The sequence below is a fragment of the Eucyclogobius newberryi genome, unplaced genomic scaffold, assembly GCF_026437365.1.
Source record: "Eucyclogobius newberryi isolate DKJ021-1_F unplaced genomic scaffold, fEucNew1.0.hap1 SCAF_4, whole genome shotgun sequence".
In the NCBI taxonomy this organism is placed as follows: Eukaryota; Metazoa; Chordata; class Actinopteri; order Gobiiformes; family Gobiidae; genus Eucyclogobius; species Eucyclogobius newberryi.
This window is the reverse complement of record NW_027316056.1, coordinates 30,220,083-30,281,839: the sequence shown is the minus strand read 5'-3', so window position 1 is coordinate 30,281,839 and position 61,757 is coordinate 30,220,083. Positions and strand designations below refer to the sequence as shown.

The 61,757-nt window shown below is 44.0% G+C and overlaps 1 protein-coding gene across 1 annotated transcript; it reads right to left on the bottom strand.

The window, feature by feature from the left end:
* Positions 1 to 18,856: 18,856 nt before the first annotated feature.
* Positions 18,857 to 39,789, bottom strand: hhip (hedgehog interacting protein). The gene is made up of 13 exons (XM_072462526.1): positions 39,505 to 39,789; positions 37,090 to 37,282; positions 34,696 to 34,837; positions 34,244 to 34,445; positions 29,741 to 29,892; positions 28,711 to 28,884; positions 28,491 to 28,634; positions 28,149 to 28,267; positions 27,938 to 28,061; positions 27,069 to 27,205; positions 26,263 to 26,344; positions 21,111 to 21,259; positions 18,857 to 20,709 (listed from the first exon to the last, which is right to left on the bottom strand). The coding sequence occupies exons 1-13, from the start codon at positions 39,775 to 39,777 to the stop codon at positions 20,513 to 20,515; spliced, it is 2,088 nt and encodes a 695-aa protein (XP_072318627.1). The 5' UTR covers positions 39,778 to 39,789; the 3' UTR covers positions 18,857 to 20,512.
* Positions 39,790 to 61,757: the final 21,968 nt, after the last annotated feature.

Here is a 61,757-nt window from a genome sequence, read left to right as displayed (position 1 = left end):
TTCTTCTTCTTCTTTTTCCTTCCTATTTTATTTTTTTTATTGAACATTGAACATGAAATACGCAAATAGAAAGTAAAAAACAAAACAAAAAAACAAAAATCAAGACAAATTAATGCAGATTTTGTCTTGTGTATTATTCGATCAATGAAAAGGTAAATTTTTGTTTTTTCTTTAAATTGAACAGAACACGGCCTGAGAGAGGAACACATTTTAAAAAGTCCTCCAATTAAGGCACATATTGGTCCAAAGTCAATGTCAGTTATATTCCAAAGGTATCCATTTATTGTGTGCTTGGCAGGACACACATAGTTCTGAAGTCCAGTGGGATGCCAATGCTTAAATTCTTAATCTGCAGCACTTTATTAATCTCAGTCCAATTTTTCTTAACGGTCACACACGTGTTGATGGGCACTGACAGCCACAGTTTCGGCGAACTGTCACTTCTCATTTCAATCTTCTCTCAGATGTTAATGCTTTAAAATGTGTAAACTGAATCACGATTTTAAAACACAAACGGCAAAAACCGATCACTTTGCCACACGAAAAAGTACATCTCCACCACATAACCTCCTCTTCCCAGCTACAACGTGCCACCTTAAGCCGGTCCTTGTGCAGATGTTCTTGCCGTTGCCCTTCGTCCAAGGCTAAGGCTAAAGTAAAGGAGCACGGAGCGAACAGTAGGCAACGCGACCATTCGACACAGAGCTTCTGGAGAGATTAGAACGCACACGACGCCACGGGCAGCGCTGCACAAAACCGAGGATCAGGGCTGAGCGTTACCACAGCATCGCCGGCAAAAATCACGCAGCGTACGCCTTTCACGGAGGATAAATGGGCGATATTTAGTAATCAAGCTGGCAGCTTGTTCATTTCGCAATCCATTTCTCAAATACCACTTGGCAAGAAGTATTTATGACTCATTTAGCGGAGTGCATTCTGAGGCAGAGTGTGCAGCAGTTTTGACACATCACTGAGATGCTGTTCTCATAATGAATGATATTGTGACACAGTCTTCTTAAACCTGCGTCCTTCGTCTTTCAGTACGATGGTTAAAAGTGCACAGCTCGTGGATCTGTTTAGGTCGATGTAACCTAAGTGCAGGTGAGCGCTAATACGAGGGTTTTTTAGCTATGGGGGGAGGTTGGATCGGTCTTGGTTCTGTCCTATTATATATATATATATATATATATATATATATATATATATATATATATATATATATATATATATATATATATATATATATAAATATATACACACTTATATGATATGTTTTAGTGCTGGTTTAGACCTGGCAAAGTCGTGGACCTGGTGTTGCTTGGACTCATGTTTTCCACTGGGACCTTTACTGTGAAAATTCTGGGACTAAAGAAACAAAAGCATGTTTTTTTTTGGTGTTTTTTGTGTGTGTTTTTCATGCACAGAAAAACATGCATCCTTACTGTGAGCCGGCTTGCATTACCACAAACCTAACGGGAGGTTACCTGCTTGTCTCCATGGAAACTTTGTTCCTTTGGCCATAATATTCCATAATAATTCCATAATATTGCATAAAACGTATCTATCTGTATGGAGAATGTTCAAAAGTATGGTATTATATCCATGGAATCATGCAGGTGACAGCAAAAAAAGAAATGCACTTCACGTTTAGCTACAAAACTATGAAATGTGCACCTATTGAATATATAGTTTGTTCCCACAGCCTCATAACTGCGTCAGCTCCCCATCATGAAGAAAGAAAATGCAGTCAAGTTCCCAATAACTCAAACCACCTTAACCACATAACTGTTCTCAGAGTTTCCCATGAACTCAGGTCTGCTGTGGTCAAGTCTGCCTGACCCTATAAAACCTGTGGACTGTGGCTGAGCAAATACGTCAACAACAGTAAAGGCTGAGCTGGTGTCGCACACTGACAGTGGGAAAGAAACGCTGAATTGTAATGTTTTAACTGGACGACCATTGTTTTGTGAGAAAATGGCAGGATGCTATTAGGCTAAACCAGTGGTTCTCAACCTGGGGGTCGAGACTCCCATGAGGGTCTCATGATGATTTCAGGCGGTCCCCAAATGTGGTGGAGAATATTGAAAATGCATGCAACAGTCTTAAAGAATCCAAGCTTCAAATGCGGTGGTAAATGTAGATTCCTGTTTGCTGACCGGACAAATTCATTTATTTCAGCCTATGGCCTGAAAATAAAATCATTCAATGGAATTAAGTCTACATTATCTTTTTTAACATACAACTTATAGTTATAATGGTCCAGTTGATAACATCTGTAGGCCATATTGAAGAAGTGAAATAAACTTTTATTTTAGCTATTTCCATTAATAACTATTAGCACAACAGACAATATAAAAAAAAATAACTTCTCAAAAATTGTAGAGATCCAGAGGAAATTCTTCGATAGAATGGTCAAACCTAAACAGCAGTGTGGAAGTGTGAGGCTTAGAAGAGAGCTTTCCTGTTGTGTTTCCAGAGTTCACCTGGCTCCCCCTGAGGGCTGTTACTCCCCTCAAACTGCCCCGATACTGCATCTGATTACTTATACCTGAGCAGTCCTTCTGTTGATCTGCACAAGACCTGTTTGTGCTTCTCTACTATTATTGTTTTCAGCTGCTCATTGTGGCTGAATTGGCCCTCGGCGACAAAGGTGCATTTACCACCACCTACTGTAGTTGTACGTCTTTTTTTACGTAAAAAACAAAAACAAAAAGCAATATTGATTGATTATAACATAAAAACATCTTGAGATTTAGTCTTTGTTTCCTTTAGTCTCACATGTTTCCTCATCAAAAATAGACCTGTTCAAAGCTCAAAATGCTTAAAATTCAGACACGCTCATTGGCCATCTCACTAATTGTCTAATCCACCTGACAATCCTGACAAGTGTGCATTCTTGGCTGGCCATGCGACAAAATGCTTGGTTCCTCCTTGATGATGTCATTGGGTGGTAACTCTGGAACTGCTCGTCTGTTTAAAGTCGAGACCTTCAGCCTCAATATGATCAAACTGCCAGCCCCAAGGCGGAAACTCACCTTGTGATCAGCTCTTGCTTTTAGCCTTGTTGAAACGGCTTCACTCTTATATGTTAAAGCCATTTGTCATTTAGAGCGTCAAATCGGTTGACTTAACATCTCCTCACATCAACAGCATTCACTGGCATCCGTTCTGTGAATATATCGCATTTCGTTGACGTCAGGTGCACCGATCCACACCCCGTCACCGTCAAAAAGGGCGAGCGGCCGGCCTTTTTCTGGCCCGACTCGTCTCTGCGATGTTGACGGCGGCACAGTGTTTGACCTCGGCATTAGCCCGGGGTGTTAGCACAACGGCGCGCAGCATGTCCCACTGTTGACTGCGAGCGTTGTAAGCCCGAGATGAGCCCCGCAGATTAGGCCCGAGGACAAACAAAAGGGCCCTGCCAAGACGAGCCAGAGTGTATACAGATTAATACAACAATACCGCCACCGCGAGCGCTGCCGTAAACCATTTGCATAACTCTTTTTAATGTGTTTCGGAAAATGTACCGGCGCTGCTTTGAGGAGATACCCCCAAATGGAAACTAAAACCTAGGTGGTCCATTCCAGCCGACATCAGTTGTTTACCTAGGCCGGCCTCATGGAGAGTGGAGGCAGACAAAGAGCGATGTGTTGTCTTTGACCGCGACATTCAAGCTCGGAGCGAGATGGATCGGAGGAATTCTATCCAACGCGACTGGGATATGAGCATTTGGGAATCATTTGGATCAACATGAAGTGGGAACAAGTCACCAAACATCTGACCAGAAATAGATTGAGATGTAGAACCTGGTCATTGGTGTTTTTTTGTTTTTTGCTCTAACTAATGAGCCACTGACAAAAAAGTACAGTTTTCTTTTCGTATGTTGCATTGCTTCAGTGCTATGCAGTAGACACTTATTGATTTAGTGCTACCTGGATGATTTTAAGCAGTTAAGGGGATTTACTCACCAATGTTCTTGATCTGCGGCCTAAATATTGTAAACAAATCCAAAATAATATTTAGCCTTTTTTTTAAATGTTGATCTGATTGCCATTTTGGGAATGTTCCAACTCTTTTCCTTTCCCCTATCAGTCAACCTGGATCATGACAGGTGGATAGAAGCAATGAAGGTGAAGTGTGTGTTTAGTTATCTCTTCAAGACGAAACGGGACAATTTTGTGTAGCTGAACCGTGATACAATACATTCTTCATCTTCTCTCTTTACATTTGTGCAGATGTAGTCGGTTAACGTCTTCTCAGACCTTAAAGCCACTCCTCAGTCAGTTCCTTTGGGCATTCTGGCACACATTCTGGCACACATTGGCACACATTCTTTGTGCCAGAATGTGTGCTAGAATGTGTGCCAATGTGTGCCAGAATGTGTGCCAGAGTGTGTGCTAGAGTGTGTGCTAGAGTGTGTGCCAGAGACTCACTCTAGCACACATTCTGGCACACACTAGATAGATTCTGGCACACACTCTAGCACAAGAGTGTGTGCCAAGGCACACATTGGCACACATTCTGACACACACTCTGGCACACTCTGGCACACACTCTGGCACACATTCTGGCACACATTTTGGAACACATTCTTGCACACACTCTGGCACACACATTGGCACACATTCTTGCATACATTTTGGCACACATTCTGGCACACATTCTGGCACACACTCTGGCACACATTCTGGCACACATTCTAGCACACATTCTGGCACACATTCTGGCACACATTCTGGCACACACTCTGGCACACATTCTGGCACACACTCTGGCACACATTCTGGCACACACTCTGGCACACACTCTGGTACACATTCTGGCACACATTCTGGCACACATTCTGGCACACACTCTGGTACACATTCTGGCACACACTCTGGCACACACTCTGGCACACACTCTGGCACACATCTGGCACACACTCTGGCACACACTCTGGTACACATTCTGGCACACATTCTGGCACACATTCTGGCACACACTCTGGTACACATTCTGGCACACACTCTGGCACACACTCTGGCACACACTCTGGCACACATTCTGGCACACACTCTGGCACACACTCTGGTACACATTCTGGCACACATTCTGGCACACATTCTGGCACACACTCTGGTACACATTCTGGCACACACTCTGGCACACATTCTGGCACACATTGGCACACATTCTTTGTGCCAGAATGTGTGCTAGAATGTGTGCCAATGTGTGCCAGAATGTGTGCCAGAGTGTGTGCTAGAGTGTGTGCTAGAGTGTGTGCCAGAGACTCACTCTAGCACACATTCTGGCACACACTAGATAGATTCTGGCACACACTCTAGCACAAGAGTGTGTGCCAAGGCACACATTGGCACACATTCTGACACACACTCTGGCACACTCTGGCACACACTCTGGCACACATTCTGGCACACATTTTGGAACACATTCTTGCACACACTCTGGCACACACATTGGCACACATTCTTGCATACATTTTGGCACACATTCTGGCACACATTCTGGCACACACTCTGGCACACATTCTGGCACACATTCTAGCACACATTCTGGCACACATTCTGGCACACATTCTGGCACACACTCTGGCACACATTCTGGCACACACTCTGGCACACATTCTGGCACACACTCTGGCACACACTCTGGTACACATTCTGGCACACATTCTGGCACACATTCTGGCACACACTCTGGTACACATTCTGGCACACACTCTGGCACACACTCTGGCACACACTCTGGCACACATTCTGGCACACACTCTGGCACACACTCTGGTACACATTCTGGCACACATTCTGGCACACTTTCTGGCACACACTCTGGTACACATTCTGGCACACACTCTGGCACACACTCTGGCACACACTCTGGCACACATTCTGGCACACACTCTGGCACACACTCTGGTACACATTCTGGCACACATTCTGGCACACATTCTGGCACACACTCTGGTACACATTCTGGCACACACTCTGGCACACATTCTGGCACACACTCTGGCACACACTCTGGTACACATTCTGGCACACATTCTGGCACACATTCTGGCACACACTCTGGTACACATTCTGGCACACACTCTGGCACACACTCTGGCACACACTCTGGCACACATTGACTCGACATACATACATGTCATACATACCACAGTAGCTTTAAGGAAGTGGAGGACCAGCGCTCTGGAGAGATGAGTGTGTGTCTTTCAGCCGTCTCTATAGCACTGTACAAATTTACCTATAAGATTCTGCCGGGTTAGATGAGAAAAGTGCCTTATACATGGATTAATTCTGGTTGTGCTTACTGACCTCGAAGCGATTTTGTGTGGTACACATTTTGTTTCGCTTAATGCGCCTTATAGTCCGGTGCGCCTTATAGTGCGGCAAATATGGTAGGGTTTGAAGCCCAGGGTTCATTTATTAAATACAATGACCTGGAAAAGTTAGGATGCCACATTTTGCTATATGCTTTATGGGACTGGCTTTTGTTTTTTACAATATGGACAAAAGTACTGGACTGTATGCAGGACTGGTTGTCAGGTGACCAGCCTAAATCACCCTCATTGTGCCTGCTGGAGGACAAGGTTCGGAGTTGATGTGTTGAATTGGTGTCATGTGCCTGGCTCATTTTTATGCTGTGGAACAAATAAAATGCAGCAGGAAAAAAATTATAATTTTTGGGGGGGAAAATGTTGGGGAGGATCAACTGTGGGAGGGAAGTTCTGACATTTTAGTTCATTTCTTTGTACCATTTCTAATTGTTTGATTTTTTTTATGTTTAAGTTTTTGCTTTTTAAAATGTTATGTCCACGTTGGTTTTATTTTTGTTTAGTTCTGTTGTTTAAAAAAAAAAAAAAAAGTAAAATAAAATAAAAAAGATATTATTACAACAAAAAGTGATAGTATTTCATGTGACTTGTGTAACTCCCAAACATTAGTCATTCCCATTAGTCGTACTTGCACTCCTTACTATCCGTGGGGTTTATCGTGTGTAAACATGACAGATTGGGCCCCAGTGGGAATTCTAATTGCATCACTTCATGGATTTGGGTCAGCGCTGGGGCCTGGGACAGTAAACAAGCTCTGGGTCCTAAACAATAATCATTTAAAACTCACTCAAAACACCATCGACACAAACACGTTTTAACTGATCAAATGTTGTACTTTTGTGAGACATTAACACTTCTATACCTTCAAAAAAGCTCTGAAAATGAGTACATTTGACAGACTTTGGACCAAATGGACTGTCCGGCATATTCAGTCCATCAGTCTATTTTCTTTGTTCCTTGTTCTATTTATTTTAGATGTAAAAAAAAACAAAAAAACATAAAACAACAGCATTTTTTTTCTTCCTACTGCCTGTTTTTGTTCTTGTTGTGTTTTTTGTCTGTCCTAACTAGTCTGCGAAGAGTCTTTGAGTGCAGCACTATACATTTGTTGACTTTTTTACAACTTGCCGCCATATTGGCTCTAACTGCTTTTTTGGAGCTAAGACGTGAGCAGGACCACGCCTCCACCAGTCTCCGGGCCACACCTCCAGCTCCCAGAGGCCTTCTTAGTCTAACCAGTGCCTCATTCAGTGTTTGACTCTGTTCTCTCGACTCACCCTTGGTCCCCTTGGAATATGTTTCTCTTTCAGAATCCAATCCGCTAATAAGGGGGGTCCCGATTGGCTGGGCTGATCTACAAGACGTACAGATCCCCCGAGTCTCTCCATCCAGCCGCCATAGCCCTCTTCAAGCTCGCCATAGATCACCAGAATCCATCGTCCATCAATAAATATATAATAAAATATCTGTTACAATTATGTTGTTGTGGCATGGCTAAGGAAGTATACAGTGTAAACTTGTATGAAAATGCATTTACTTCCCAATTTATCAGTATCAAATCAGTTCTCCGATAAATACAATTGTCTCTTCAAGGTATAAGTCCGTGAAAAGCAAAGAAAAATAGATATTTCTATAGAGCTAAGTGTGGCGACTGCCTTAAAGGTGGTATGGACGATTTTTTTCAGGAAATTTTTTATCATATTTCCTCGTGGCGTGGATAAATCATTTGTCCTGCCACGTATCAATCATAAAACGCACCTATCGCCCACCTGCAGCCGCGTGCGGTTCGTCCCCACGTTTCCGCGTGCCTACGCGCATGGATCTATCATAATAATATAATAATAATAATAACTTTTATTTATATAGCGCTTTTCAGTGACCCAAAGACGCTGAACATAATAAAAAAAGGGGGGGTATTTACAGACAGGGGGGGACAACACGTACAATACACATTAATATACAGATAAAATGAACAAGACAGAAGAAGTAGAGAGAAAAAGATGGGGATGTAACAGGGGGTAGAAGAGTAGGCAATGGGGTAGAGGAGGCTAGGGGTAGGGGAGGTCATAGGCTTGGGTGAAGAGGTATGTTTTTAGGCGGGATTTGAATGTTGTGAGTGAGGGAGAGTGGCGGACAGGTTGGGGGAGAGAGTTCCAGAGTCGGGGTGCTGTTCGGGAGAATGCTCTGTCGCCAAAAGTTTTGAGTCGGGATGTTGGTGTAGTCAGGGTGAGAGAGGAGGAGGATCGGAGAGCTCGGGAGGGGCGGTGGGGGATGAGGAGGTCAGACAGGTAGGGGGGGGCAAGATGGTGAAGAGCTTTGAAGGTGAGGAGGAGTATTTTAAAGTTTATGCGCTGCTTGATGGGGAGCCAATGGAGAGAGCGGAGAACGGGAGTGATGTGATCACGGGACCGGGTGTGGGTGAGGAGGCGGGCAGCGGAGTTTTGGACCATTTGGAGTCTGTGGAGGGAATGGGAGGAGATGCCAGTGAGGAGGGAGTTGCAGTAGTCGAGGCGGGAGGAGATGAAGGCATGGATGAGGGATTCAGCAGCGGGGAGGGTGAGGCAGTGTCGGATTTTGGCGATGCGGCGGAGGTGGAAGTATGAGGTCTTGACGATGTGGCTGACATGGGGAGTGAAGGAGAGGGTGGGGTCCATGATGACACCGAGATTGCGTACCAGGGTAGAGGGGGTGATGGTCGAGGTGTCGATGCTGAGTGAAAAGGGACCAGTTTTATTGAGAGTGGATTTGGTGCCAATGAGGAGGAGCTCTGTTTTGTCACTGTTCAGTTTGAGGAAGTTGAGAGTGAGCCATGATTTTATTGTAGAGATGCAGGTTTCGATGTGGCTGAGGGGAGGGTTTTGGGTGGATTTGGTGGTGAGGTATATCTGGGTGTCGTCAGCGTAGCAGTGAAAGTCCAGGTTGAGTTGGCGGAGGATGTGACCAAGGGGGAAGATGTAGCAGATGAAGAGGAGGGGGCCGAGGACTGAGCCCTGGGGGACCCCTGCGTTACTGGGGAGAGGGTGGATGAGTGACCGGAGAGGGAAATGAACTCTTGCCTGTTGGTGAGGTAGGATGTGAGCCAGTCAAGTGCAGAGCCCTCAACACCCAGTTGGCGCAGCCTTTGTAGGAGGATGGAATGGTTTATAGTGTCAAAGGCTGCGCTGAGGTCTAGTAGTAACAGGATTTTGAGGGCCCCGGAGTCTGCAGAGGTGAGGAGATCGTTGAGTACTTTGACCATGGCTGTTTCAGTGCTGTGAAGTGGGCGGAAGCCAGATTGGAGGGGTTCATAGAGGTTGTTTGACTGGAGGTGGGTGTGAAGTTGGGCGGCCACGATGCGTTCCAGCGTTTTTGAGAGGAACGGCAGGTTGGAGATGGGGCGGTAGTTGGAGAGGTTGGCGGAGTCTAGGGTGGGTTTTTTGAGGATGGGGGTGATGGAGGCCAGTTTGTAGATGGAAGGAACATGGCCGAGGGATAAAGACTGGTTGAAGAGGGTGGTGAGATGGGGGATGAGAGCAGGGAGGCAGGCCTTGGTTAGAGTCGTTGGGAGGGGGTCGAGAGAGCAGGTGGTGGTTTTGGAAGCGGTGATGAGGTCTATGATATGAGAGGAGTTAACAGAGGAGAAGGTGGTGAGGGGAGGGAAGGGTGGGTGGTCAGGGAGAGGAGGGGGGGCAGGGGTGGGGGTGGTGATGGAGTTAATGGAGACGGCAGTCATGGAGCTGTTGATTTTGGAAATTTTGTCATGGAAGGCAAGGAGGAAAGAGTTGCAGAGGTCAGGGGAGGAGGGTGGAGTGATGTCCGGTGGCTGGAGCAGCTTGTTGAAGGTGGAGAACAGGGTGCGAGGGCTCCGGTGGGAGCTGTTGATGAGGGTGGAGAGGTGGGCAGATTTGGCGGCTTGGAGAGCGTCACGGTAGGAGGAGATGTGTAATTTGAAAGCTTCGGCGTGGACGGTGAGGCGGGTTCTTTTGAGGAGTCGTTTGAGTTGGCGGCCAGTCTGCTTCATGGTGCGGAGTTCAGGGGTGTACCAGGGGGCGGGGTTGATGTATGAGATGGAGGAGGTTATGAATAACAGCAAGACCTCCCCCACGCCCGGAGAGGCGGGGTTTGGCAGTGTAAGTGTAGTTGGAGGGAGTGGCTTGGTTGAGAGCATAGAAGTCCAGGGGCTGTTGCCATGTTTCACAGAGGAGAAGCAGATCAATGTTATTGTCCAGTAGCAGTTCAGATATAACAGGTGATTTGTTGGAGAGGGAGCGGCAGTTCAGCAGTGCAAGGGAGATGGATGGGGGCGTGGAGATGGATGGGGGCGCAGGGGTGGGGGGGCGGAGGTTGCTGAGGTTGGCAGTGCGGCAGGTGGGGGTGACGGGGGAGTAAAACTAGTCCAGAGTGAGGGGATAGGTGAGCCGTCGTTGGAGTGGTGGTTATGGGAGAGACCAGAGCCCCGGTGGATGTAGCGGGGCCGGCGAAGGATTCCAGCTGAGCTAGCTGCAGAGGCAGCAGCAGCTGGGAGACGGTGGTTATGGTTGAGGAGGTGAAGGTCAGCAGCGGTGTAGGTGAGTAGGCGAGAAGTTGGTGGAGCGGTGGCCTGGAGGCGCGGGAGTGATAGTCCAAGGAGGAGATGGAACGTAGCAGCAGATGAGAGTAATCCAGTTAGTATGTTGGCGGTGGCTAGAGGCTGGTTAACTAGAAGCTGGTGGGCAGAGAGTTGTGAAAAAGCAGCAGTGGACCGGGTGTTGAAGCTGGTGGAGTGAGTGGCGTTGGTTGCCCCAGACCTTGTCTGCACGGCAGGGAGGCCCCGCGATACCATGACGGACCTCCGCAGATGTTAAGCCAGCTGTTAGCTGGCGGCTAGGGCAGTAGATAGTCCAGGAGTGAGGGAGGAGATGAGCGATGGACGGTGCAGTAATGTCTGATGAAGTTAAGGAACAGGGATGTAGACAGAAGACAACACAGAGACGCGGGAATAAAACAAAACAATGGAAACGACTAACAAAACAAAGACGTTGGGACAGAAGCGGCAGTCCACATACAAGACGCCGGCGTTGCTCTAGCCGGCGTTGCTCTTTCCCTCAGTGTACGGGGCAAAATGAAGACGGAGAAAGACAGTTCGAGCTGACGCAGAAGTGGACAGAAATCTACGGGAGACGAGAGATGCGATGCGCTCCGTTGCGCTAATAAACAAACGCACGTGTGTTTTGCATTAGTCCGCACGGGGGAGTGCGCATGCGCACTTCCACCTGAGTTCTCAAATTGCCAAAAAATCGTCCATACCGCCTCTAATATCTGCGTTGACTGCACTCACTTTTCTGACTGCACCAATTGTTGTCTGTTGTGTGTTAAAAGCCTTTCTAGGGACAAAAGCTGCGATTTAGCTCTGACTAAAAGTGCTGTGATGCATGATGTGCTAAAGTTAGTCAATGCTTTTGTAACTGTCCCATGAAAATAAATGAATAAATGTGCCTGCCACATACAGCTCTTCTGATCATCATGCAAAATCACTTCACTAGCAGGGACCAGGCCACAACAATGGAGTATGAAAGAATGTTTATTGATGTTGATAATAACGACGTTAGAGCGACGATGTAGCGACAATGTAGTGACAATGGAGCGACAATAGAGCTACGATGGAGCGACGATGTAGCGACGGTGGAGCGACAATGGAGCGTCCCGCGTCTGCTGGTGTCAGACTGCTGCTCGTCCCACGTCTGCTGGTGTCAGACTGCTGCTCGCCCCACGTCTGCTGGTGTCAGACTGCTGCTCGCCCCACGTCTGCTGGTGTCAGACTTCTGCTCGCCCCACGTCTGCTGGTGTCAGACTGCTGCTCGTCCCACGTCTGCTGGTGTCAGACTGCTGCTCGCCCCACGTCTGCTGGTGTCAGACTGCTGCTCGTCCCACGTCTGCTGGTGTCAGACTGCTGCTCGCCCCACGTCTGCTGGTGTCAGACTGCTGCTCGCCCCACGTCTGCTGGTGTCGGACTGCTGCTCGTCCCACGTCTGCTGGTGTCAGACTGCTGCTCGTCCCACGTCTGCTGGTGTCAGACTGCTGCTCGCCCCACGTCTGCTGGTGTCAGACTGCTGCTCGTCCCACGTCTGCTGGTGTCAGACTGCTGCTCGTCCCACGTCTGCTGGTGTCAGACTGCTGCTCGCCCCACGTCTGCTGGTGTCAGACTGCTGCTCGCCCCACGTCTGCTGGTGTCAGACTGCTGCTCGCCCCACGTCTGCTGGTGTCAGACTGCTGCTCGCCCCACGTCTGCTGGTGTCAGACTGCTGCTCGCCCCACGTCTGCTGGTGTCAGACTGCTGCTCGCCCCACGTCTGCTGGTGTCAGACTGCTGCTCGCCCCACGTCTGCTGGTGTCAGACTGCTGCTCGTCCCACGTCTGCTGGTGTCAGACTGCTGCTCGCCCCCCGCTGTATTTGGTGACCTCATGTGTTTACGCTGCTATGACTCAGTGAGTAGTCCTGCTGTAATCTCATACTCCCTCTTGGAGAGCTAATGAAGACACACTTTCTGCTGCTGCCGCTGCCCGCCTCCCCTCTGCCTCACTAACTCCCAGCTTATCACATAACAAAACAAACCGCACTCGCCGACCACCTTGAAGGAGGTCTTGGCGCGTTTATGCAACACTACTCATTCCTGTCAGCATTTTTCACTTTTGGTTGCACTTGCCCTGTCAAAGCGGAGGAAGCACTTCATTTTTTCTGATTTAAATCTCTCCACTTATATTATGACTGCGCTGAAATAAAACAACACCATTTGCAGCGCTATTGCAACACAGAATACCTTCAGTAATGAAGCTCATGTATTTTGTCTAAGCCAGACTATACTTGCCATCTACCTATTTCGTGTGGTTTAAAAACATTCAATCATTCAAATGGTGAAGACTGGCATTTTAACTATTTAGTTAAACTTGACTTATTTGACAAGATTTTAATTAATTGTATTTTTATTATGAGATGTGTTTTTTACTAAGTATAGTATAGTCAGAGAACATTTACTCAACTACTAAATTGAGAAGCTGTTTAACAGAAGTAATTACTGCTGCAGCCAAACCTTTTTCATTGCAGTAATATAGTACTCTTACTTAAGTTCCCCCGATACTGTGAAGTTTACTCCTTTACTGTACATTGACAGTTTGATTCTTGCATTGCTCCTTCAGATTTGTGATTGATTTATGATTTTTGATCTATTCTATGAAATGGCAATACTTTGTGCATTAATACATTTTTCCCTATAAATTAATTTAATTTATTACATTAATTTGAAGTTATAAATAAGCTGTTGAGTCCAGACAATTACAGTACAGTTTATACTACTTAAGTCGTATCATTTTTAACAAATAATAATTTTTGGCAACATGCGCAATGAAAATAAGAGTGGCTGATGGTCCTGCTGCTGCGGTGCATGTGGATCAGGTCAGGTCAAACAAAGAACTATTCAGGAAGCAGATCGGTTGACACAATACACTTACTCGTACTCAATACCCCCCCCCCCCCCCCCCCCCCGCTCCGACTCTCCACGGCTGTTACCCTATAAGTAGCGCTTCATGCGCCGGCTCTTCCCGTCATGTATACAATATTATAGTATGCTCTTCCAGCCATCTCACTCTTACAAATATTTAGTAGACAGGCTCCTCATGTTTATTCAAAGTACCGGGTTACACTGTTTGGGGAAGATGGCCAGACAAGGGCCTATCGGGAGGGAAGAAGAAACTTATTCCAAATGAAAAGTAACGATTCACGCCACCGATAGTGTATGAAGGCAAATATACGCTGGGTCGAGCGCACGTATCGGACAGTTCCACTTTCTGCCATTTTGATTGGATTTGAACAGTGCATAGACCAGTTGGAATTCCGTGACTGTAAATATGGCGGTGCGTGTGCGGTTGCGTGGGTGGTCTCCGCTCGCTATCACTATACAACTCTTCGCTGGTATTTGGGAAAAGGAAATGAATACCTGTTTGTGTACTTCCATGAAAAAGCAGCAAATTTCCACCTTTAATTCAGGTTTGACGTTGGAGGGAAGCCACCACGACGCCGCGTGATGACAGAGGGCCGTCAGCTCGGAGCAGGATTTACTTGAAAACCAGGGATTGGACAGTTGCGCCAATCAGCTGCTTTATGCTTTATTGTATTGTTTTTTGTAGTAATTGCTACCTCAGCTGTTTGCCGAATGTCTCAAGCCTCTTTCTCCCCATTTCAGCCGTCCTGTCAAACTACATTATAGTTATAATCCACTAATCATTGGATTTCTATAGCGTCATACATTGCCAGTACCAACGATCGGACATAATTGGGCATTGGCCGGCGTAGCCACAATGCTAATGATATTGATTGGTATAATGTAACCTTTATGGGGTTTTATTGCAGGTTCAGTTCATTAGAAGGGCTTGATTTGAACAATAGGTTGTCTTCAAGTTCTAGTGTTTGATATTGTCATTTCAGAGTGATGAAAATCTAGCACAGCTCCCATAGCAATTAGCAATTTAAAATGAAATATTGTAATATTGTCTCCTTGAACTGACACCTTAACGTGGTGGAGGGGTTTGAGTGCCCGAATGATCCCGGGAGCTATGTTGTCGGGGGCTTCAAGCCCCTGGTAGGGTCTCCCAAGGCAAACAGGTCGTAGGTGACGGGTCAGACAAAGATCGGTTCAGAAGCCCTTTATGATGAGTTCACAAACAAGGCCGATTACGTCGCCCAGATCGGCATCACCGGGGCCCCATCCTGGAGCCAGGCCTGGGATGGGTGCTCGATGGCGAGCGCCTGGTGGCCGGGTCTTACCCCACGGGGCCCGGCCGGGCACAGCCCGAAGGAGCGACGTGGGGCCGCCCTCCCGTGGGCCCACCACCCGCAGGAGGATCCATAATGGGGCCGGTGCAGAGAGATCTGGGCGGCAGTCGACGGCAGGGGCCTCGGCGACCAGATCTCCAGACACAGAGACTAACTCTGGGGACATGGAATGTCACCTCGCTGGGGGGGAAAGAGCCTGAGCTTGTGCGGGAGGTTGAGCGATACCGACCAGATATAGTCGGCCTCACCTCCACGCACAGTTTGGGCTCTGGAACCCATCTCCTCGAGAGGGGCTGGACGCTCCACTTCTCTGGTGTTGCCCGCGGGGAGAGGCGGCGGGATGGTGTGGGCTTGCTTATAGCCCCTCAGCTCAGCCGCCACGTGTTGGAGTTCACCCCAGTGAACGAGAGGGTCGCGTCCCTCCGCCTTCGGGTGGGGGACAGGTCTCTCACTGTTGTGGCGGCCTACGGGCCGAACAGCAGTGCAGAGTGCCCGGCCTTCTTGGCATTGTGAGGGTCTGTTGGGAACGTCTTGTGGAGCCCTCTGACAGTAGGGTATTCAACTCGCACCTCCGGGAGAGCTTCTCCCATGTCCCAGGGGAGGTTGGGGACATTGAGTCCGAGTGGACCATGTTCTCCGCCTCCATTGTTGATGCGGCTGCTCGGAGCTGTGGTCGCAAGGTCTCCGGTGCCTGTCGTGGCGGCAACCCCCGAACCCGGTGGTGGACACCGGAAGTAAGGGATGCTGACTGGGGATGTCGTCGGACGGTGGAAGGAATACTTTGAGGATCTCCTTAATCCCTCGGTCACGTCTTCCGAAGAGGAAGTAGAGACCGGGGACTCAGAGGCTGGCTCATCCATCACCCAAGCTGAAGTCACTGAGTTAATTCGCAAACTCCTCGGTGGCAGGGCTCCGGGGGTGGATGAGATCCACCTAAAGTATCTGGATGTTGTAGGACTGTCTTGGTTGACACGTCTCTGCAACATCGCGTGGCGGTCGGGGACCGTGCCTCTGGACTGGCAGACCGGGGTGGTGGTCCCTCTGTTCAAGAAGGGGGACTGGAGGGTGTGTTCCAACTACAGAGGGATCACACTCCTCAGCCTCCCAGGTAAGGTCTATTCCAAGGTACTGGAGAGGAGAATCCAACCGATAGTCGAACCTCGGATTCAGGAGGAGCAGAGCGGTTTTCGTCCCGGTCGTGGAACACTGGACCAGCTCTATACCCTCCATCGGGTGCTCGAGGGTTCATGGGAGTTTGCCCAACCAGTCCACATGTGCTTTTTGGATCTGGAGAAGGCTTTCGACCGTGTCCCTCGGGGTGTCCTTTGGGGGGTGCTCCGGGAGTACGGGGTCCGGGGGCCTTTGCTCAGGGCTGTCCGGTCCCTGTATGACCGGAGCAGGAGCTGTGTTCGCATTGCCGGCAGTAAGTCAGACCTGTTCCCAGTGCATGTTGGACTCCGCCAGGGCTGCCCTTTGTCACCGCTTCTGTTCATAATTTTTATGGACAGAATTTCTAGGCGCAGTCAGGGGTCGGAGGGTGTCCGGTTTGGGGACCACAGGATCTCATCTCTGCTGTTTGCAGACGATGTTGTCCTGATGGCTCCATCAAACCCGGACCTGCAACATGCACTGGGACGGTTTGCAGCCGAGTGTGAAGCGACTGGGATGAGAATCAGCACCTCCAAATCCGGGGCCATGGTTCTCGACCGGAAAAAGGTGGCTTGCCCTCTTCAGGTGAGTGGGGAGTCCTTGCCCCAAGTCGAGGAGTTCAAGTATCTCGGGGTCTTGTTCACGAGTGAGGGAAGGATGGAGCGTGAGATCGACAGGCGGATCGGTGCAGCGGCTGCAGTGATGCAGTCGCTGCATCGGACCGTTGTAGTGAAGAGGGAGCTGAGCCGAAAGGCAAAGCTCTCTATTTACCGGTCGGTCTACGTTCCTACCCTCACCTATGGTCATGAGCTTTGGGTAGTGACCGAAAGAACAAGATCGCGGCTACAAGCGGTCGAAATGAGTTTCCTCCGCCGTGTGGCTGGGCGCTCCCTTAGAGATAAGGTGAGGAGCTCGGCCACACGGGGGGAGCTCGGAGTAGAGCCGCTGCTCCTCCACGTCGAGAGGAGCCAGCTGAGGTGGCTCGGGCATCTGTTCCGGATGCCTCCTGGGCGCCTCCCTCGGGAGGTGTTTCAGGCATGTCCCACTGGGAAGAGGCCCGGGGAAGACCCAGGACACGCTGGAGAGACTATGTCTCTCGGCTGGCCTGGGAACGCCTCTGGATCCCCCCGGAGGAGTTAGAGGAAGTGTCTGGGGAGGAGGAAGTCTGGGAGTCCCTGCTCAGACTGCTGCCCCCGCGACCCGGCCCCGGATAAAGCGGCAGAAAATGGATGGATGGATGGATATTGTAATATGTTTAATGGGTAAAGGTCCTCAAAATATCACATGTAAACAGGAAGCTGAAACCCATTGATACAAGTTATGTACTTAGATCAATTCATTTAAAAAACATTCAACATTCCATCTGAGTGCAGAATTACAGGCAACACAACTGATACAAATGCGTTGCACTGCTTCTTTTGCTTCCGTTTTGTCTGTGGCGCTATTTATTGTTTTGCTCATGTACTTTCTGTTTCCATTTCCAGTTGTTCTTCGGCTGTTGCTTTGATAGTGCAGCCAGGGGGAGATAAAGGTCTCTTTCCCTCAGTCCACAACGTATAATTTCCTCAACACACATTATACTCCCACAGATAGTATATGATGCAATAATGGATGTGCATGAAGCTTGCAAAGTTACAGTAGTTTATCAGATTTTCTATAACTGTTTACTTGCTTTTCTTATTTTAAAGGGGACATATCATAAAACCTACTTTTATGAGCCTTTAACTGTGTGATAATGCATCATTATCTCACTCACTCATCCTGTATTGTCTTGCAGTGAAGTGTTAGTTTGCACCTACCCCCTATCCCCGCCCACTGCTGTGTACTGCAAAAGTCACACTCTTGGTCATAATTTGCAAGGTTAAAATCTGTTTTGGTGAAATGCCACTATGACAAGGCCTCTCAGTTCTGCAGTTTAACAATGGCAGATTCACTGGTTTTGAAATATACAAATATTGCCCAATGTGTTCGCGTCAATATTTTGTTTTTGCTGGACTGACTCCACAAACCTGCCATATCAATCTTATTATTTAACACTCTTTTCGACTCACAACAATCACATCTTTGGTGATGAATTATGGCACCACTTGCTGAAACCACTGTGAAAAAATATTTCCCTTTTGTTCATTTTTGCTGACAGAAAAGACATTGAGCTTTGTGAGTTTTAGTTTCAAGTGGATAGATCGTGTAATTACAGAGATGAACCATAAACCAGGTTAATAAATGAGAAATCTGTCTCAGCAGCAAATTTGACTACAGAATTCTGTTCTGTTTCTGCTTTTGGGGCTTAGAACGTTGCGATGTTACTCACACAGAACTTACTGCTGCCCTTAGTTTGTATCATGTTTGTCCTGCTTGAGTCCACAACCGGTCATCACATTTTGTCATAAAAGTGAGAGGAGTTCAGAGGTGAGAAACTATTGGCGTAACCTTAGATGACCTGTTAAATGTCTGAACAGTATTTTTATAATAATGCCTGTACTATAAATTAAATCAAAATGCCTTAAAACTTTTAAAAAGTTGACACACTACCTCTAAGCGAATACATTTTATGCTATACATTTTAACCAACATAATGGTATGTTTAAAGATGAACAAAGTTATTCTTTTTTTATTTACAATACATGAATAAAAATATCACTTACATTACAATGGTAAAAAAAAACTTAAATAATTATTTTATTTGTGTAACTACTTAAATAAAAATAATGAAAATGGTTATTCTATTCACACCATGCTGTCTCAGCAGCTACAATGTAACTTTCACATTAAGTGCTAAAAAAGGTATACTTTTTAATTTTACAGCATGAATTTCATTTTGACTCGATGCTGATGATGGTGATTTCATTCAGCAAACACAGGTGAAGTGGAAGATACAAAAGAACATCGTCTTCAGATATTTTAATAATACAGGAATGGCAAGATGCAGTGACTACCGCAATTTCAAAATAAAGAAGTGTATATGATAATTAAGTAAATACAGCCGTACTATGTGACGTGTTCAGACGTAGACTCCATTTACCGTGGCTCCAGACAATCCCAGTGTAATTGTGTGGAGAGGCTGATGCTCCTGCACTCTTTAAACTGACTCCATTACAGATGGGTGCAGATAACATGGCAGTCCGACAGCACGCGTGTTTCAGCACTGATCAAGCGCGTGTCACTCAAGAATTACACGGACTCCACCAACTGCTCTAATTGACTTTATGCAGGCACAGACATGCATTTTAAAGAGTAGAAAAACAATACTTATATCCTTGTGTTTGAGAAGAACAGAGTACAAGAAACATATGAACTGAGGAGCTTTGTGTAAAACTTACTTTTATAAACACCATTCTCTCCCATATATTATTAAGCTTACAAAAATAAACCCTCCTCTATGATAACAATAATAATGCTATAGTTTTTTTTGCAATGCTAAGTAGTACTTAGATAAGCTCTACTGTATTGAAATATACAACATGGTGTCGTCTCGTCCCTTTGATGAGCACGGTTCAGTTTTAGTTTGAAGGGTGATAAATCTTACCAATGACTTCTTACCAAGTTAAGTTCATTTGTAGTAATAGCGAACCGTATGAAAAGAATGCAGTGCATGGAGCGCACAACTCCATTCAGATTTATAGGACTGCTGTGAACAACCAATGTTCCCAGTCTCCACAAATGTTGTGTAAAACAGCCCTCTGTTGTTCTGCAGGTTTACAGTTTACATAGTATGAGCATTTTGTGACATTGTGCCAACATGCTTATGGAACCTTGTAAGCACAGTCTCACTTTGAGTCGTTTCTAAAGGCTTCATCAGAAAGTGATTCCCTCAGTGTCCATGCACACTGATATTGTCCTTATTATGTTTGAAACCTGATCTCATAAACACACCACTGCATCCAGACAGAGCCCCATGACACAAATAGTCTGCACTGAAGTAAGTGTCTATGGGGGGTTGGAGTAAGGCAACATTTCGAAGCCTTCCATCAGCTGTCCCTGCAAAGGTCTTGAGTTGCCCCCCGACAGTGAAGCGTTTCTCCAAGTTGGCACGTGGGTGTTTTCAGATGGAGAGGCGTAAGTCCCATATCTTGGCCGTGCTCGTGAATGATTACGTCACAGCTGTGAACAAGGCTTGGATGCCAAGCCCGGTGCTCCAAAGCAGTAGCTTATAGGTGAATTTTGTCGAGGTCTGGTGTGGAGGGGTGGAGTGTGCTGCTGGTGGTAGGTAGATCTGTGTGGAGAAGGGGAAGCACGGCCCTATGCGATGTAACTGGTCAGGTCCAGTAGATAGGACGTCATGTCCATGATGTGGCCCAAGATGCCGTCCCTGTCCTGGTCGTTGGGCATCCCTCGCTCGCTGCTCTCACACATGTCTCCAGAGTAGCCGCTCTTACACAGGCACTTGTTGGGCTCCAGACACACACCACCATTGCGGCAGCCAGGCTCACACTTGGCTACAAACAAACACAAAACAAGACCGGGCTAAGTTGTACATTCACGTACTGTTACTGCTGTTGCTGGCAGTGAACGAGAAACATAAAACTCATAGAGGAACGATTCTCAGTTGTAAATTAAACATGGAGTGACATCGTCTCTGAGTGACTATGTTCTTGTTGGCTTGAATAAACATCATTAATTAAACTGGACTTTGTTAGTAGAAGTTAGTAACATTATAGTCATGGGCTTTTGGCTGCAATGATCTTTCAGCACATTTTTCCAGACATCATGGCAGCAAGCAATCTGTCCAGCAAATCACTCACTGTAAATCTTTTTGTGACATTCATGGCATTTCTGTGACCTCGCCATCATTAATATCGTTTTTAGTAAAAGGTAATAGTGTGCGTGGTCCACTCACCCACTCTGCAGAGGGGTCCTTCCCAGCCCGGGCTGCAGCAGCACTTGCCCGTGGGAGTGCAGTGTCCGTTCTTGCAATGTCTGGAGCAGGCCGTCATCAGTAGCTCTGGAGGCTCCACAGTCCGATGGCACTCTTTTGGAGTGTACGGCCTGAAATCAGAGAGAATAATGTCAGCTCTGATGGAACACATGCTCCATTATACTTCTTTAGTGAGTTTGCTGTTGCAGTGTCTAAATGGGAGTTTGTATCTTGTGGTAGGTGACAAAGTATAATAGTTGTTTGACTTTGAGAGCTTTTTTGGAGGGTTCACTCTCCTTGAATACACTGCACGCTTGATGAGGAAAACAGTTCATTTCATTTGATATAAACATGATTTGAAGAATGCAGACAAACACATCCCTTGACCATATGTGTAATGTCTACACCAGAGTAGAGCCCAGTTGTGATCATTCCATAAAAACACAAACACGCACATTGCTTCAAATCATGCTCTGAAAATCTGGAAATAATACTTTGTAATGGAGTTTAGATGAAAAATGCTGATAGCCTGGTGACCGATGCACAAATGGAAGTGTTGAAAATGTGTTGAAGTATATTTGTAATCAGCTTCATTTGTGGAACACTTCAGTATGTGCCAGCCTGATGTTATTTACTACAAAGTGAGAGACTACTCTGCCATCAGATTTTTGTACAGTGCCTTTGACAGTAATAAATATTAATGTCTACAATACAGGCATATGTAAAAGCGATATTTGTGTTACTTTTATTGGGAGAAAGTCAGTGAGGGTGATTCCCATGCTCCCATCAGCACCCAACTCCAGACACGATCATGCTGGCTTTTGTTGTTGCAGGCTGCGTGTGGTTAAGAAAAAAGTGAAAGAAGAACGGAAACAGAAAGAGAGGGAAAGAGAGAGAGTCCCAGGAGAGATGGGGCTCTGTAGCTAACACTGTTAATAGCAGGCAGGGGTCAGCAGCACTACTAAACACTGTGTATGACTGCCAGGGTGGCTGTGAAAACAGCACCTGCTGGTAGCTCCACTTGACAAAGGCAGCTGGGTCAACAGCCACTGTGGGAATTTATCAACTTTGTGAGGGGTGTGAAGGAGCCTGGGTGTGGGAGAAGGCCCACACTACTATAGTACGAACTAGCAAAAACATACTACACCAACTGTTATGTAAAATGATCCGGTGATTTGATGTAGAACTAGAAAAACTGTTAGTGGTATTCTTCAAATCATGTATTTTGCTGATTTGTCTGAAAGGTTGGCTTGCTGCGCTGCATGATTGACACAAGGTATATGTGAGAAAGGGGCTGTGGAGTGGTGTACATTGTGCACCCTGACAATGACTTAATCAAATGGCCCAGTGTGGTCTCTATTGCCGTTTTGTCATCTGACTCCATTGTTTGGGGGTTTCTTTTGTAGCTTCATTCCTTGTTTTAATTGTGCAAAATTTACTGTGTATTGTAGAGGCCAGAGCTATTCAGTAGAACTGGCAAGCAGCTTTGTTATGGGGAGGACCACAGTAGAGATGGAGGAAGATTTAGGAGCATTGGGAAAATAAAGAAAGTTTTTTTCCGCAGCGTGCCGGATCTCACAGATGTGCATGTTCACGTGCACAGTGCACACCCCACCCACAGCCTTTATATCTGTGCACAACACTGATGAATATATTCAACACCGAGACACCACTGCTGTACATCTGTGATTTGTGACTTCCATCCATTGCTAATGCTCTTCATAAAGGAGCTCCCAGGAACCCATTCAGACTTTACTGAGTCTCTTTAAGCTCCCAGCTCACTGTAATTGAATAGTGCAGGCTGCAGCTGACAAACCCAAATGTGTGACGAGCCATTCAGGAGGCTGGCTTCTATTCAGTTCGTAAAGTAAGGTCAGAAAGGCAAGTGAAAATGTGAGTGACATGCAGTTTCTAACAAACTGGCAAAAGAATCTGACAAGTATTTATTTGAATTATTTAAATTTACCAGGGCATTATTTAACCAGCTAAAGCTCATTCCCCTAAAAAAGAGATTACAGACTTTCTTTGCGAGGGAATACAATGTTACTAATATTTTTCACAGCGAAAATATTGATATGCCACAAGTTAAAAGTCAAAAGAGAATGTCAAGTTTAGACTCAGACTTCACTGTGTACTCCACTGGGTGCAACACGGGGCCAGCCTTAAACGCAGCTCTGTCACATTTTAAATCAGCCACAGGCACACATACTAAATTTCACTCAGGAGGTTATATTTGGATCATGTCTTTGATAAATGTGGCCATGCATGAAATCAGTTTGGACGTACAGTAATACATGGTGGAGAAGGATTGGTCAAATGTTGAGCATCTTCTGGTCATCATGTGTGATTTATGACTGGAAACATTTCCATTCACTGCCTCAGTACAAACAGGCCCTGTCTTGCTCTCTCTCGTACACACACACATGCAGCATGTTACAAAATGCATGGTGGCCTATTTATTATTGGAGGGGTACTCCAACTGACAAACAAATACCTAGAAATGAAGTCATCTGGCCAGGACATGTTTACACAAACACTGCTGGGATTTTATAGCCAATGTTTCCCTGTACGCCTTTACTGCACTGCTGAACGAGAGCTCTTTCCTTTTCTGTTCCCAAACACAGTGGATCAAAACACAATGCTATAGCAGACCACAAAACCATAATATTCTCAAACAACCCTCTTTCTAAGAGGCCCAGATGTGTTACAGTGTAACAGAGGAAGACCACCAGACTTGATTAAGTGCTGAGGTCAGTCACACACATTAGCCCCTTTGCTCTACTGTCACTTGCTCTGCCCCTCCCTGAAACAGGATACTAATAATGCAGCAGAAGTGGATTAGTAGAGAGACTCCAGCACCACTGACTCGAAACAGACTAAACATGTCCAGTCGATGATGGAAAGAATTGTTCTTTGGGAGAAGTGTGTCCGGAAAACACTAGTGCCATGTCAGCTCAGTGTTGTCTTTAATTCCTGGCGCTGTCGTCACCCTAATCCAGTCCTTTAAAGTCAGTGCCCACAGGACAATTTCTTCCATTTTATAATATTTATGGAAGTCACACTTCAAAAGATGGGGAGTGTAAAATCGAAGTACAGCACACATGCACAATGTATAATGGTTCATACGATCAGTCATTGAGCGACCAAAGTTTGTCTGCGTGAATATCAGGCTCTAGTCTGTGTAGAAAAGTCAGTGTTGTTGTTGTGGTTACCTGAGGTGAGCTGGTGGTATTTTTGTGTTTGTAAAAGTTAGTAAATGAAAAAGAAATAGGGAGATAAGGTCCTGATTCCCCACTGAGCTTCTCTGCTGTTACTTTGAAGGAGCACTTTATTGTTGGTGGTAGACGCAGTGAGAGGAGGGCCCACTGTAGAACCAAGATTTCAAAATATCAAATATGGCTTGATATCCATCGCAGCTCGTCTCTGACCAACGCTTCTAGGTCTTTGTCCATGTCTCACTTTGACTTACTATATTTTAGAGCTATGACAGGATTTTCCCAACAAACTGTAATCTTTCATCGCAGATGCCTAGATTGTGTAATGGACACTCGGGATTAACAGATATAGAAAGCCTCAGCAATTGGTTAAACTTTCTTAAAGTGTGTTTCAGACCAAACTGAGTTCCATGTCTGCTGAGAGAGAAGAAAGCCGATTAAACACTGAGGCTCAACATGGATAGAAAATAAAAAGATTTACTTCACAGGAGGAGGCATCGATATTTGCAGATACGCTGCCGGATCCTTAAGCATATCAACAGTACTGGAGGGCCTTTTTTTTTTTTTAATCTAGAAAATTGTTTTACGATCGGTCTGTGGGATCTTTGCATGTTTTTGGCATGAGCTCTTGTTTTGCAGTTTGGTTGATCTATTGTGTTCTGTTCTTGTTGTCCCTGTCTGTGCGTCGTGTTCTACCAGAGGGTTGTGTAACAAAAGTAGATTTACAAGAATTATTTCAACATGGTTAATACAATGGCATCTGAAAAAATTGTATCTTTTACAGTTAATGGAATATTGAGTCCAACAAAACGGTCAAAGATTCTAACTAAGAAAGGAAACCCATTTAAATGACTTAGAACATCAAAAATTAACAAAATGTGGTTAAAACAAATGATTCCACATAAGAGGGGAGTTGCCATGTTGATCTCAAGCAGAATAGCCTTTGGACAGAGTTTTGAACACAAAGACAAAGATGATAAAGAGTTGTATTGGTCAAAGGGTCTATTAATGAAAGTGTGTTTACTTTGATGAATGCTCCCCCAGGAAGTGACCTCACTTTCTATACAAGTTATAGATCTGATTGCAAACCACTCTGAGGGAACTCTTGTCAGTGGCGGCAACTGGAATTGCATGGTATTTATCATTTAGAGAATAATAAGGAAATATAACTAAACACTTGGACTGTAACTGTAGCCCTGTTAGATATACCTACTCAGTGTTTTATGCACCAAAGAGTACACAGAAGAATGTGTGCCCAGATTGTTCTTGTTTGTAAAATAAACTGTGTAAATGTCATTATCTTTTTCTAAATGATTTTCATATGTGCTCAGCTTTCACAAACAGTTTACAGATCCATCACACCCATGGTGAGTTCCAATGGAGTTTGCACGACAAGCTTGAGTAGACACATGAATTATGAAGGGAATGCACAGGTTTTCCACAGTTTAACAACATCTAGTGCCGAGTAAGTTCCACCAGTGTGACGCATGCAGTCAAACTTTCATTTAAAATAAAGCTCTAACATGGCATCACTCTTGTTGGTCTCGTCACAGTCTATGGCATGTGTTCAAGTGATGACTTGTTTTGAGTCGCATTTTTGCATCCAGAGTGAGTAAGGGAATGTGTGTATGGACAGATGGGATTGCACGCCGTGTGAAAGAGGAGAGTCTTATTTACGGTCGTCGTGTGAACAAGTAACCTGCTCAGCCAGCTTTTCCCATTCTTTATAATGAGTAAATGATGTACTCTTCATTCGAGAGAAGGCTGTGCACTTAATACAATTCGAATCAAGGTTGAGATTCTAACAGTTCTAATCCTCAGTGATTTGCTTGAGTCCGTTTAATCGAGACGTCCACAGCGGGGGGGAAATCAAGGTTGGAACAGATTTCAAACTATTTTGAGCAATGTGTGGGCTGTACCTTTTGGGATCCACCAGTTTGTAGAGCTTGCCTCCGTACAGCTGTGTCAAGGTTTTACTGCTGGCTAAAATGTACACCTCACCTGCATACAAAAAACACAAAACCATGTGTAAGTAACTAAAGAGTGTATATTTACTGTACGTATGTCACAGGGCAAAATGGTGTGAGATGATGGCAACAATGGCAGATGACAGGTAGACTGACACGAGAACAATACGCATAGTCAGAGCTTCTGCAACGCTGCACCTGCCAAAGGTTTAATAAGACAATTGGATACTTATGACTAGGAACCGAGCAGATAATTTAATGAGGAACAAGGCCTCAAGTAAATTCCATAAAGGGACAAATTGCAAGCATGTGTCTGTGGGGGCCCATACCCTTCCAACCTATTTTCACCATTGGCAAACCTTAATGAAATCCAGGAGTATTTAAATATCTATTTATGTAATAACCCAGAGCTCTGGCAAGAATCTCTACAACACATTTCTGCAGGCCTCGGTAAGTGATCTGCATTGTATTTTTTGCTTAATAAGGAACAGCACATTTGACAGTTAATAATTTTGTAAATGCTTGGTGCTTGTCCAACACGTTAAACGGCTCTGCGTCGCATTAGGCCGCTTACCTCAGCTGACACCACGTGATCAAGATGTGATGAATTTGCACAACTTTCTCACGTGGTTATAGTGCTCGGCAAAATATGTATGTAAAAGAGTTATGACAGTCTTTCAACGACAGACCTTTGCAATGTGAGGGTTGCTGTTCTTTTGTTCACAATAAAAGAGTCACAATGGGTAAATTGTACTAACCTAACTCATCCTCTCCGAAGCCCAAAATGTTGCCAGCGAGTATTGTACCACAGGAGGTGGTCGAGCCCAGACACAGAGGTTTCTCCTGCCACTCCTCTCCATTTGACAAGGAGGATTTCTGCAGAATCCTTAAATTACTGCAAAGAAACAACAAACAGAAGTTAATAACAGAACATGTGCTAAGGCAACATTAACGTCTTGTTCGGAGTATCAAGCATTTTGATCATTTTCTACTTATAACTCTTACCAACCCTTACCCTGAAATGCCAACTTTCTTATCACATACTACTATTTGTATGCCAATACACAGTACAGCACGAGCTGTAAGAGGGTTTGCTAGCTGAAATATATATTTTAGATTTTACACACCGAAACCAGGGAAATGAGAATCTTTTCCGCTCTTTGGATATAATACAGATTGAATGTCAAACCCTTAATCCGCATGTCTTTGAACTTTCAGTTTCTAAACAAACATCATGGCAGAGCCAGCACAGAGCACTAACAGTGTGTTACAAATCAGTGTAATTCCTCATTTATCCAGTGTGTTCCATTGTATGAAAAGGTTCAGTTGGAAAAGATTCAGATGTTCAGATGACTATAACTGAATCTTTTTCTAAAGTGTAACAAAGTGCATCAATGTCTATTCTATGCCAGTCCAAAATATGCACCCTCCAGCAACTATTGCTGAAGCGTCACTATTTCCCATCATTACAGCTGAATTACAACCCAAAGTTTGAGTTGCTCAAAATCTCTCTTACACTAAAGAGACGGAGCCATCTAAAGCATGTTTTCCCCATGATATCCTCAGTGTTTACTTTTGTACTGATGCAATGTGTCTAACGTGTTTAATATCCTAATAAAAGATGTACCCATTCTTATCTCCAAACACATAACTTCCGTAAAGTCGTCTTGACTGACAGCCTCTGTAGATAAAGCCCCCGACAGGTGGCGCACCGCCATTGGACTGCAGGTTATAGACGGACGGCTCATTTTCTAGACACACAAGGAAGATACAATTCAAACATCCACAAAATAATATTGGCTCATGTTGCAACAGTCATCTGAGAGACTGTACCTTACCATAATCCTTTCCTTTAGAGATCTCCAATATTCTCCCTGACGTGGTGTTTCTCCCAGTATTATCCGTGCACAGTATCGAAAGACTTCCATTGTCCACCTGAAGCTGATCCACGGCACATCTAACACAGTCAGGGGGAGGGAGATATCTCATCAGCCAATCAGTTCAGATTCAGCCAGTACGTCAACATAAAAGCTCCTCTAATAAACCAGGAGGATACGTTTTTCTTCTCAAATGTATTGCAGTAGGATAGTTATAACTGGTGTATTACGATTTAAACCAGAAGGGGTGGTTTTTATTACGGGGTCGGGCTTGAACTGAAGTCACCTTGATGTTCCACTGACCTTCCTGGGTCGTGTAATCCGTGTGCAAAGATTTCAGGAGGCTGGTTGGTGCTGTTGAAGTAGGGATTATTCAGCGGGATGGAGTACGGTGAAGAGCAGCAGTCTGTATCCACGTCCACCCTCAGGACGGAGCCTGTAAAATCACTGAACACACACGCTGCGCATGAGCACATTTTGGGGGCGACTGCTTGTGGACCTCGTACGTGGGGCGTTTTCTGACCTGAGCCCGTCCATCTCCTCCATGTCGTCCAGCGTGATCATGCCATCTCCCAGAATGATGTGCAGCAGGCCGTCCGGACCGAACAGCAGCTGACCGCCGAGGTGCTTCCGGTGGAGCTCGGCCACCTCCATCAGCACGCGCACCGTCCGCATGTCCACCTGGTTGGGATTTTTCCTAACACAAGCATATACTGCCTTTACACACTTAAAACCATGTTATCAACTGTTTTTCTCACTTTGACTTCCCAAATTAAAATTGTAGTCCACTTTGTATTAAAAATCTATTAAACATGTTCTTAAAGTTCAGTGTATACATATTAAATAGCATGATTTTGAATTGTTTAAATAAAAGAATAATGCTTTTTGAGATTACTGCATCTACTTTACTTTTATTTTCTTGCTGCAACAGTTTAGTTAGTTTAAGTGTACCCATAATAGCAGTAAGCAACGTAGGAGAGAATTGGCCAAAACAGTTTTCTGTCTGGAGACACTCTAAGGCTGAAGTATTGTCTCATTGAGAAAGACAGAGGGTGGATCACTGCATATCTTACACAACGTTGAGGTGTTGCACAATGTGAGTATTTGGAGTCACAGTCTGAGCAAATATACTTTGTACGTTGCATATGAAAATGGCTGTTTCAATACAATTTTAATTAGTCAAATCATCCTCAATTAAGGATATATACCGCAGTCAGTGTGACTGCCGACAAAGACAATAATCACGAGCAAGCCATTAAAACGTTTAAGTAAGTCTTTACTTGAGAGACAATTGTAACTCATATTTTCACATTAACGCGTCTGCTACATTTAAATCTTTTTTAAAGTGTTAGCCTCTGCAAACTCTTGGTTAAGTCAAACTGAAGTCCTGGCATAGTTCTCAGTCTGTTCTGGTTCAACCCCAGTGTTGTCCTGGTTTAGATTTGGTGTAGTTCAAATGATCAACACATGACAGAAAGCAGCTACACTTTAGGTGGGTAAACTGGAACGGACATCAAATATGTACAGTGTAGGATGTTTAGAATGTGTTCTACCTTGAAACAGTGTACTCCACCACTCTGAGAATGTGGTCGTGAGGTCCAATAGCCCAGCGCTCCTGGTTGGTGGTGTAGGAGACGTAGAGCTTGCCATTCTTCTTGTAATTGGGGTGGAATGCCAGGCTAAGAAGCCCTCTTTCATCTCCGCCCTGTAGTCATTGAGAAACATCCAGAAGTTAATCATGCTGCTCTTGGATTACCCCCCTCAGTTATCTTCAACACAAGATGCAATGCCTACGCTTTAAATTATTCTTTTCTAATCCCTCTTTTTGTAAATCCATTGAATTCCTGTGCTTTTTCCCCTTCTCCTCTTCGTCCAAAGCAATTCACTTCACACCTTCACCCACCTCACAGAATGTACCATTAGCAGCTATTATTCTGAATGTGACTTTGGATGGAGCTGCACCTCCTCTACAATCCCCTTTACCCAGTTTTGAGGGGAGCCTGGTTATGTGCGCTTGTCCTAAGGGTCAGGGGGCCCCTGTGACGCCCGGGCCCTCCCGGTGGCCTCTATTGTGCAGTGATTTGTGTGTGTAATCTTCAGGGGATATCCGTGAATGCTATGCTGAGTGGCTGAAAGAATTTATTAGCTCACTCACAGTTCATAGAGAGCACAAAGGTGCAGAGTGCTTCATTCTGTGCTTTTTGCTCCCTGTCCCCCTTCACGCTTAGAATCCACGCAAAATTGAAGCCTTTTAAAATGGGTAAGAGGTTGCATAAAAGAAGAAAACTGTCAACTCCACTGTCTTGGCAGCGTGTTTAGAAAACAGTGAAATAGCTTGTGTAATATGTAAACCTTTGTTTCACCTCAGAGGCAGCTGCACTTGTCACTTGCTGGTGGTCCCGTCATCATAGTTAGTTGAAATAATCATCTATGGCCAGGTTGGCCACTCTTTGTACCACACTTTCCCTTAGTAGGTGTTGCCTTGCCACACAGAGTGTGAGGTTTCAGTGAATGTATTTATTTATAATGCTCAAATGCTTACCTCAAACAATCAGTTTGGATAAATCAACACAATCCCAGCACAAATAAATACATATATAACAAAATATCACATTTAAAATTATGAATACGGTCTGTTTTTTTAAAGGTGGGTGGCCCTGTACAGATGGAGTCAATGCAACAGGCCAAAGCACACATGCAGTTAAATTTACAGGATCTTTTAGTTGTGTGGACTGCATTAAGCTTGGTGAAGCACAACACTCACACAGGCATACGAATGCAAAATAGATGACTCCATTGTGAAAGAATGAACATAAAATACCAATGAGCAATAACACAGCCCCACATTATCAACGGCTTCTTTCAATCGCAATTTAAAGGGAAATGTGACGTTGACAAATAAATCTTTTCTCCAAAGGCAAAGTTCTTTTGCATGGAAATTTATGAGTCCTACTAAATGTCGGATTGGTGAAGTCAAAAAAAGAGGAGTTACGTGGGAGGTATAAAGCAGTGTACAGCTGGATGTTAATCCAAGCAGAGGTGAACGCACTTTGCCAAAGAATGTCAGAAGGTTTCGTCCGCGGAAGTCAATGCTTTCCTGAAAGGCAGGATACATATGTTGAATTTGGGGATGCAATGACCCATATCCCCAAAATAAACTCACTGTGGGGAGCCAGTCAAAGACCACAGCACTAAAGAGGCCTGGATCCGGAGCCAAGGGGAGACCACCAAGACACACAGTGGTTAAATGGGCTGAAATATTAGCTCTGAGCTAATGAGCAGCTCCCTCAGCAGCAGGCTAAGAGCAGAGCTGGCACAGGGGCCACAAGAAACAAACAGAGTGAGACCACAGGCGCGTGTGAGGAGACACTGAGTCAAGCACCTGCCACACACTACAACTCTTTTGTTCTGAAAAATGTCAAAAACATGTTATTGATCATGTTTGTTCTAGGAAATTTGAAACTGTACCTTTAATTCATATGTCTATTACAATCGATTTACCAAATTGATTTACATTTACTTTGTACAGGGCTGAAACACATACCAAAGCCTTATATTACTCTGTCCAATTAATTCCATGTTCAGTATTACATTGTATTAGTCGTGTATGCCTTGTTAATGACGGGCTCGTGAAGCAAATCCCTCTTATTCTTGCTGAGCCTGGCAGGAGCCTTTGAGGATCTCTCATGAGACGTACGCTGTTTGTTTCTCGCTACACCTGTCTCTGTGCTCGCTCCACTTCTGCTCTCCGGGGATGTGGTTTTGGCACTGTCAGAGCGTTGGCATCTCTCCACACAAAACTGGGAAAGTTATGCTTAAGGATAAGGAGTGGTTGTTATCTAACATCTTGCGGTGCTTTAAATGGAATACTAACTTCCTCCGAGTGGCACACAGCTCCAGAGATTCCAGTTTGCAGAGGCAGCTGTCTTTGCGCCCAGAGACACAAGTGCTGGCTCATACTTTGTTACTAGAAACCGTTTGATCCCGGCTTGTGGGCATTCCTGCACCAAAGACATTCCACATGAGCAGATAGGAGCCACAACGTGAATGATGAATATGTTTGTTGACTAGAAGTAGTCAAAGAAGTTTAAACAGGAGTGTGTAAGAATCCTAGATGTGCCTCAGTATTTTATTAATTGTTATGATGTAATAACTGTATGAGAAGAAAATAAATTCTCCAATAATTTCCGAGGCAGCATGTGCTCCACCCCAGTGCTTCTTCTCATAGTTCTAATGTAAGGATGAGTAGGGCGGCTTATTTTAGCTCCTACGAAGCATCCAAAGCCTCTGATGACTGCTGAGAATGCAAAGCAGCTGACGCAGAGTGCAAGATGAAGTGACTTCTTTGTTTTGGTTCTAAAATATTTGATTGCCCTCACCCCTTTTGCACAGGCTGGTGCATGCCAGTGGACTCACTGTCAGCAATGCGTCTGCCCTTTTTGATAACTTCATCTTAGACGGTAACAGTCAACAGCACCAAAGAGCATTTGACCTTCAACTGCTATGAAGACAGAATGTAAGCTATAAAATAACATGTAGCAGTCTCAGTTTTAATAAGCCAATATAAAAAGTGGATAAAACTGTTTATGACAAGATGATAAGAAATGCCAAATCACTGCAAATAATGACAGCAGATTCCATCATCGAGACAATATTCACAAAGTAAAGTTCCAGCACTGCTACAGATAATTAAAAACTGGATCACTTTCAGGACCAATTTACCAATCTGAATTAAAAGTGTGTGTTTGTGTGGGGTGGATAGAGGGGAAGCCAAACACAGAGGTTGGATTTCAGCTGCAGAACACCCACTGTGCAGTTTGCAGCCCACAGTGCTACAGCACAGCATTGTTTTTGTGCAGTTTCGCTTAATTGGCACCGGGGGGATCCAGGCGAGGGGAGCGAGGAAATACAGAACATTACAATCAAAGCATGTGCATGGGGCTGATGATGAAGCCGTTATCTGACAGGCCTCCGGGGGGGCCAGGTCCTCTCTGTGTAAAAGTGCTCCATCCTGTTGACACTGCCAGTAAACACCTGAGCCTCTGTTGCTTGTGTCCAGCGCTTCCCCTTCGGCCGACAGCAGCCAATAGGACTCCGGAGACTCACCAGGCCATGTCGGACTGCTGTTATAACCATTTTATTCACATCCAGATTGGACTGAATGCTGAGAAGGGAGCGGAGCGGAGTTGGAGGAGCATCCTGTGGGGAGCAACTGCACAGTCAAGCGCCGTGCTCCGTTTGACTTAGTGTAAGCACAAGTCTTATCAGTCAGCAGAAAAGCAGGAGGCATTCGTGACAGATAAACGTCCTGTCCAAGAGTGTGCCCACCACGCAGCACGCGGGCCCCAGCTCCATCCATTATTTTTCACAACGTTCAAGATGTGTAACATGTTCCCTCTCGAAAGATCTTCATAAAACCGTGTGCGCGGGCTTCCAGAGGCAAACAGCTACACAGATGTTCAGTAACGTCGAACAACTCGAGTTGACTTGAACAAACCTTTGTATCATTGCTCGTATCTTCAGCAAGAAAATACGTAGAACACCTGTCAAAATGATGCTCTGTTATGAATATAATGACTACGGTCATTGTTAGCTTCTGTATAAATACTGCTGTTTGGCTACAGGCTACTATTTGGGTCATTGTTTTAGCTGTGAAACAAGTCACCATTGGAAGGCATGGGTAAGCCGTCATGTGGGTTATTACCACCCTTGAAGGAACAATGTGGAACAGATTAAGAAAGCCATTAACCCAGCTTGTGTGAATTAGCTGAAAATTAGGAATGAGTACAATGTGTTCTGTGCGTACAGTTAATTATAGGGTAATAGAGCAATGATTGGACACAATTACATTTGATGAATGGCTGCTTGTTTGGAGCTATTATACTATTTATCACTCAAAGACTGCAGACACCTCGCCTCATATTTACCTGAATGTTTTGTATTGTCTCTGAAACTACAGAAACAGAAAACAGTATGGAAAAGTGCATCTGTCAAGTCCAAAGAAAAGTTGCCTGGAAGTACTTTATAATTGGGGGTTACTGTGACAGAGTCCATACCTTTATGCCATTTTGTACGAGTTTGTGGATGTCGAGGAAAGGTTCCTTGAGCATCACCAGGTCGTGGGTGAGGATTCGGACGATGCCTTCCCTATCGAGGACAAAGAGGCGTTGGGATCCATCCCCGCAGTGCACTGCAGCCACCGGCTGTCTCAAACCACTCAACACCTCCTGGGCACAGTAGCAGTTGTGTTTGTGTTTCCTGGGCAACCGACGAGACACAAAAGGTCAAAGACTCACAATGCAAGAGAGAAATCCCATAAAAAAGCTAGTAGACTTTGGACTATTCAGATCATTTGTATTTTGGAAGGAAGCGGTTTGTCTTGACATATCAAATGCCAAAGGGACAGAAAGTTCTTGTTCTGTCACCTTTGGCTGAACAAACGCTACACTTACAAAAAACACATGAGTGCAATATGCAAACATAGCCTTGTAAAAGCCAGAAGACCAACCTGATATCTTCTATTTTTTCATCCCCCAAGTAGTTGGAATCCTGGCCATGAAGTGGTTTTCGCTGAAAATCGGGAAAGCATAGACTGCCATCCCTCCTTCCATAGTATTGGCAGAACTCATCCACATCCGCTTGGAAAAGCTCTAGAAGTGAAAACAAATAGATGCAATGATTTGAACCAACTTAATCTAAGTTAGAATGAATTTAAATGCAGACATGGTGTGCTAAGACTTTGAAGACCGAATCCTCCCAAACTGGTGAAGAATGGAACAGCAATATATATTACATTCATTACCAGAGAAATGTGTTTTATTCCAGCCAAAGCAAGCAATAATAGTGTCAGAGGTATGACTTTGTGTCTCAATTCAAATTCTACAAAACTTATTTCAAAAAGTTGGATAAAGAATCTCCCACTGAAAACAATCTCGAACATGGAAGAAAAACAGGGCTTGTTATAAGCAATGAGTGAAAAAGGGAAGGACCACACGTATGGCATCCTTCTCCACAAAGCAGTTTCTCAATGGCCCTTGGTGACCTAAAAACAATCCTGCCGATATTGTTTCCTTTAGAGAATCCCTGTGAGGACAAGCGCAGAGCAAACACAGCAGGGGTAAAAACACAAACAGAATACTTTCATCTCCCTCTCCTGCCCCATCTCGACCGCATTGGATGACCGCACGGAGGACTGAAGGTGATAGGATATCCCCTCAAAACATCTAAACATAACATGGAGATCAAACAGGACTGTGGCTGTACCACCCACCCGTTTGTCTGGAGTTATCTTAACCATGCTGGTCGGGGAGGGAAAGGAGGAGGAGGAAGTGTGGAGGTGCTTCGACAGCTACGGAAGGTGGAAGTGAGAGGTTCAACTAGTAAAGGTCTTTATGAGGAAACAGGACTTGAGAGAAGATTTACAAGTGTTAAGATGGCCCTTGTAAAAGAAACTCTGCAATGTATTTTGGCTGTAAATGGTCTAGAATAATAGCTTAACAGCAAGTTAGGTGTAATCCTCCACATTGTGGTTTTCCCATTAGCTTGTGGTCATTGATAGTGTGTTAAAGTTGAGTACAATCATTATGTGCAATCATTAAATCTAAATGTAAAGATAATGTCTCAGTTAAACTAAAAAATGTGATGAACCAAAAGGTAATACTCCCACAATCTGGCAGTATGTTGGTATAAGATTTCATGGTAGTATTCAGTTATAATACAGTGTATAAAGTTTATCATCCTGTGCATCCTCACCTAACCATACATACTCTTTTACATCTGTTGACCTCTAGGCCTTCTATAGCCTACTATTTCAGCACTAATTGTAAATCAATAAAACTGAAAAGCATCAAAATGTATGGAATAAGACAAAGCCAAATGAGCACAAATGAAAGAAAGAAGCAGGAGTGGGAGACAGAGGCCTGTCCATTTCTCCTACTCCCTTGTGCTAATGTTATACTTCCATCTGGTTATCTTCCAACACAACCTGGGTGGCCCACCCCAAGTACTTGACATCTTGATGCACTTCAGCAGTTTTACATACACAACCTTTGTAGAAAAATAAATGTGTCATTCGTCACCACATATGCTGATCTGTGCAGGGGCTGGGGGGGGGGGGGGGGGGACAGGGAGGAGCCTGCTCTGCTTTGGAGCAGGGGGCAAAACTAACTGGAGAGCTACCTTCAATTTTGAAGAAAAACTTGGCTGGAAGAGAAACAGACAGTCCAAAAGTGTTTGATCATGTTTGGTATGCACTCTTGAGGCACAACTACCTGTAGTCTTGCATCCCTTCAAAGGATGCATTCCAACTGTTTTTAGACATAGGCTAGACAGGTTCCTGTCCTTTGCTACTGCTGCATCAGCTTCATGGAATTATGTACTGCTGATCCCAAGCAGAGAACAATAAGATGTTATGAGAAGGGACATTATCTTCTGGTTTATCCATGACAACAAATGTTCAACCTGTATAACATTGTTTTCTATGCTGTTCTGAGCAGAGATATGGTCATTTATTAAATGAATAAATTCCACAGTTATTTATTAAGCAACAAATGTATATGAGCTCAGACGAGGCAACAGCAAAAATAATTATTCGCAGCCCAGACAAGTGAGTTATTTATTTGTTTATATAAATGGGGCGGAGCATATTCATTAACTTTATCATAATGTAAATATGCCAGATGCCACGTTTCCATCTGTTCACAAACGGCAGGTTAATATTCGGACAAACAAGCCACACACACTTGAATATATCCGTAAATGTGAGTAAAAGCAGCAGAATAATCGTGTCTAACCTTGTGCACATCCTGTCAGAGCCACGAATGTTTGCTTGTTTGTCACTAGGAAACCATTTACGATACTCATTTTCCGCGGCGTTCATTGTCATTATTCTCTGCGTAATTACCCGGTATGTGCCCCCTGCAGGTGTAGTAGAAGTCGCGGCAGAAGTCCTGGCAGAGTCGCGGCAGGTCGGGCTCCCTGTGTGGCATCTTCTCCGTGTCCAGGGAGTGGAACAATACCTGGGCGTTCGGGGAGCAGCGGGCACACTTGATCTCCTCCAAGAGGCGTCCACATTCTGTATTATTCGTGGAGAAAACCTGGGGGACCACACACAGCAGCGGCGCGACCGGTTACAATGACGAGCCTGTTATCTTACACACGTTGTGCAATAATACAACACCCCAAAAAAAAGTGCTATTTCTGACCGCGGCTTTGACAAATCGATGACATCTTGAGCGAGGCTGAGTCCAGGTCATTACGCTTAAATACCCCCAAAGAGTTAAGCCCAGAGAAATTAGCAGGATTATTTGCCTAACAAATTAGCAGCAATAAAACACAATGTAATCTGTTTTAAGTCAAGAGCGGCGCTGCCAGCGGAGCGAGCGCGCGGGCTTGGCTGGTAGTGCTTCGCTCCGTGTGAGGTCCACGTGTAAACACCAATTTGGAGATAGACAGGCACATCATTCCCGCTCTGGTATCAACAAATTAGCGGTCTGTCGAAGTCAATTAGACCCGCGGACTCAAGGCCAACATATGGATGCCTCGCACTTTGCTTATGTTACGGAACAACTAGCGCCGGTGAAGACGTCTTCTGTTCGCCGGGCCCCTCAACAGGTGGCAGATCCGTGAGAGGCTGTCAATCAAACGGTCTAATCTTGAGTCATTTTCGCCCGGGGGGACCTTTCCTAAACCCGACCCGCTGTGCGTGGACGTCCGGTCTGTGTCCCGTGTGCCCTGTACAGTAGTGCCATGTTGCTGGGTGAGTAATTGCCCATTGATTCCGCGCGGTTATTGGCCGGCACATTGTCCACGTAGAGTTGCATGTGTGTGCTCTCGACCGTGGCCTGTGTCCATATGTTCCTGGGATGTGGTCCAATGTTGCCATCATCCAGACCAGAATACAAGTCGAGCTTTGTTTGTTGTCTTTCACATCTCACTGAGCGTGTTCCTCAAAAGCAAAAGGACAGCGATGAAGCTCAGCTGCTGCACTATTCCTCTGGACAGAATCTGAGTGTGACATAAGTCCATTTGAAGGCCTAATCAGACGCATTGGTCAATAACAGAGGAATGCAATGGCTGAGTTAGCTGTCTGAGGGGTTATGTTATCCAGTCAGTGCATCATTTTGTTTCCGAATGACTTGGTATTAACATTGCCAGTGACATAGCTGTAGAAGTATAATAATGGAGAACACAATAGAAATACAATGAAATAAATATTCTTGTGAGCAGCTCAGTGAGACTGGGAAAGAGAAGCTAAACTCTTAATCTTTAACAAAACACTTGCCCCTGGGGAATAGGTGTAGATTGGTTGGCGGAGGTGCAGCACTGGGCACACACCTTCTCAAAGACAGGATTGGTGACAGGGCGAGAATGATGTTCTCCATCTTCTCCCATTAGTGAAACCAACAAACACAATAGTGTTGTTGTTATTCTTGCTCCATAATCAGACAGGACTCTGTGTGTGGGCAGTGTAGTGGGAGGAGGAGAAGTCGAGTTCGTCCTATTCAGTTTTCCCCTCTTATTTGCATGACTTGAGCAAATTAAATGATGCAATATGGCTTTTTGTCGCAGCACAAAGTGCGCTACCACCCAGCCACTGAATGATTCCAGGAGTGGTTTACATGAGAATGGCACGGTGAGAATCCTAATGGAATCCGCATTTGTCGTGTTTCTCTTTTACTCATCCGAGCTCAGTTGGCTTCAGCCCCAGAACATGACATCACTTGTTGTGAATGCATAACTGTGTTCAGTAAAGACACGCGCATGGTGCACATTATATTCCCTGTCAAACCTCTTCAGTCGAACGACAGTCACAAAATATCTAATAATCTAAACGTTTGACGCACAGTCGCGCACAATGTGCCTTAAACAGAAACCTTCATGAATCAAGTGAGCTACAACTTTGACCAGAAACATCCCCATATCCAGCAGTGACAGCTGAGTTTTGCACTTAAAGCGTGATGTGGGCTACGCTACCGTAAACTGGCGACTTCCATGGCAACCCCGAAGCGCACGCTGAATGCTAGTTGAACCATAAAACACCTGGGAAACAGACGCGCGCAGACTATGAAACATCACAGTGGAACATATTTGTATTTATATATATATATATATATATATTTATGTACCTGACAGCGCGCGGAAAGGTCCCCGGACTCCGACCTCACGCCCGGGGCAGTTCCTCCCGTACTACACCCTTCATTTATAAGGCTATGCACAATGACAATACACAATGGCTATAAACACGTCCCCGAGGCGCTCAGCTCTTGAAAAGCAGACCCCCTCTACATACGCGGTGGGCAGATGTGCGTGCACGTACCCGGGCATCCCTGCGGTGTAGGATCTGAAAGGCGGCTCTCCTGGTGGGACAGCACGAGACGCGGGGGTACAACCTGTGGCAGACCTCCCCGCTGGCGCCGCCGCCGTCCAGCAGCACTTTGCGTTCCCGTTTCTTCAGCCGCTTGGGCACGCTCCCGTCGTAACAACGTCTCCTCCTGGAGCTCAACTCGCCGCGCTCGCCGAATTTGGCGTCTCCACATTCCCACACGTTCACCGCAATGGCCAGGACCAAAACAAACTGCAAGTGCTTCATGGTTTCAAAAAATAAGAAATGTAAAAAAGATCTAATAGGCAGGAGAAGAAGGGGGGAAAAATGCCCCTGAATAGCCTGTAAGAATATACAAAAAAGCACAACGTATGGGAATATTATTTATGAAAGAAATATCAAAATAAAATGAAGTGAGCAATCAGCTGATGTGTTGTAGGATGAATAGCTTATTTGCTGATTTTGATACTGCCGCGTGGTAAACGGCTAAAGAATTCAATTAGAAATAAACAAAATGTATCCTTTAGGCAATCATTTCAACAACAACAAAAAAGGCAAAACTCCGTAACGTTCCTTCAGACGTAATTCCTTAGCGCGGAACACGGCGGTATGTTCGTGCACGAGTCCAAATGTCACAAATCAAAACTTGTGCCTCACTTTAGTCCTCAGTGCGCTCACATGTTTCCCCGTGCTCTTTTCTCCTTCTTTTTAACCAGCGCGCGAGAACAGGGGCGCGCGCGGTGACGTAGGACGGGACGTTGCGGGAGCGCGCACGAGGCGAGGTTGTGGTTGCCCTGTCCCGGGGCGCACGTGGCCGCCTCACCTGCGCGTGGGGCGGCGGGAAAAAGCGGATTTGCATAGACGTTGTCACGGTTTGGAGCGCGAACGCGGGTGAAACACGAATGAATGAAACGGATGACATTTGAATTAACCGCGTGTTCTTATGTTTAACAGGCCGGTCGTGTGTTCGTCGTGTTGTGTTCCGGTTTTGAACGTGGAGGGCGGAAATGGCAAGCTAGCTTACATAGTACATGCGTTCGCACAGCCGGGAACTTGTGCAGTGGCAACCGAGTCCGCCATTTTGAAAGGGGCACAACAGCACGTCTACTACATATGAAATCCAGGAAATATGAGGCCAAAATGCCAAAAACCTGCATTCTGTTGGGACATCGCTCTGTTGACTGACCAAGGAATGATAGCTTTGTCGTGTGCCTTAGTTTGCCGTTATTGTCTAAAGAATCAAAGTATTTGTAGCTCATTATGCCGTAGAAAAGGTGCAGTCGTGTTGGTTTTTATATATCGCGTGCCTCTATTAAAATGGCCGCTATGGGGAAGTTCCGGCTTTATGACGTCACCGCGAACGCATGTATAGGTAAATTGCTATTAAATGTGGCCATTAAATTGAGAATATGAATCTACAATTTATAATCAGTATAGGCCTGTTTGTATGTATAATAGATATAGAGGTGACCAGATTTTCACATTTAAAAACTGGGACATGCCGGTGTTGGAATGGGAAGTAGTTATAAAAAAGTTAAAAACGCAGGTAATTAAGAAAGTTTTTATGCACTCGGATCATTCACACCTCTCTCACGGCTCGCTTGTGAGTCAGTGTATAATCTGACAGACTTTTATCAGTGGAAATGAGTGCATCTTTTGTGTTTTGGTTATTCTAATGACAGATTTTCTCTAGTTTGGCTAAAGAAACAACAACATATTCCCTTCTTTTCTGTTGGAAGGGCTCAAAGTGGTCAAAATTGGAACAACTGGGACATGTCTTGTTTAAAACTGGGACAAATCAATGGTTTTAGTCACATCTGCTGGGACATGGGACTCAAAACTGGGACTGTTCCAGGTAAATAGGGACGTCTGGTCATCCTAAATAGATAGCACAGTATTGTCATTGTTTTTTTATTTGTTCACCAACAGATTTATTCAGATATGACGGGATCCACTTCAATTTGCTTAAAAATTTCGAGCCGACGACACCACTTCCAGACAAATCCACCGTCACGTTCCTAGGCAAGGCAAGTTTATTTGTAGAGCACATTTCATACACAAGGCAATTCAAAGTGCTTCATACAGCAAGAAAAATGCATTAAAATCACAAAGAAATTACAGAAACAGAAATAACAATAAAATTAACTAAATAAAAAAAAATAAAAAACACCTAGCCACAAAGGGTAACGTGTTTTCAGAGTCCAACTCCTTTTTAAATCAGTCCAACTGATTGTACGTACTTTTACACGTCCAACGTTGGACTTTTACACGTCCAATGTGTAAAAGTGTCCTCTTCTGAAATGTCCCGCGATAACAATTGCAGAGCTGGCGTCCACTGCCTGAGCGATTACTGGCAGAAACAGCAGCCCTCCCTCTCCGGACACGACGCGAACTGCGCTGGGTTCCATTAGCGGCACCTGTTCCCACTCGGGGGTCTCCCAACTCGGGCTTATCTGCACAAATCTGGAGCGCCTGGAATCCAGGAGGGCTTGGTTTGATTGTGCGCAATTATGGAAACGACTGCGCTACGAGAGGTGACCCACCGCGCACACCCACACCACCCCTCCACCTCCACCACCACCACCTCCACCGAGTACATTCTTTACGTTTTTCTTAGCTACATGCACCAAGTGCAGCCAAGTTAGCGCTACTGCGGCGGTGCGGATGCGGAAGGGAGGACAGCGACCGGGCCGTGAGTAGTGAAAGGATCTGCCACCACCGCCAGGGCTCCGAGCGAGAAGCAGAATATATGTGCATTGTTGAACGGCGTGAAAACATGTGGGATGCAGCTGTGCAGTGGAGAGGAGTACATCTGCTCAGAGAGAGAGAGAGAGGGGGAGACCATTAGGCCGACTCGCAGTTCGACAGATGTAGATTTGAGCTGACAAAAGTTCCTCTGACGGACACACTCGCAGAAATACCGAAATATAAATAGCATTCTTCGCATATTCTGATAGAACTGGGATTCTCTGTAGCTCATTTTTTGATTTCTGTTTTGAGTTCATGTTCTGTTGGGGGTTAAAACGAAAAACGAAAACGTTGCGGTTTTCTTTGTATTCATTTCTGCAGGTCAGCGGGGGGTTTCGTCCCAGCGCCTCGCCCCGGGACGGATGCGACACGTGAGTACGACCGCATAAGGATCGGCCACAACGAGCGCGGAGCCATAATGAAGGCTTTACGGCCCTGACATTAGGCCGACTTGAGGAAATGTTCCAAATATGTGTTATGGAACTGTGATGATGGACTAATTTAAACTTTTCCCTCTTGAAGCTGGCAAAAACCCACTCCCTCTTGGTAATTCCACTGCAGAGGAAATGACGTGCAGTGCTGCATTAAAGGTACACTGTTTACCCAGGAAGAAGCCGTCTGAAATATTTGTTTGTTTGTTTGTCATACACAGCTTTAATATTTTTTTTCCCTGTGTAATTCTGTTCTATTACTATTCAGTGAAGCGTTTTTAAGTGTCATGAAAAGTGTTATAAAAACAAAATATATATGTTATTGATATGTTTTGCAAAAGCTGATCACAACCAACTCACAGTTTAACCACTTTTCATTTTGAAGTGTTTTTATAATATGGGTTCGACAACAAATGGGGTTTATAAGTGTGTTATACGCACAAAGCACATTGGCATACCTGTCCATATAGTTCTTGCATTTAAATCAGTTACGGTGAATTACACAGATGGTTTATTCCTTTAGGCACTGAGCACTCAATCCTAGACTTGAACACATGTCAGGCATGAGTAACAGGGGAGTTTATACATCCACATAACACTCTGCCAAAATCACTTATTTATACAGTTTTTTTTCTCTGCTGTCACATGGTGTTGGCTTATATGAGATCATCAGCGTCATCTGATGCAAATAGCACTTCAAGTATGTGTCAGCTTTTCCTTCATGTGAGCTATCCCTCACCTTGTAGCCCACAGCAGTACTATATTACTCTCACACCTTCTTTTACAGTCCTGTTTTGCAATTGTAAGGCCTGAGGCATACAGTGCTCCTAAAGTCTTCACAATGTCATTAATAGTCTTGACAACAGCTTAATGAGGCCCTACCATCTGTTTATGGAAGCTTTGGGAAAAAGTGAGAACAAAATACTCCAATCAGATCCAGTAGCAATTCACAGCTGTGTGAGTTTGCCTGATTTCCACTTGAACACATCCAAACACATGAGGACATTTTAAGTGTAGTGACTTACGCAGCGTCATCTCTACTGAGTCAGTGACTGAGGCTGGGCTGTCTGCCCAGTATCAACAGCCTCTAAATCACTGGCTTCAACCAGCAGACCACACTTGCTCCTGCAGAGCCTCTGTACCACCCCAGAGTGTCCTTAGGCCTTGTTTGGCTTTAGTATACACATGGCATGAGTAACTGAAGCCACCCAGGGCTCCCTGGTACGGTGGCTCTAGACACCTACTGTGCTCTTCAGGTTGAGTAGACAATGTGCCCTCTAACTGTTTATGTGTTCCTCAATGCCTGATGCATACCGACTCATACAAATAGAGCCAAAGCTTCAGGGAGATGGATCCAAGCGCTCTGGCCTGTGTAGCCTGCTGGAAACACGAAGAAGCCATCAGTTCTTTAAGACATGACTTTCCAGATGTTCGGCACAGAATTCAGTACAGTCCTTTAACCTCTCACTTTAAGGCTCTTTGTAATCCTAAATCAAAGGTTAGGTAAACATTAGTGACCACTGCTGTTAGTTGTTGGTTAATAGCCTGTGGAGCGAGCTTTGTTGAAGCTTGTTTCCATTCTGTTGCTGTCACAGATTCCTCGGTCGCCTGTGACCCTGTAATACAGCACAGACCCTCAGAGGCCAGCGGGAGGCTACGCAAAGATACGCTGTGGTCACTTGTTTATAAATGTTTCCGTCAGGGTTAAACAGACCCCAAAGTAGTACCATGTAAGGCATCAGACGTGTTGCAAATTGCAGATTCATTACTATTGGGAGCAAATGAATTTGGTGGGATGGGTGTGTGTGGTAAGAGTGGTCCGTGTGGGTAGCGATGATGGTGGTCCCTGACTGTGGATGCTCTCCCTTCCCTTCCCTCCAGAGCCGCACCATCCTGGGCCCATCTGTTCCTGTTTGGCTTCTCTAGGTCTCTATCAGGTAGGCCTGCATTTGAGAGGAAAAGCCTACTGGTGGGAGGCAGTTACCTGATCTGTTTTAGCACCTGTTTATGGTGTGTGGGAAGGATGATTAACCTCAGGTACTGTATGTCATGAATATTTTCTTGTTTTGAGGAAACAACAAATATGCAACACATATCTATATAAATACAAACACTTAGATACTTAGTGCCTAAAGTTAAGTGCTAGCTCCCCATGTGATCTCTCTTGCTCCCTTTGTTATTTGAGAGCAGCCACCACCGTCTCATTTTCCTCCCTCCATGTTTCTCTTTCCTTAACCGCAGGTATCAGGCATGAACTTTCCTTTAGCTACTTAATTTACTTGGAGATTAAACACTTTTTTTCCGGTAAGAAAAGAGAACCCCCCTGCAGACCACGTAAGCAGCATGGCTCCGCTTTGGACCGGTGACCAAAGCCCAACCCGAGCCTGGCCTGAGCTTAACATGGATATTTAAACCTGAAATCGCGTTAGGGTTTTGTCTTAGTTGGGCAGAAATGTAAACTTTCCTACTTTTGTGCTCTTTAGTGCCTTCACTAATACGCTCAGTGCATACCTACTGTCAGATGAAATAAAGTTCTTGCCGGTTTTGAGTCAAAATGCAAATAATAGTGGCTGTTATGTCCTGAGTAAACCAATTTCAATCACATAGATTCAATTTGCAATGACATGTCGGAAATGTGTCTAATTTGAAACAGAACAGTAGTGTAATTTAATGTTGCAAACGGAAAGTATCATGCTGCCGTTATTAAGATAAGTAGCTCTCAAGGTGGTCCTCAGCATGACTCTGGAGGGAGGCGGTTTGATCATGCTGGGCTGCACTACATCTTCTGAAATTGGACATTATGGTTTTGCATGGCTTGTGGTCAGTTGTGAAATCTTGGTTTGAACAGGCTGCTTGCGTTTGGGATTATTCTACTACAGACGAGTGAAGGGGCTAGTGGAACACACAGTTGGGTCTAGAATTGGAGCGCATAGTTTTCTGTTCTGCATATGCCGTTGACTGTTTGTGTCTTTGTTTGGAAACCTGCAGTTTTTTATTCTAAGGAATTGTTTTGAAGTCTTTGTTTAGCTAGAATGAGATTGGAAAGTAGGTTTTCATAATGCACCATAATGCACTTTTCTGATTAAATAAAGGTCAATAAATGTTTTTGACACAAGCAGAGGGGTCTTTCAGAGGAAAAAAAAGGTTAGGAACCAACCACTGGCTTCAATCATGCATTAATTTAGATAAATGTATATGATTGGAAATTCTGTGTATAGAAAATAAATAACTGATTTTGCCTGTACCCGATTTGTTCTTTGTGTCCCTCGTGCTAATCTTTGTGAGTTTCATGGGTTTCTATCTAAATTGGCCATAGTCTAACCCTCTGACTGAAATCTTCATCAAGGCTTATAAATCAGAACTCTCAAGGGGAATAATATCAAAATTATACCAATGTGATGCTAATCTGGACAGCTACTCTACTAAATATAAGGAACTGGGACCTGGTTCCTTCTGATCTTGCCTTCTCTTCAATGTCCCAGGTAACAGCACCTACAAGGCAATGAAGATCAGTGGTGTAAGGAGGTGCCTGCGAGGGTTGTGTTATTAGCTTGTCCTATACAGACTTTGTGGCAGAATGAACTCCACCCCATGTGTGCGTCTACGTGCGGATTGTGTTGACAGAACCAGGAGTATCCAAGGATCAAAGGGAACTAGGGAGACCTCAGTATATGGAATTGGACAGTCTCATGGTGATTACCAGAAAGGAACATAATGACGGGGACAGTGTGATGTCTAGCAGTTTCTAGAAGACATCTATCCAGGGCACTGACAGGTACAGGTCTTGACAGTGGAACACAATCTATCCCCAGCTGCTTGGCGTAGCCGTCATCCATGATGTTCTCATTCGCCCGTGAATCAATGAAAGCTGAGATGGAGTGTAAGTTTGACTTGGAGTGTCCGGCTGATTTGGTGAACAATCTTGCCTGGAGTTCGGCTCACCAATAATCCACCTACTTATGCGCCCGACCCTTTTGCTGTGCAGAGGGAGACAAAGTTACCAGCTTGGCCGCAGTACAGACTTAAGAAATATCCTGTGTATCAGAGGTTAGGCTTGTGCGTCACAACTGCATGTGTTCAGGTCCTCCAGAAGAGAGTTTAGGGGCTATAGAAGAGTTGCCCATTGGTGAGGGACCACGAGGTTGAGCAGGAACAGATCGTCCCACTGAGGTCTCTCTCATCGTCTCTCCTGGATACAGAGGTTGATAGTCTTCTTTGTAGTCACTAGAAGAGAGAGTATGGCCAGTGATTTTTTTTACACTCCAATTTACCGTACCAGATTATTATTGATGAGTGAAGGTGGGAAAGTGCTGGAATTTCTGGGAAACCCTGAACACAATGGAGGTTTCTGGATACCGTGGAATGGGAGTGGCTTCAGGTAAGGGGAAATTACTGTAAACTCTTGGTAACTATTTCCGTAAACATAGACTTACAGTTGAACTTTGACCGTTTGTGTATCAAAAGTAGTTTCAAGTGTTGTTCAGTTGGCAAGTGTCACCATGTTCTAAATATGTATGGACATTGTTTGGTGTTTAATCAGTAAAGTTCAAAAGAAATTTTGTTGTAGATTTATTTTTCAATTTTTACATCATAAAATTGGCAGCTTTATTCTGTAGACATCTTTCACATTAATTGTATCATTTACCAATAAAATTACTATATGTCTGTGAAATCAGGCAATTTACTGGTTTGAGAAAAGAAAAGAAAATATGTTTCAATAAAGCGTGTTGTCAGTTAATCTGTTTCTCTAGTATAGCTGATGCTACATAGTACTGTACATTGCCCTTTTTTAGCTAGACATGCAACGTCTGCTGATTTTGATCTAAAGGTCACACGTTTAAAGCTATTATATTTCATAAAGTTTGAGAATCCAGAAAATCCCAACATCCCAGCAAACACATTCTTGTCCAGCTCTTCAAAGGCGTCCCTTTGTAATGAGGCTCTCACGGTTTTGTGACACTGACCACAAACCAAACCACAGTTATACAGTTGATCAAGATCCCACAAACCATGGACCTCAGGGGGGAAGACTGTAGACACTGTCAGCTCCGTTACAGACCTTACATGTTTGGAAGTTATTACTATAAATGTCCTGTATTTGGCTATATAATTGTATGTTTTGTTTGAATCAAGGCACAAAGATAAGTGGTTCATTTGTTTGTAAAATAGATGGCTAAATGTAAAAAACTGTATTGAGATCTTAAATTGGTTCAAGTTCAATTCAGTTCAGGTATTTAATGGAAAACCAATGTTATCACCCTCAATTTTGTGAAGATATGTTCATTTCAGCTTACAGCAAGTAATGATCAGACGTCCTGGCAAAAGTTTAAAGGTAGCCCAGACAGAAAAGCTCTGTGTAAATGTGTGTTATCATGGCTGAGCTGAAGAATCAGGCTCAAATGCCTTAAACTTTAGGGATGCATCGATACGTACTCATGTGATTGAAGTGTGTCTGTACTGGTCAAAAGCACCGATATCAGTCTGCAATAAAAGGATTGTTAACTTTTATGCAGTCTTCATTCTAAGTAAAAAAAATGACTTTTAAAGGCTTTATACTGTACTACTACTATACTATAACTAATTCACTTGCAATCCTCGATAAAGACATTTGACTAGTTTTCCGTACAAATTTTTAGTTTGGACTTATTTATCTCTAAGTTAATTTGAGTTTTTTAAAAGGAGAGAAGCGCTCTGTGTGTCTGCAGGGAGCACTCTGGAGGAGAGACACTGCTGCACCTGCTTCTAGAAGCAGAGCAACACAATTGTGACACACGGAACACCACTGGAAAGATACAGACGAGGACTTTTAGTCTGATGAAAATATAACTCAAAATAAATGTACAGAATTGGAAAGACTGAGAGTGATATTATAATCTTCGGCCTAATTCTAAATACAGTACTGAATATATTATAGGCCTATTAAACTTGGAAGGAATAGAATGACTTAATAGTCCGTCATATGCAATGATGGCAGAAATGTATGTAATTTTCAAAAGAAATTACTCCACAAGAATATTTATTTGTTCACAAAATACAAAAGTTTCAAAAGTAAAAATATTGGCCTGGTAAAGATTATCATCCCAAGTATTTCTCAGAACATCGGTATAAGCCTAAAATAGTCCTGCTTTATTAGTGCCAACTACATAAACTGTGGACATTCTCAGACTGATCTCCTGCACACTCAGTAGTAGACGAAAGAAGAAGCAATTTTAGGGAAATATTTGCAGTGAAGTGTGAAGAGTTTTCTTGCTGCCAGAGAAACTACTAATTTTATGGCTACATCCTTCCATCTCTGTTATTGTTTATTCTAACAGTTTTAAGTGGCAAACTCTGTAAAACAAGTCAGCAATAGGTGTGGGTAATGATGCAAAGGTCTTAGCTTCATTACATTTCAAAATCATTTGTATTTTTGTTTCAGCCCATGACTTCTGCTGAACATTATTCTGAAAACAATGGATGTGGTATTTTTTCTTCATAAATATAGCTTGCAAAACATGTTTTTATGAGAGCAAATCATTTCTACTGTCAATGTCGTGAATGTAAAAAGTGACTTTTAAAGGCTGTACCTGATTTGATATGTAAGCAACATGAAAAACATTTGAAACTCCAGCAGCAGTCCATTTGTGCTGCTCACTTATACACAAACTGTCACTTGACTGATGTAAAACTATGATAAATATTTACCTCAGGAATAATTAGACAAAAAAAGCCTGTTGTACAGTGTCGTACAGTATGCACTTCAAGCTGCATGGGTCACTGTAAAGACATATCACTGTTATGAAAAAAGTATAATATGTGTTGCAACTTGAAAATTCTACACTGTAAAATGTCACAGAAGTATATGAAAAGTACAACTATTATATTGTCCAGCACAGAGTGATAACTGCCAATAAAGGGGCAGTGCTGGTCATTGATGACCTCTCGTCCTTTATGTTGTATTTGATTCACTTGATTCACAACAGATCCTATGAAAAACATCATCTTATTAAAAACATCTTAGTTCAGAAAAGTGAAGTGCTAGGAACTGCAAAGATACTGCACAGAACTGCCCTCACTTACCTAATGCATTCCCAGCATCTGAAATATTCACTGTGGTGAGTTTAAAGGCGCTCTTCACAATTTTCTGAGCCCAGAATGAGTTTTGCTGTCACGGTAAAGCTAAACATTGGCACGCTAACAAAAGACTTCTGTAACGGTTCTATAATATTCTATTATTCTAATATTCCATTCAGATTTTACTTTATTACATGCAAAAATACAGGGTACAGGTTCTTTTTATATAACTAAATCTCAAGGTTTAGAGCCAGAAAGTGTACTACATGCAGGAGGCCAAACAGTACACAAATGATGCCAGAGATAATTGTTTAATGTGCTGTTTGGACTGGCTGTGTGTCCCAGTGCAGAGCCCTAGCTAAATATTTAATGGTGTGAGCTGGGCTGGACGCTGGCTCAGTGTGTCTCTGGCCAAGGAGCGGCTGTTGTGGCCGGCAGTGACGTGCACTCCTCAACCTTTTACCATTTAGGGGGTCTTGGGCTGATATGAGTGTTAATGACCCAGAGGCCATGTGTGGCATGTTTAGTGTCTGCAGAATATATCCCAAGTCTAACCTATACACCAGAGCCAATTATAGCTGTTAAAGGCCAAACAATACAATCCATCAGTCAGGTTTCTTGGATAAACAGGAATCGGCGGCCCATGCAGGGTGTAAACTCCAAATCCCACTGAAGCAAAGGGTCAGTAGAGCTGTCCACTTTCTAATTGGAGAACTCAGGACTGAAGTGTGCTTTTGAGGGGGCAGGATAGATTCTGCATCTCTGATCAGACATGGCATGTCTGCCAAATGAGACGCCGAATGAATGTGTGTTTGTTCTTCAGACCTCACACACCTCTGTTTATTTGATTATAGGATAGTATTCCCGAGATGTTTTTTCCTCCTATGTTTGCCACTTAACACACACGCCACAGGACGGGCCGCTGCACCGCTGTGCACAATGTTTAAGAAAGAGCAAAAATGTCAGCCCACTCAACAATAACCACAGATAAATAAACTGTATCTTGTAGTTTGTGGATATAGAGCTCTCTACATAATTGTTTGCTCTTAGTAATGAAGTTGGGTGATAATTCACATGGCTCCAGTGTGAAAGGAGCCAAAGGCAGCAGGCAGCGAGCCAGCGGCAGATTGGCGGTCGGTTCAGTGTCAATGATGTGGTGATGTGGGTCAGGGATAGCAGCAGCAGTACTCGCTGCACAGTGGCTAAGAGCCCAGACAGACCACCGGGGAGGAGGCCTTCACCTCTCTGCTCGGCCATCAATCACTCACGCTCATATAAGCACAAGATAGATACAAGCAAACACAGCCAGGACACTCATCCTCACTGCTCACATCAAGTCCATTTACATTTAAATTACTGCTTGAAAACATGAGGCAATTTAAACCGTTTTTCGTGTCCAGCAGTGATTGACGTTACACTTGTCTTGGAAGATAACTAATAACTAATGTCAAAAATGTTCTCGTACAAGTACCATGAACTTTGTTAGAGATTTGCATATTCCTTTGCACAAAATGTTCACACACAGTAGCCCACATGCTGCAAATTGGATGAATTTAGCGTGTTTTTCACATGATCAGATGGGATTTATTAACTAAGTACAAACTTGGAACAATATAAGCAGATCTTTACTAATAATAATTAGTTTGGACGATAAGAAAGCTTTTGAGTCTGTTAGTTGGCCTTCTTTATTTAAAGTGCTAAACACATTTCCAAATTGATGAATTAATGATTAAACAATATTGGGGCTCTTTACGATGGTCCAACATCAAGAATTAAAATCAATGAAGTGGAAAGAGGAGTTAGACAAGGCTGTGCCTGGTCGCCCCTTTTATTTGCTTTGTGCTAGCCAAATATATTGTACAATAAAAAAAATATTTATGGTGTTACAATTGATGGGACGGCACATAAAATTGCTTGCTGGAATTGGAGGGAATTCTGTTGGAAAAATGTGTTTCTTTATAACACCATTTAAAAATGCTCACCACTCACAGGTAGTGAGCTTACTGCAGGAGAGGCTGTGGTTGTCATGTGGCTCATCATTACCATGTGTTGGCACTGCAGATTGTCTTTGATACCCATATTGCATTTCACTTCAAAACAGTTCAATTTCATTTATTTCAACTGTCGCTCAATTATAACGTCCTAAATCACAGCAGTTGCCGCAAGAGGTGAAAGGGAAAAGCAGATTAACCCTTGTATGGTGTTCGGGTCTGTGGTACCTGTTTCAGTTCAGTTCAATCAAAAGAAAAATAACACAATGCAATATTTTTTCAAACTCAGACTCCTTGGCCATGGCTCATTTTCTGCGAAGAACATATATCAGACCAAATTTTCATTGACCGCACACCGTAACCCCCCTACACATTTATATTACATACATGGTGTTCAGGTCTACTGGACCCAGGGAACCTAAAAGGTCCTGCGTACCTTCATTCTGTCCTCCTGGTGTGTGTGTGTGTGTGCGTGCGTGTGTGTGTGTCTGCGTGTGTGTGTGTGTGTGCGTGTGTGTGTGTGTGTGTCTGCGTGTGTGTGTGTGTGTGTGTGTGTGTGTGTCTGCGTGTGTGTGTGTGTGTGTGTAGGTGTAGGTATGAGTGAGTGTGTAGATGTGAGTGTGTAGGTGTAGGTGTGAGTGAGTGTGTAGGTGTGAGTGAGTGTGTAGATGTGAGTGTGTAGGTGTGAGTGAGTGTGTAGGTGTGAGTGTGTAGGTGTAGGTATGAGTGAGTGTGTAGATGTGAGTGTGTAGGTGTAGGTGTGAGTGAGTGTGTAGGTGTGAGTGAGTGTGTAGATGTGAGTGTGTAGGTGTGAGTGAGTGTGTAGGTGTGAGGGTGTAGGTGTGAGTGTGTAGGTGTGAGGGTGTAGGTGTGAGTGAGTGTGTAGGTGTGAGGGTATAGGTGTGAGTGAGTGTGTAGGTGTGAGTGAGTGAGTGTGTGTAGCTGTAGGTGTGAGTGAGTGTGTAGGTGTGAGTGTGTAGGTGTGAGTGAGTGAGTGTGTAGGTGTGAGTGTGTAGATGTGAGTGAGTGTCTAGGTGTAGGTGTGAGTGTGTAGGTGAGAGTGAGTGTGTAGGTGTGAGTGAGTGTCTAGGTGTAGGTGTGAGTGTGTAGGTGTGACGGAGTGTGTAGGTGTGAGTGTGTAGGTGAGAGTGAGTGTGTAGGTGTGAAATTGTAGGTGTGAGTGTGTAGGTGTGAGGGTGTAGGTGTGAGTGTGTAGGTGAGAGTGAGTGTGTAGGTGTGAAATTGTAGGTGTGAGTGTGTAGGTGTGAGGGTGTAGGTGTGAGTGTGTAGGTGAGAGTGAGTGTGTAGGTGTGAAATTGTAGGTGTGAATGTGTAGGTGTGAGGGTGTAGGTGTGAGGGTGTAGGTGAGAGTGAGTGTGTAGGTGTTTAGGTGTAGGTGTGAGTGAGTGAGTGAGTGAGTTAGCGAGTGAGTTAGCGAGCGAGTGAGCGTGCTTGTGTGTGTGTGAGATCTGTGTTTCTGCCCCTGCAGCAAGAAAAAGCGATGCTGTGAAGTATGTGGGCCCAAGATGGACCTGAAGACCCAATATAAGTGCATCAAGTGCAACAAATACATTTGTAACAAACACACAACCAAACTGTGTCACACATGTGTTGTAATGTGTTCAATGGCTCTAGACTGACATGGTCACTGCACGTGTTCAGCTTGCGTTGTGTAAACTGTGCTTTGCTATTAAAATGACCTGATTACTAATGAAGTTCATTGAAATTCAAATAAATAAAAGTTTATCATCATGAAAACCATTGCTTCATTTGTAAATTTATTTGATTTTGTCCACTTTTACCTTGGGTATAATTGATTTCCTTGATTTTACAAAAAAAAAAACAGTAGCACTTTAATTAATAAATGTGTGATAACAAAGTTAGAGGGCTAATATTAAACATATTTGATGTTTATATTGCTTCTAATTGGGACAAAGTAAACATCTGTTGAGTATTTTACCAAAAAAACTGTTTTATTGGATTTAATTAAAACCGCCAAAGTACAGCGGGTCCAGCAGACCCGGAACACCAGCTGAGTAACAAAACAATGAACACCATACAAGGGTTAAACAATGTTCTTAGGAAATTAGCAAATGTCCCAACATGCCTTTTGGCCTCCTTCTGTTGGTAATCTTGCTGCTGCGTGAACCTTTTTTTATGGAGCTTTTAGGACATGCTGAGCAGGGAGTTACAGTAGTCTTATCTAGATATAACAAATGCATAGATACATTTTTCAGCATTACTTTTTGGCAAGAGTTTTCTGATTTTAGCGATATTATGCAGATGAAAGTGGGTTGATTTATATAAGCGAGGAGCTCTGGTTTACAATAGTTAGTTAGTTTACAAACTGGAACCCATCTGATAAATAGGATTTAAACCAGCTGAGGGCGGGGCCTCTGACACCCACATCACGTTCTAACCTCGGCAGCGGAATGTCGTGGTCGATGGTGTCAAACGCTGCGCTGAGGTCCAACTGAACCAGGATTGAGACCAGTCCATCGTCTAATAATAAATCATTTGTGTCTTTAACTAGTGCAGTTTCAGTGCTGTGGTGGGCTCTGAACCCGATTATTGAATTGAATCGAATTATTGTCTGTTGAACAACAAAGATTTTGGAGACAAAGGGAATGTACAATGTACCTCAGATGTAGTACAAACAATGTACCTCAGATGTAGTACAAACAATGTACCTTGGATGTAGGACTTCAGCCATGGAGCTGATTAATGGATACCTGTGGAGTGTACTTTTGGCTGCAGTGAAAAAGAAATTTATGACGGGAACTGACTGTAAAGGACTGGCCTGAGATCATTTATAAAATGGAAAAACAGACATTGAGACACTTGGGATCGATACATTGGGGGACTTTTCACAGTCTCTGGTCTTGTTTTGTGTGTTCCTTCTGTTTTGTTTATATTATACAACATTAGAGTCATAAAAAAGATGCAGCAGTAGTATTTGCAGCACACACACGCACTTTACCTTTACTCTCTGGGCTTGCCACATATTCCACAAAAGAACAAGATGTCCCTTTGTAATTCCACTTCAAATTCTACATGAAGTATTTAGTCTCATGAGCTGCAACGCTGGTTACTGTTCAAAGTTCTCACATGCCCATCTGGTCCAGCTGATTGATACTCCTCAATCCAAACAATTATCTCTGTATATACTGTAAACTCGTTAAGTTTAAATGTTTAATGGTTTAATGACCATCTCTCCATTGTCTTCATAACAAGCAAGACAATAATAAACTGGGGTCTTAATTAAGTTTGTATATAGGCTACTAATTTAACAATTCTCAATCATCTTCAATCATCCAGTCATCATAACTTTTTATATGTGGCTGTAGAATAATTAATTATATTATATTATGCTATTATAGAAGCAGCTGCAAAGGCACTTATTGCACCTGCTATACTTTCATTTGCATATTCGTTTTGTACAAGTAGTTTCCTAAAATCTGGCTCTTACAGCGTTTTGAAAAGCACAAAATATGTTTGTTGTTTGCCAACAACATGTCCGATCACACATCCAGGATAGATTATTGTGCATATTGTGTGTTTCATGTTAACATAAGATCCAGAGCGGCATGTCAGAGAGTGTGAAGTATGTCTTTGACCTTTGTGCGTCTCATGTGGAGGTCTGTGATTCATCTGGTGTTAGCCATGTCATGCTAGTATCAAAACTAATGTTTGTGGTTAGCACCATGAAATTCACCTGCAAGTGGTGATGAGAGGGAGGAGCTGGGTGTCAAGTGACATTTTGACTTTTGTTAAGAGGCAGTAGATCGCCAGATGTTATTATAACATAGCTTTCATATGGGGTGGTAAAGGGGCAGTGTTTAGAAAAGCTGGTGTATCTTTATATGACTTATTTATTGAGTTGCTGTTGCTCTTATATTTCATGCTGAACAGTTCTGCAGACCACAGAAGAGCTGCAATACTGAAACATCTCTTTAATTCACAACTGCACTCGCTATTCTTTGTCAGAGCCACTGTAGTATTCCTAAGAATCATCCCTTCTGTGTTTCTGAGTAGCTTGAAACATTTGACTGCCGTCCACTTATTGCCCACCCAACGAGGTTATAGGGATACTGGACTTCTCTAGCTCCCTAAGTGGGTGGTCCTCTGGCGTATGACTGAGGCACAGGTGGAGTATAGTAGGGGTGCTCACAAAAATAACCATCTTTACTCACACCAACTAGCCCTTTCAATCCATCTTGATTTTGCCACGCCTGCTCTAAGGCAAGGTGGCCTAAATTTAGCAGAACCACCGATAGACTGTTGGGGCACTAAACACTGAAGGTGAAATGTACATAAGCAAATCAGTGCGTTAACAATGTCGGGAAAAGCAGTCATTTATCATCACATTTATCATACAAGCCCGGAAATACCTGTGTGGTTATTCTAAATCGCTTTGTGCTTCCGCTTTGGGTTTTTATTACTGTTTGCGTCATCACATAATTTCTCATTATTTAAAAATACTGTCCCATTCTTGTGTAGCAGTACAGGAGCGCTATACTATAAAAGCACTATATACTATAAAAGCACGATATACTATAAAAGCACAATATACTATAAAAACACTATATACTATAAAAGCACTATATACTATAAAAGCACGATATACTATAAAAGCACAATATACTATAAAAGCACAATATACTATAAAAATACGCTATACTATAAAAGCACTATATACTATAAAAGCACTATATACTATAAAAGCACAATATACTATAAAAGCACGATATACTATAAAGCACTATATACTATAAAAGCACTATATACTATAAAAGCACTATATTCTATAAAAGCACTATATACTATAAAAGCACGATATACTATAAAAGCACTATATACTATAAAAGCACAATATACTATAAAAGCACTATATACTATAAAAGCACTATATACTATAAAAGCACTATATACTATAAAAGCACGATATACTATAAAAGCACGATATACTATAAAAGCACTATATACTATAAAAGCACGATATACTATAAAAGCACTATATACTATAAAAGCACTATATACTATAAAAGCACTATATACTATAAAAGCACTATATACTATAAAAGCACAATATACTATAAAAGCACGATATACTATAAAGCACTATATACTATAAAAGCACTATATACTATAAAAGCACTATATTCTATAAAAGCACTATATACTATAAAAGCACGATATACTATAAAAGCACTATATACTATAAAAGCACAATATACTATAAAAGCACTATATACTATAAAAGCACGATATACTATAAAAGCACTATATACTATAAAAGCACTATATACTATAAAAGCACAATATACTATAAAAGCACGATATACTATAAAAGCACGATATACTATAAAAGCACTATATACTATAAAAGCACTATATACTATAAAAGCACAATATACTATAAAAGCACTATATACTATAAAAGCACGATATACTATAAAAGCACGATATACTATAAAAGCACTATATACTATAAAAGCACAATATACTATAAAAGCACTCTATACTATAAAAGCACTATATACTATAAAAGCACGATATACTATAAAAGCACGATATACTATAAAAGCACAATATACTATAAAAGCACTCTATACTATAAAAGCACTATATACTATAAAAGCAGTATATACTATAAAAGCACAATATACTATAAAAGCACTATATACTATAAAAGCACTATATACTATAAAAGCACTATATACTATAAAAGCACAATATACTATAAAAGCACTATATACTATAAAAGCACTATATTCTATAAAAGCACTATATACTATAAAAGCACTATATACTATAAAAGCACGATATACTATAAAAGCACTATATACTATAAAAGCACTATATACTATAAAAGCACTATATCCTATAAAAGCACTATATACTATAAAAGCACTATATACTATAAAAGCACAATATCCTATAAAAGCACTATATACTATAAAGCACTATATACTATAAAAAGCACCTGGAATGTGCGTTACTTCCTCCATCTCTGTACATCTGCCTTTCCAAATTCATTCATTTATATTTCCCGTCGCTCGTGAATGATCCGTAGTGCGCCCCGTTTCATTCGCGGCGCCGGAGTCCTGTTTTGGTTTTGTAGCTGGCTGTCGGGTCAGTCATGTCTTCTGCTGGAGCCCTTCGTTGCTCGGCGATGGGACATGAAGCTCATGGTGTGTGTGAGATGACTTTTGTCCAAAGTAAGTAGCTCGAGGCGTCTCACACCGGGCTCACCTTACCCACATTAAACCTATAATGACAAACAAACCTCGCTTCAGGATGTTTCAGCTGCACTTTGTCTGGTTCTCTTCAACTGTTGGAACTTTGTGTCAAACGCAAAACACCTACGAAATTTGAAATAATAACTTAAATACATACAAATATACAGAATGAAAGTGGAATCTTATCATTTATCCTTTTTGTTTTGTTCCTGTATTTTCTGTGTTAACCCCGGTGGCGTTGTTGGTTTTCAGTTATTTTATTATTTTTTCAGCTAAAGTTAATCTGATGACAAACAATATAGTCCACATATGTCACACTAGTAAATAATTATAGTTTTACAAAGTTTATGTGGCAGGTTCAGTGCATCTGTTGTTAAGAACCCATGCAAACCACCAATGATGAGCTATAACTCTTATTTAAAGTTGAGTATCAAATTTTTCAGGATCTTTTTAAAATATGATTTCAAAAATCAAATAATGGTCGAAAGCAAGGTTTTGTCGATTGTCTGTGATAATGCTGTCAATCCCCAGCTGATATATTAAAAACAGTGAATATGAATGCATGTTGTTGGCACTGCATTTTTCAGTTTTTCAATTTTTCAATTTTTTTGACAACGAAGGAAAATCAGAAGAGTTTGTAAATGATTTTTCATCAAGTTGAATAAGGGCATATCTGTGTCTGAATACAACAGGTGCTGCATATACTGGAACTGCTGTGGTTGTTCACAAAGACCTGGCTGTGTGGTCTACACACCTGCACTTATGTAAAGAGAGGCCAGAATGTCTGATCCAATGAACCATTTATATATGTTCAAGTAACAAGGTCTCTCCACCTGCGCCAGTCTCTCCACCTGCGCCCGTGCTGAATAAGATATTCCTTTATTGTCCCACATGGGGAAATTTCATTGGTGCAACGCAGGTAGATACAGAGATAGATACAGAACAGATCACTTATAGGAAGTTTGAAAAAACACTTTCAGTAGAAGATCTCCTATAAACAAAAACTCCCATTGACAAAACCCAACAAGGGATGGAGGGAAAAAAATAAAAAATAAATACATAAATACCATTGCATGTGATCACGACAGTAATTGCACATGAATATGTTTCACGACGGCACATGGATTGCAGATGAATTTCACAGTAATTGCACATGAATCACGACAGTAATTGCACATATGACGGAATTGCACATGGTTAGGTCAGTATTGCGAGTGTTCAGGACTAAAAGTGTTTGTTAAAAAGCAGGAAGGAAAGACCTGCAAAACCTTTCCTTCACACAGCGAGGGTGGATTAGTCTCTCACTGAAGCTGCTCTTCAGAGTGGACAGAGTGTCCTGCAGGGGGTGACACTCATGGTCCAGCATAGATGTGAATCTAGCCAGGACCCTTCTGTCCCCCACCTCCTGCACCGAGTCCAGAGCACAGCCCAGGACGGAGCTGGACTTCTTGATGACTTTGTCCAGTCTCTTTCTCTCCCTCTCTGTGATGCTGCTGCTCCAGCAGGCCACACCGTACAGGAGGGCTGATGCCACCACAGAGTCATAGAAGGTCTTCAGGAGTGGCCCTGTCACTCCAAAAGACCTGAGTCTCCTCAGGAGGTAGAGCCGACTCTGGCTCTTCCTGTACAGTGCGTCTGTGTTATGAGTCCAGTCCAGTTTGTGGTTCAGATGAACACCCAGGTACTTGTATGAGTCCACTCTCTCAATGTCCCGTCCCTGGATGTTCACTGGTGAGGGGGCAGTGGGGTGACGTCTGCGGAAATCCACCACCATCTCCTTGGTCTTCCCCGCGTTGATAAGGAGGTGGTTCCGCTGACACCAGTCCACAAAGTCCTGCGCCAGTCCCCTGTACTCCGCATCATCGTCGTCCGTGATGAGTCAGATGATGGCAGAGTCGTCAGAGAACTTCTACAGGACACAGCTGTCCGTGTCATGTCTGAAGTCAGCAGTGTAAAGGGTGAAGAGAAAGGGCGCGAGGACAGTGCCCTGGGGCGCCCCCACACTGCAGGTCCGAGTGTCAGGCACACAGTCCCGGGCTCTCACAAACTGGGGTCGGTCCGTGAGGTAGTCCAGGATCCACTCTGCCAGGTCATACTCCACACCAGCCGTCTCCAGCTTGTCCCTCAGGAGCAGCGGCTGGATGGTGTTGAAGGCGCTGGAAAGATCGAAGAACAGGATCCTCACAGAGCTGCCAGGCTTTTCCAGGTGAGAGAGAGAGCGGTGCAGCAGGGAGATGACGGCGTCCTCCACTCCGATGCCAGACCTATATGCAAACTGCAGCGGGTCCACGGCTGAGCTCACGGTGGAGCGGAGGTGATCCTGGACCAGCCGCTCCAGTGTCTTCATCAGGTGGGACGTGAGAGCCACTGGCCTGAAGCTGTTGAAGTCTTTGGCGCGCTGTGTCTTGGGCACAGGTACCAGACAGGAGGTCTTCCAGACCTGTGGTACCACCCTCAGCTTCAGGCTCATGTTGAAGACATGCTCCATAACTCCACACAGTTCATCTGCGCAGGACTTAAGGAGCCTGAGGCTGATGCCGTCAGGTCCTGCTGCCTGCCTCACTTTAATTCTCTTCAGCTTACTCCTCACCTGTGCTGCTGCGACAGTGGTTGGCAGGGGGACTGTGTGCTGGGGGGGGTGGGTGAGTCCAGGCGAAGTGGGGGGCTGATGGTCCGGGGCAGAGAAGTGAAGAGGAACAGATGCAGGGCATTGTCCAGCTGTGGAAGAGGGAGCATGCAGCTGTGCAGGGGGAGGGGCGGTTGACCGATCAATTCTCAAGAAATGAGCATTTAAATCATTCACCCACTGTAGATCCCCCTCTGTCTGGGCAGGGGGGATTCTGAAGCCGGTTGAAGATGGTTTTCAGGCTCCTCCACACTCCCTGAATGTTCTTCTGCTGCAGCTGCTCCTCCTCTTGTAGCCGGCCTCGGCCTGTCTGATCTTCCTCCTCAGCTCCTTCTGCACAGTCCTCAGCTCCTCCTTGTTCCCTGACCTGAAGGTTCTCTTCTTCTCCTTCAGCAGAGCCTTCAGTTCACGGTTAATCCATGGCTTGTTGTTTGGAAAACACCGCACCGTCCGGGAGGGAACAATGTTCTCAAAACAGAAGTTGATGTAGTCCGTGATGCACTCTGTGAAGGTGTTGATGTCCTTCCCATGTGGGCCATAGAGCTCAGTCCAGACAGTGTCAGCCCCACAGAGCCTCCTCGCTCTCAGCAGACCACATCCTCACCTCACGGGACACCACAGGCTGCCTGCGCACAATGGGTTCATACACAGGCCACAGATGTACAAGGTTGTGGTCCGAGCTGCCCAGGGGAGGGAGGGGGGAGGAGGAATAAACCTCCTTGGTGTTGGCAAAAAACAAGTCCAATGTTCTATTCTCTCTGGTGGGGCAGGTAACATACTGGGTGTATGTTGGTAGAACAGAAGAGGGAGAAGCGTGGTTAAAGTCACCCGAGACGAGGAAGAGAGCCTGTGGGTGCTGTGTTTGCAACCTACAAGTGCAGGAGAGCAGTGCTTCACAAGCATATTCAGCATTGACAGACGGGGCCACATAGACTGTGATCAAAATCACATGTGAGAACTTCCGGGCCCATAATATGGGCTCATGCCAATAGCCAATAGTTCAATATCCCTGTTACATAGCTGCTCCTTCACTGTGTTCGAGTTTGGACCAGCTTGTGTTCACATACACAGCTAGACCTCCACCTCTCTTCTTCCACTGATGGTGTCTTAGTTGACCAACAGTTGACTAATTATTTTTATCATAAAGATTATATGG

What these genes read in the sequence shown, in the direction of transcription:
- hhip (XM_072462526.1), bottom strand. Translation starts at nt 39,777, where the DNA reads ATGAAGCACTTGCAGTTTGTTTTGGTCCTGGCCATTGCGGTGAACGTG. An exon ending in GAGGAGATGGACGGGCTCAG is followed by an intron (nt 28,635 to 28,710) that starts GTCAGAAAACGC and finishes GTGTGTGTTCAG; the next exon opens with TGATTTTACAGGCTCCGTCC. An exon ending in CTCTAAAGGAAAGGATTATG is followed by an intron (nt 28,062 to 28,148) that starts GTAAGGTACAGT and finishes TTGTGTGTCTAG; the next exon opens with AAAATGAGCCGTCCGTCTAT.